The following is a 72,089-nucleotide window of genomic DNA, read 5'->3' on the forward strand; positions in this document are numbered from 1 at the left end:
GAGACAAATATGTCACAATTAAATGTATATGCATATACAAGGCTATTTGTGAGTTTAGAACTAAATATACAACAAAATCTCTCTCCTTACCAGAGATTCTGATATTCACGTGTACGGGAATAGCTCAATGCTGTATGGTTCTCCGTCTTAAACCGCTGAAGGGTACCATCCCGCTATAAATGAGTGCCGGTTGCGAGCGAAACCGGCAACCGTTGGAATACCTTGTGTGGGAATTCTGGGGCTTGTAGTTTACATGGGCAAAAGGGGATATGTATATTACTGTGTAACCTAAATGTCATGCCAATCCCTGCTGTGTGTTATAGTGTTATACGTGAGGGTAATCCTGTATATTATCGTGAGTGAGCAGGTTAAACATTCAGAATTTATTTACACATGATAAGGTATCCTTAAATCTCTTAATGCATATAGCCCCTATCTATTAATTCGATCAATAAATTAATCTGATTGGGGTGCTACATTACACACGAGTGTTGGCTAACACCGTTACTGAAAAAGGCTAGAAGATGCAGAAAGATCTGCAAGCAATGTGCACTGTTCCCTTGGAAAGAAAATAATTTCCATCGTGTCTACGACTGATGAAAGTGTAAATAAATGTTAACAATACGTTAAAACTTTAAAACTACATAAACAATGTGGAAATCATTTTCTTTCCATAAAGCGTATTCAACGAGTAAAATGGCAAGCAATGCAAAATTACATCCAGCTCTCTGCCTTAGTGAGAAGTCCATTTTCTCACATATATTAATACATTTTTGTAGGAGATAGCTTGTCTTCTAAATAGTCGTATGTTCAAGCATTAGTGAAATGGTATATAAAAGTACATGTATACATTGTTTTTGATATATATTTTTTTGATGAGAATACGTGGATATTGCATGAGAACTTCACTCTGTGAATTAGTAAGCTATACAGATTATGTACCGACAACAATGCATGCGTCTATAAAGTCAAAACTGTCTGTGTTTCTTCAATAAGCACACACTTCAATGAGACAACAGGACAAGAGACGAAGTAAGGATCAACACGCAAACAAGGATTCACCATGTTATAATATTGTTCCCATTTGTAATGCTAGTACATAGATGGGGGCTGTATGTACCATGACAATTACGGATAGAATTTCATGTATATTCCTTATATTCATTGCTTATATTCCTTATGTTTTCCTTGCATATTTAAGATGACATCAGGCTTTACGATACTGTATAGATAGGGGCTATACGCATCAAGAGATTTAAGGATACATTATCATGTGTAAATACATTCTGAATGTTTAACCTGCACACTCATGATAATATACAGGATTACCCTCACTTATAACACTATAACACACAGCAGGGATTCGCATAACGTTTAGGTTACACAGTAAGATACATATCCCCTTTTACCCATGTAAACTACAAGCCCCAGAATTCCCACACAAGGTATTTTAGCGGTTGACTGTTTTGCTCGCAACCGGCACTCATTTATAGCGGTATGGTATCCTTCCGCGGTTTATTGCTGCCCGAATTCAAGATGGAGAAACATACAGTATTGAGCTATTCCCGTACACATGAATATCAGAATCTCTGGTAAGGAGAGAGATTTTGTTGTATATTTAGTTCTAAACTCACAAATAGCCTCGTATATGCATATACATTTAATTGTGACATATTTGTCTCAATTTTATTTACAGCAAGAAGTCCTGTAGCTTCAGCAGTATCTGGTTAGAGTCCCTTTACATTCTCTCGGCCATTCATCTATCAGGTATGCGACTATGTCGAGTATAGATGACACTGGTTTATTGAATAAGCTCCAGTTTAAAAGTCTTACAAATATCTCGTATGCACGATAGTAATGAAATGTAGGTTAACGTTTACACATAACGTATTGCTAAGGAAAGTTGCACAATAATATAAATCTCAATACTTTGATACTATGAGATTAACACTGTAAGATGGTCCTCTTATATTATAGCAATTGGACAACTATTATACTTTAAATCTTTATTTAATAACATATATGTCGTAAGCTAAGTTGAGTTTATTCGTTGATCTTCTCCTTCAGGAACACCACGCATGATACACTTGGTCTTTTGGAGTTTTTGTATATTTTGAAAGAACCAGAAAGCCAGCATTGCTATCTCAAGGTACATTAATTGATTAACAAATGAGTGCATGTTCACTCAGGCATCTATACAATCCACGATACCTTCATATTCACAGTTATTTATCAACTGCACACAAACGTTTGTCAATTCATTTTTAGATAAGCTAGGATTCCGTTTGTATACTCCACCGTGTACTATCTCCCATATTAAGCATACACGCATAGTTTGCACAGACAAGAATTTTTTACATAAACACAGTAAGACAGATGGTGAAGCTCTTTACTTGCATGTACTATTGGGCAGATAAGGTTTTGTATCTTCATCACTTAAAGTCACCTCCAACTGTGTCTCTAATCTGCATTACAAGTGTCATACTATTTGCTATCCTAAATGATTTTCACTCATATTTATAGGACATCGTCCCTGATGAAGGGACTAGTTCCCGAAATGCATTGGGCATCGGCCTAAAAATAGGATCTGCATGAAGTACAGATTCTACTGGAATCGTTTTTCTGTAAATAGGTTCATTGAGATTCTAATGTGATATGCTATGATATGAAATAGCGTTAATTAGAACATGTTTACGAACATTGACAATGCAGTAATGTATGTTGATTTATGAAGTAATATGAACAAAAAATATGGTATTATGTTAAATAGACACGACTGATGAAAAGTGTAAATAAATGTTAACAATACGTTAAAACTTTAAAACTACATAAACATTGTGGAAATAATTTTCTTTCCAAGGGAACAGTGCACATTACTTGCAGATCTTTCTGCATCTTCTAGCCTTTTTCAGTAACAGTGTTAGCCAACACTCGTGTGTAATGTAGCACCCCAATCAGATTAATTTATTGATCAAATTAATTTAATTCATTTCAGTGAATAACTTTGGGAGTGCGCCTCTATCCTCTAGTATTGTTACCATATATGGGGTGCACATGACAATTGATTTGCATGTGGCATCTGCCTGCCACTCACGATCCAACCGCATGTGCCAAGAATTAAAGACAATGCATTACCGTTGATGTAAAATAGAAGAAATAATGAGAATTACATCTAATAACAGACTCACACAATATGAACACAGCAAACCTGGGGTCAAGTCCCACTTCCTCACTTGACCACAATGTGTAATCCTGGGCAAATCTTGCTCTTGTGTTTGATTTAATAGATTATAATCTTGCTCCATGTACACTACCAATCTAGGCTCATAACAAATGACTTGCCTCTTAGTTCATTAATAGCAATCTTGTCAGGGGTAAGTTCACACAAATTTCAAGCTAGCACATTTAATAAATGCCTGTCAATGCAATGACATAAATTGAAACACATAGTTAAAATTTTCTACATTTTAACTATATACACTTTTTTGAATGGTGATGGCACTTTGCATATTTTGATGTATGAATTACTTGCCAGTATCATGGCTCAGCTTCTGCATTGGCTACCCTGTTACTTTGTTAGCTCATCCAAATAGCTACCATTTTAAATTAAGGCAGGGGCCAGCCTATGGAGTTGCAAACATTTCCTTTGAATCGAGCTGCATGCCAAGCAGATGCCACATCACTGGGGCAGTTTTTTCTCCAAAGGTAGGACACGGTATTTCTTTTTTGCAGTGAGTTGGGGTGAATTATGGCTGTGATAGTAGAACTTACCTCGAACTAGAATGAAGGCCTGGATAAACACAGAATCCACTATGCCAGCAATCTTCATCTGGCTTCTTCCTCTTTCTATCTGTTTGCAGCTTGTGCCCCAGCTCCAATGGAATGCAAGGTGCAGTGGGTCTAAGGTAGGTATTGGGACTCAGTAATGAAAAGACCAACATTCTGGCTGGTCATATTTTTAAATGGGTTGCAATGAATGTTGATGTGCCAGCTCCCTGGCATGCTGTATTCTCAGAGAACCGCAGGGTAGACATTTTCTCCTCCTAATTTCTTACGGGCATCTGGCACTGGGCAAGGAGGAAGCAGGACAGACTTAGAACGCTTTCCCAGCCTTGCTTCTGCCCTGTGTGTGATCATTACAGCAGTGTTGGATTTGGAATTGTTTTACTCCAGGAAATTAGTGATCAAGGTGTGTGCTAGAAATTGGGGTTCTTGATTGTCAGAGGTATGCCCCATGTCCAAGCAGGAATCAAAATACTAGTCTGGGTAAGTCAGATAAACACCATAAATAAACCTGTGTTCATCCTCTGTTAGCTTGGCACAGTGCAGACAGACTGAACTTAATAGGCAATGTGTTAAGTATTTGTACAACTCTTCAAACATTAACACAGTAAAAAAAAACACAAAATGTCTCCACACCAGTTAAAAAAATAAAATAAAATAAGACCAAAATGACAAAGTCCAATACGTAGAGGCCAAGGTATGAATATTTATAGATTAAAAGTGAAAAATAGCGTTTACAAGCAATAGGAACCTATCAGGTTATCTGGTCATGCTGGACTGGGGAAAAGTCAAGAGTTTAGGCCGACCTCGATGAAGCATGGGTCAGATACAGTAGCCACACAAGGCGTACAAAAGTACCTTGATTTTGGTCACACCAGCGAGATGAGTGGTGCAGCCAAGTGGTGCATCGGTGTCACACGAGCAATCAAGGTGATACATTGATTTTCTCCATGCAATGATTGTGCTGTGCTGGTTTCAAAGAAATAATTGCAACATATGTTGGTTCATCATCATTAAGCTTTATTTGATTTTTAGGTAAATCATAAAGGTGCACAGCACATACAGCAACAGTAAATCTGAAAGAAGTAGACAGCTCCATGTATAGAAGCAACACTATGTAATAAAACCTCAGTTAAATTACACCATGTATAAATTGATCCAAACAGTTTAAAAACAGTTAAAGTAAATAGACGTGAAAGGACCCCTATTGTCCCAATAGAAACTAAATCCCTGCATTGCTGACTTATTGAATTGTCGAAAGGACACCACAAAGAAAACGAAAAACAAAAAAACATACTTTTGGTGACACTGGCAGTTGTAAGTAAAAATAAGTTGCTCTGATTTGCCTAAAGTGAGCCAAAAACTAACAGGGGCCTGATATACTTGTAAGTTGGAAAACATTGAGCACACAAGTGCAATATACATGGAGTCACAGGTCGAAATATTATCGCAACTACAAACACGCATTTTGGGCACTTTATACCCGGCCCCCTTTGGGAACAAAAGCTTGTGAAAGATATCTAGCCTTATAAAGTGTTAGAAGATGTTGTTGCCTATTAGACATATTCAAGAGGATATAGGACTCAAATCCGCTTACAGATTTAACCAGGGTGTACTTCCGAATGTTTTGTCAAGGCAATATTTTCCCTTTCAGTAGCCACACTTTCGAAAAGAAGCTTGTTTACCCCATGCAAGGTCATTATTTTGTTATTCCTCCAGGGTTAGAATATAGTCCTGGACTTCCTAATTCCTTGAACGATTTTTTTTAGGCATTGTAACCGTGGAATATGAGCTACATTGTCTAAGAGCAAACAGTCCTGGAGTATAATCCTTTTAAAACACAATTCTTCTTTATACCAAACCTTACACCACATTAAGAGAGGATGAACCGGAATAAAATCAGCTATATATTGCATACCTAACTCTTTGTAATTTTGGTAGGGATCCCTTGACCAATGGCTAGTAGGTTTCTCAGGAATTTGTTCTCTTTCACCTGAATACAGTCAGTATTGGCATACCCCCAAACGTTGCTGCCAAAGGTGGCCATCGGAACATATTTATCCTTTTAGGTATCATGTAATAATTTTGGGGATTAATACCCAATGCCCCTTGTATTTTGTTAAAAAAGAGGTTTTCAGCTGAGGCCTGAATTGAGGAGCAAACCCAGGTAGAAGAAAATTTCCACTCTGGATAAAGCTTGACCCTTGGCTGAGGGGTTATGACATTTAACCATAGAGTGTGATTTTTGAAAATCTGTGGATACGACCAAGCTACACATAAAATCAAGGAATGCATCTACTAAATATTGCAGGCTCCTTGCCGTGCCTGCAATTAAAACCGCATCATTGGCATATAATAAAACTGGTATACTCTGCCTCCTGCTTTGGGGACATCAGCTTCAATTTCAATTTGGACCTCCTTTAGGCAATTAATATACATCATAAATATCAGGGGGCAAGAATACAGCCCTGACGGACACCTTTATTTATTTTAAAGGGCTATGTTCACTCCCATCTTGGCCAAATCTAACCACCCGTGTGAGATCTCTGTGTAAATCTCTCATGAAATTAATGAGAGTGGGGTTCACCCCCAGGGATCCCAGCTCACCCCACAGCCTGTCTCCATTGGCACAGTCAAAGGATGAGCTGAAATCTATGAAGACTATTATTATTATTATTAAATTACACTTGTATAGCGCTATCTACCCGGAGGCCTCGTAGCGCTTATGACTGAAACTTTATTAGCGCGGGCTCAGGGCAGATCAGCATGATTTCGCATACAAGTGTGTTTTCAGGGCTTTCCTGAAGGAGAGATGATTAGTAGTTTCCCGGAGGGGTAAAGGGAGGGTATTCCAGAGCTTGGCCGCGGTGTATGAAAAAGAGCGGCCGCCCCAGCGGGTTTTCCTGACTCTGATGGAGGTAGCCAACTGGAGGGAACCAGAGCGGAGGGGGCCCGAAGGGACATAGGGAGTGACCAAGGTCTGTAGAATTGCGGGGCCAGTGTGATGAAAGGCCTTGTGTAGAATACACATAGCCTTGAACTGTACTCTCGCTGCAATAGGGAGCCAATGGAGTTCTCTTAAGGCATTCCTAGCTGACTGCCAGCGAGGAAGATTGTAGAGTAAACGGGCCGCACTGTATTGGGTGACTTGGAGCTTTTGGATGACAAAGGCGGGTGCTCCCATAAAGAGAGCGTTCCCATAGTCCAGGCGCGATAGTATAAGGGCCTGGACCAGGATCCTCCTGGCCTGGAATGGAAGACTAGATGGACTAGCCCCCCTTAGCCCTTGTGGGTCAAAAGTTATAGATTTAGATTTTGTTCAACTGTGCCATGCCCTGATCTAATACCATATTGAAAGTCAGAGTGGATCCCTTTCTCATTGGCCCAGTCCCTCCAATATAACTTTCCCTATTACCTTCACCTCAATATCAATTAACGATTTTGGCCTATAACATGTGTAGTCCTGCCTGTCCCTTTTAAAAAAATCAGGATTATCACAGAACACTTCACGCCTCTAGGTGCAGACCTCTAATGGCTGCATTTATATGTAGTGTTAAAACAGTGGCCCATAGATCCACCACAAATTTCAGCAGGTCAACTGTCACACCATCAGTGTCAGGGGCCTGGCCTTGAGGGAGTGCCAGTATGGGCTCTTAGTAGAAGAGTAGGATCTACTTACTATGGTTACACTCACGTTTTGCTGATGTTTCACTGTTTTTCGACTTTAGTCTGTCTGGGGCCCTGCTAACCAGGACCCCAGCCTAGCTGCTTCCTCACTAAATTGATTGAATGTACTTTAGGTACACTCCAGATTGGGTACTGGTTTACCCTTGTGAGTCCCTAGTATATGGTACATTAGGTACCAAGGGCATAGGTACCCCAGAGGCCTACCAGGGGCTGAAGCATGTATTATGCCACCCCTGGGAAGCCTTCATAAATGGCACCACAGGTCTGCTACTGCAGCCTGGGCAACGTGGTGCTGGCATCCCTTACTAAGATATAGGCTACCTATATCTACCTTTAAATACAGACACATATAAACCTATAAGCCACTCGTATGGTAGGCCTTAACAATCCTGAAGGCAGAGTGCTTGTTTTTGTGTGAGAGGGTGCCAAAGCATGAGCCGAGGCCCTCTGCAGCTTTCAGAATCACTTCTCTGTAGCTGTTCTGTGATACAGCCAGACCATATACTCTTAAGTGGATTATAAATTCGCAGTAAATGCTAACTTTGGAATGGCTGCATCGAAACATGTTGTGTTTTGTGTCAAACACTTTGGAATCCTACTCCCCACCAGTTCTGGCAGTGGGGGTAGAATTTCACCCTTCTCGAGAGAGAAGACATGTACACACTTACCTGACCGTTAATAGTTTAAAAGAGCCCCAGCTTCACAAAATGGATACTGCTGCCACAGACACCAGTCTGACCTCCTGCTGCTGGATGAAACACCGGCAGGGTAGGCCTGGGCAATAGGTTTCCTATCACAGGGAGGTGTATCCACCTCCCCAGACAGGCTTTAGTGTATTGGGGCTGGGCGGGTGCATTCAGTGAATGCTTTTCAGACAGTTCTGGGGGCACACTTGGTGTCCCTGTGCATACCCCAGTTCAAACCGGTTGCAGGGGCACTCAGCCCCTGCTCTGGTGTGAAACAGGACAAAGGTGAAGGGGTGTAACCACTCCCTGCCAAGGTCCTCCCATAGGTCGGACCTTAGAGTAAGTCCAAACCCTAAACTTAGTATAAGTATAGGAACCCAGTCCTTAGGACTTTAGATTACCCTGGAGGGAACTCTGCAACATATATCCTGGAACTTCGACATTCTATTTCGACTAGAAGATGGAAGGATCTCCCCTGTTCAAACAGGCACCAATGAAGTATCTTGCCTGGTCTGCATTTCCAAGGCTCCCGCTGGAACCTAAAGGTTTTGTGATACAGGACATAGACTTCCAGACATCTCCGAGGCCGACACGAGATCCCAGCAAAGCTGAGACCTGTAGCCATCACGACAGACGTGTGACCAGAACTCCTGGACACTGTGCACATTTAAAAGTGCATCTACTTCCCGAGCTTTCCTGAAGTTGTGCCTTGGGCTACTCGTAGTCCAAGCCCGGAGCAGCATCTGCACCGACAATTGTGGGCCTACACTCCATGGGTCTTCCGTGGGCCCGCTTCTAGCATTTCTGATTGAGGCCTCTTTGCGATCCCTGGCCTGCTGACTTGTGTGTCCCCACAAATGTAACTATTTGGTTTCTTGGACTTCCCTGGTTGCTCCAGATGTGCCCTGACTGGCTTCCAAAGGGTAAGTCCCTCAGACCTTACTGGTCTGCTCCGAAGCCAATCTTTGCATTCTGCGTGGGTTGCTGTTGCCAGGGTGTTGCCAGGGCTTGTTGGGTTCAATCTGGATACCGACACCGCAGCACTCGACAGCCAACGTGGGACATCTCAAATCCAGATCCTGGTTGTCGTCGACACCTCCTGGTCCTCGTGGCTGAAGAGTCAAGCTTCACCTTCTGCACCTGAAATCACCCGACATCGGTGGGCATCTTCTTACTGCCTCCCAGGTTACTGGCAAGTGACCCAGACTCTGTCCCCTCTACTTTCAGGTTCTTCAGATCGCTGATCCACCCTTGGATCCATCTGGACACTTTTCACCTGGTCGCCTGCAGCACTTCTTTGCAGCTCGCCATAGGAAACAACGACGAAACCTGACACGAAAAGACACCCATGCACCCGGCTTCCCTGGGTGAGGTACCACGAGTACTTTGGTGCTCCCGTGGGTCTTGACTCTCGAACTGTCTAATTCTCAAGGAGTTTGCTCCTAGTCCACTCCTAAGTGCCCCTAATCTTTAAAATTCTAATCGCAGCTTTCTCCATAGAAGTCAACGGTGATTTGCGGCTGTGTTTGGACACTGCAGGCATCCCCCGTGGGTCTCCTGTGTCCCTAACTCGTGTGGTTCCTGGTTGCCCCAGTGGTTCTAAAGGCCTTAGGCCTTGTCTCTATGTCCCTCATGGTTCTTAAACCACTTTCTTAGTATATGGTTTGTGACGCCCCTAGGGCTAAATGTGTACTGTGCAAATTTACTGTGCGCTAAATAAGTTACTGTATGTACTTTTGCCTCTAGCCTCATAAAAAGACTAGAGGGATGTGTTTAGATTAAATACATATATTTTATATATATATACCTGGTGTGGTTCTGCTTTCATTTGGTCATTCACGTGATTCTAGACTGGTAAAATAAGCTGCTTTACATTCCTTCAAGACTCGTTTGGACTGGTGCAAGGTGCCCACTAGAATAGTGGACAGCATATGACAGGCCAACTTCTCACACTCTTTGACTACTGAACACTGACAAATAAGTGTATCAGAATCGGAGGCGGGGTTTGGGTCAGCTGCCAAAGCATCACACTCATAAAGAGCTGAAAAGTGATTTATCCAAGCCTGTGCTTGCACTGAAACCGCCTGGTCTAGGAGCTGAAGTTTCTTAAGGAAGGGATGATTTATGATCCCCCAAAACTTCATTCTAACCTTTGAGGTACTAGCCTCTACAAGGTCTAACCATAGCTTCTCCTTGAATTGCAGTTTCCTATTCGCAACTGTTGATTTATAGTTCGATCTGCACCTATTCATTTCATACCTATCTCTGGGTGAACATTTAAGAAAGGACAGCAGATTTCTCTTTGTCCTTGTGCAATTTTGTATCAAACTACCTACAGGTCCTAGGAGAGTGAGGAGAGTGCCTGACATACTCACAAATAAAGTTTTAAGCGCTTAATAAATCCAAATCTGGTGGTTGTGTCATCAAGACTTCAAGATTTGATTCTTTGCCCTTTTCCTTTGGTATTTTCTAAGAAACGGTACAGAGCACTTATAACCTTAGGCTTTTTCCCCCCACAGAAAATAAGCAGTCAAGGGATTATGATCACTACGCAAAATTCCTTTCAGGGCATAATCAATCAGGGAAGAAAAGAGCTCCCTAGATACAAAAATATAATCAATAAAGAATCTAGTTCCATGACCCTTAAAGGCAGGGACACCATCCGGCTGCAACAGTGATCGAAAGAAGAGTAAGTAAATTAAAATTTGAAACCAGATCATTTAGGGTAGTCCCTTGGGGGGAGTGTTTAACAACATGCACCTGGTCAAGTAGGACCCACTCAGAATCCTTAGGATGATACAAAAACAGTCCTTACATTGGTATAAATTAAAATCGCCAGCTAAAATCAATTTGACATTTTTCATTAAGGAAGAGGAGAGAAAGGCATTAAAAAACCTCCCAGCCTCCACTAAAAGGCTCATTGCTATGCAGGGGATTATAAATATTGATGATTGAGATATTTTGCATGTTGGAAGAAATTAATAGAACTGCCAAAAAATGGGGCGAGTCAGTAGGAATCACCATAAAATTGCAGCTAGGTGCATCCTCACAAGAGTGACTAGGTCCCTTCAGGCTCGACCACATACTTGATACTAAAGGACACAAAGACTTCCTGGTGAAAATTTCCCTTTAAGTCTCATGTCTCCTGCAAATTGATAATGTCATGGGCTCCCAAGAAAACGACAAAATCGGAATCCCCTGCTTTACCTTGAATTACTGCAATTTTCCAACTCAAAATACTCAGGTTATTGGTGGGTTCACCGGGGTTTGCACAAAGCAAGGTAGTGTTATCCTCAGCCTGGACCAGTCAATCCAACTCATTCAGTCCGAATAGTGCTTCAAATTGATTTTGCAAAAAAATTGGGCAAATTATGAGCCGAGCAGAGTTATTATTGTGTATATTTCCCCATACCAGAAAAAAACTGTTCCTCTTTGGTCCACTCCCTCTCTCGAAATGGGCTCATAAAAAAAGCCTAGGGGAAGGACTGCAATTGATCAAGATGGAAAAGGACGGGATGACAATTCGCTCAGGATAAACCTGGCCTCCATGAGTTTACAGGTTAACCACTAGGCAAGCACCACCCATTGCCTTGAGGCTGTTCCCGATCCACCCTGTTCGCCTAATCATAATGATTTCCTCAAAAAACCACTGGGAATAGGGAGTAGAACGTTTCCCAGCTAATCAGTGTATCACCTTATTTTTTACTTGTTCATAAGACTCAATTTCGGCTTTTTTTAGTGGGTGTACATGCACTAGGAGCAAAAAGTAGGGTGTACATGTTGGGGCAGTTGTAAAATGCCTCATAAAACACAGAGTACTCAGACATTCTACCTTTGAACACAGCAGAATGGTGAATAACACCCCATACCTGATGGACACCTTGTTCACTGGAGGGTTTTTTACCCCTTCCTACCTCCAAAGGGCACTAAGAAAACAAAGCCTGCTCACCAGGCACATGGTGATCATTAGGCCCAGCGATTGAATTGCAAGGACATTATACGCTCCACCCTGGACCCCTCTTCATGAGCTGAATTGGCCAAATGATTGGGGCTAACCTGGGTGTCCAAAATGGAATGTACAATGGGGCCCAAAAGGGGGTTGGCAGGGGCTGACAATTGGGTATGGATTGGCATTCCCAATGCACTCACATGAGCCCAACCTCTTTACTAATGGAATCTACAAGTTCTTTCAATATGGAGACCTTCTGTATGAGAGTTTGTAGGACCCCCACTACACATGATTCCAACTTTTCTAGGGAATCTAGCGAGTTGCACGCTCCAGGTACTGATGGCAAATCCCCCCTTCTCCGACCTCTCCCTGTGGATATTTTGAAACAGTACAATCTACAATTTGCCCCCTCTTTTTTTCTAGCAAGTGTAAGATTGTGGGAGCAATGGTCCATCTGCGCTATGGGGAAAGGGCATTGGCCTGGGCTTTGGGCTCAGGGACAAGAGGGGGTTGGCCATCAGATATGGGGTATGTCTGGCTCTGCGGGGAATTAGCATCTAACCCACATGGGAGAGTAGGGGGTACAGGGGACTATTGATTTAATGTTTGGCCCAATTGTATATCCACATTGGAGATCTCTTCTTAGAGGACTCCCATTGCATTTTTCAAACAGGACAGGACAAAATGGTGTTGTTTGACCGAGGCGCTTATCTTTCAGAGTAGCAGTTTCAGCTTTCCTTTTCCCCATGGTTCATGCAACACACATACCATCAAGGAACAAACCACTCAATATGAGGAATAATAAACAATAATCAGAAGTCCCTGGTTGGTGGCATGTAATATTCCTCCCAGGATTAGAGGAACAGTGAACTCTGGGCCAAAAGAGTCCCACCAGGGGGGTAGAAGAACGACAACCAAGGCAGCCCCCAACCCCCCTCACCAGCAGGGTGCAGGCAAGAAAAGGTTAAAACAATGGAGATGACGTTTGGGTGCTTAAGCGCTTGGGCAATAAAGTCCAGCAAACAAGGTCCACCGAGCAGGGCAGCACCAACAGTAGCAGTAGCAATAATATCACCACTTACCTCCACCCACTGTTCTTGCTGACCATCACCTCAACCCACACACACATTTACACCAAGGTTGCAGGAGTTGGAATAATGACGTTGACAGGCTGTAGGATCACTCCTTCACTTCTTTGAACCACACTATTGATTATTGACCAGCTTGCTTGCCTGCCTGCTTGGTTGCTTATTGGATTGATGATGGAGTATTGGCATGGTGACAGTGAAGCATTAATTAAAGTCTTAGACTGCCCCAGTCTAATCTAGACTCTAATACTGGAAAACACTGTTTACTTGGAGGCGTGCGCGACTTACCCCTTGCTAACAAAGTCAAAGTTTCAAGGGGTGGATCACGGATCCACATGAGAGGAACGCTAATGCTCAGAGGTCCAGAAGAATTAAAAATAAAATGGTTCCATATCGGGCTACTGGGATACCAAAACACTCAGCAACTTCCCTTCATGGCTGCCTCATCCTCGTCCTCAATGGCGTTTGGGCGGGCACGAATACGGCATCAGGGGCCATGTGTTGTCTCCAAAGCTGATGCTCTGGATTTCTGTACGCAGTCGAGAGGATGGGTCGATCGTCTCTAACTGCAGCAGCAGCAATGTGGTGGTTCCAATGCATCGATTCCGATTGGGATGTGTGGGTTCCAAGTGCTATGCAACAGTTCTGTTCCCAAAAACAGCGCCGATTTGTCGATTCTGCTTCATGCAGCAGAGGATAAGTTGGTTCCACTGGAGCAAGCACCTGGATCCAATTCCAAGGGAGGAGAGGGTAAGACTTTAATATCACTGAGTCTTAAAACAGGAGGCCAAACAGCATGCTCTTGGAGACCACTTTGGGTTCAAGTGAAGAGCACAGTTATTCCTCAGCAGAACATAGGGCATCAGGCAACAGGGCAGCACAGCAGAAAACCGTTCTTCCAGTAAAGTCCAGCAGAGTGGCAGTGATTGTAGCAGCACAGCAGTTTTATCTCTTGGCAGAGTTTCTTCACAGTTCCAGTAGTTTCTGAATTGATAGATGCAGAGGTCCAGTATGTATACCTAGTTGTGCCTTTGAAGTGGAGGTGATTTCAAAGTGGTGCTTTGAAGTGCACATAGCTCATCTTCGCGAGCCATGGCTTCAGACTCACTACACAGAGAATGCAGTGTGTAGGGACACGACACTGACTAATCAGGTGTAAGTGTGAGGTTGTGTCTTGCTCCTTCCTTCAGGATTTAAATGGCCCACCAGTCACACTTAAGCTCCCTTTGTGTGTGGTTTCCTAGAGGAAATGCAAAATGCCCAGCTGTCACCCACCCCAGACATGTATTGGAGACAGACTGCAGGCACAAAGGGCTAAGAACAATATAATGCAATCTTTCCAGAACTTGTAATGATAAATTCAACTTTACCCCTAAAAAGGATTTATTATTACAGTTCCATAGGTACTAAACATGACAGACCGGTCGCCTTCCAATTGGAAATTATACTTATTAGATGTAACAAGGAATCCCCAATGTTAACCTATGGGAAGGGTAGGCCTTACAACGGAGAAAAACGAATTTGAGAATTTTTCACTACCAAGACATGTAAAACATAAAAGTATATGTCCTACCTTTTAATTACACAGCACCCTGCCCTATGGGCTACCTAGGACCTACCTTAGGGGTGGCTATAAATGGGGAGTTTAAGACGTGGCAAGGGGTTGTAAATTCCAAGTCAGCATGGCAGTGTAAACTGCACCCACAGGCTCTGAAGTGGCAGGCCTGAGACATGTTTAAAGGGCTACTTGAGTGTGTGGCAAATCAGTACAGCAGGCCCAGAAGTAGCATTTCGTTTATAGGCCCTTATCACTGGGACTTATAGGTAATTTAATATGCCAATAGAGTATGAGCAAATGTTACCATGTTTCCTAAAGCCAAAAAAAGAGGTCAGACAAAGAGTAGGAGGAAGACAAAAAGTTTGGGGTGACCCTTCAGAGAGGGCAATTTACTAACAGCACGGCAACAAAAGAGGGGTGGAGTCCTGAGAGACAGAGTCATAGAAAGCAGTCAGACAGCCAACTTAAATATATATTCAAAACAAAAACTCTGCCACAAAGAACATAACAACAAGAAAAAGCACAAGAGTAAATTTGCTCTGGCCTAATTTACTCCAAAGGCTGAATTTTAAAACATTCAATGGGTTTAGGCACCTGCTGCCGATATTTGTGGGTGCCCAGTAAATCTCAGGGAATAATATTAATGGCAAGATATCTCTGTGATTAATTATTTGCTGGAGAGATCTGTGTTTTCTCTAGCTACAGTTTTGGCTCAAAGTAGCGTGAATGGTTAAGGTATCTCCTGTAAAGCGCATTGTGTTACATGCAGATGACAGATTTTTTATTTTATGTAGATAGGTAAGTGGTTTCTGCTTTTAACACAGAGATCCTTTTGTTACTTGCAGTTAATAAATTGCAATCATAATCTAGCACACAGAGATATGAATGATGACATGTGACTTCTATATCTTTTAACTCTCATTGTCTTATGTAAGACACACTGCATATTGATTTACACACATGTATGCTTTATTGTCATCATCATCAATTCATATTTATTTGACTGGTTTACAGCCATAAAAGTGCATAAATATATAAAACATCAAGATAATAAATAGGATCCACAATTCAACATAACAATTTTTTATAAATCTGCAGCTAGTAAAATCTAGTACATAATACTCTTCCTTAAATTAATTGCATTCAAAATAAAAGTAGCAGCTATAAAACATACTAATTGATCATTTAAAAGTTGCAAAAACTGAAAGGCCACATCATAGTTCCTAATACCCGGTGCAACAAAAATGGGCCTCAAATAGTACCGCTGATATTCTAAGTAAAAGCTACAGAATAGCATTAAGTGTTTTGTGCTCTGCTTGGTCATTCGATTACATGGGCAAGTGGTCGAATCTGAGGGACATACCTTCATAGAAGGAAAGGCTACCAGGTGGGGCACAAAACCAAGCTGAAACCTAGCCAGCACATATTGGTGTTGATTATTATTGACACAAGACAAATAGTGAAGACACATGTACATGTATATGCAGACTGTAGATTTAATCTTTTCCATATCTATCCTCAGATTTGCTATATGCTTAAAAAAGGTAACTTTAATTAGATTATTGGTGAGTTTCAGGATCCTTGAAGGGCCACTGCGCATTGGCAATTTAAAAAGAGCACTAAAAGATAAATTAATATACAACAGCCATGGAATGCGAAAAGCATTATCCAGTTGTAGACAGTCTATAATGATTTTTTAGTAAAACTGTCTCCACTTTGGACCAAATAGAAAACCATGGGGGTAAAGGTTTGACCGATAGTGAGTCTTCTAAATATTGTAATCCAAGCTCTTGGCGAGCAATACAATTGGAAGCATAGGAGGGGAGAGAGAGTAAATATTTAATAAAACAAGTTTGCTCTAGTTGTAATGGCTTGTTAGCGGAATATTCCCAAAGGCCAGCCCCATAAGTAGCAGTCCCTGCACCCCTAGCCTTGTATATCTTTACCGTGTCTTGGATTGGCCGGCTCCCCAACTTGGATGAGAATTCAAAGATTCCATTCATGTTTCTAACCATTTTCATTTTAGCATTGATAACCTGTTGGGCCCAACAACAATTGCCCGTAAAAAGAACTCCCAAGTAATTAAAAAATAATTTACCCCAATAATGGGCATATTGTCAATAAAAAAAGGTCTGCCCTTTTTTGGTTGATGCCCGCAGATTATTGTGACTATTTTGTATTTAATATTATTCATACTCTTATCATCCATACATTCAGCAAAGGCATTCATAACTTTTTGAAGGCCAACCAGTGTCCTGGATATCAACACTGCAGCATATAAGAACACTGAAATGGGACACCCGGCGACGCTGGTGACATCAGTTTGTATGTCCTGTGGGAAAGAGTCAACCCTATTAATAAAAAGGGAAAATAGCAGCGGGCCAGTACACATCCTTGCTGAATGCCCTGTTCCACTTTAAAAGTGGATGAGCATTCTCCCGGTGGTCCATAGCACACTTTACCTGATAACTTCAAGTAGAGACTTGCAAGGAAATTAACAATAGCTGCAGGATCACCAAGAGAAATCAACAGGAATGATTGACTAAGTCAAATGCACTACTTAGATCCCAAAACAAATATATAAGGTACCTGTTTTGGCCTGAGTATATTTCCCTGTCAGCAGATCTAGGTTTACACATTACTCAATTGTCCCTAAACTCTTTCTAATAACCAAGCTGTACGGGGACAGGACCTAATTATCCTCGGCCCATTCCTCAATCCTCATCAGTAAAATTCTACTCACCACTTTCACTGATGAGTCTAGTAAAGATATAGGGCAGTAGTTTTTTGTGGTAGACCTATCATCCTTCTTGAAAATTGGCACCGCTATTGAGGTAACCCATGACGATGGGCTCATACATGTATCAGCAGCATTGAAAACCCACACCAGGATGGGTCCCATAGATCTATACCAGTTTTAAAGCCATCTAAATGTACCCCATCAGGGCCAGGAGCCCTACCCCCATCACTTGGAGGCAGTGCTGAAATCACCTCTGCAACTGAAATATCTAATGGGGGGGGGGGGGGGTTGATTATAAATCTTTGAATGAGCCTCTACTCCATCCTCCATATACCTACTTTGAAGATGCTGGAAAAATGCTCCACACATGCTTAGCAAGAAACAGATAAGGTGGACTCGAGTGTGCCGTTATTTTTCAGAAATGGGGCGTTTACCGTATCCCAAAATAGTTTGCTAACCTTCAATTCCAATGCTATCCTAGTCCATGCCTCTTCCTTGAGAGTTCTTTTGCTTAGGGCGATTGCCTATTTGTAATCAGTGTGACGAGATTTAATTAATACTTTGTCCCTAATGTAAGTATGTATGACTACCTTTAGGCGCTGGGCTACCAAAGTTCATGAATGGTCGCGCCATACTATGTTTTTAGAATGAGAGGGATGCACTTTACACGTCAAAAGTGTATTGATGGAACTTACTCTACAATGAAATATTTCTAATATCAATGCGGGGACTATTTCTTCATTTAGACAATAATTAAATTCGAGAGTGTTGCTAATTAAAATATTTTGGGTCAAACAGCACAGATTTACTCCTGCCCATTTAATTTTCACCCCGTTAGACATTGTGGGAGCAATATTACTAGCTACAGATAAAACTACATTTTTCATGCTTTATTGTCAATGTATAATGTGTGTTTTTTTATGTAAAGAGTTCTGACACCCTATATTGGGATGAGTTGCGCTACAAAGGAGTTACATTAAAAAAAATAGATATTCATATTGTTAGTTGTGTAAATATTTGTACATAACAATGCATTTGACATTCCTACAGTGCATACATATCGCTTTTAAATGGGTTTGGAACAAAATCAAAAGCTTGCTTCCAATTTGTAGTTTCTCTTTTTCTTCTTTCCAGTTTTATATAGCGCGAAATCAACGCAAAGGCATCATAGTGCTTTATATGAGCACCAGTTGTGTTACACACTGACACATTCATTTTGTTAGGCACGGGGAGATTACATGATTTTCCCAGAATCATAGGATTTTGGTAGTCCCTGCTGAGACTCGAACCCAATTCCCTCCTCTTCAAGGTCGACCGCTCTAGCTGTTAGGCCACATCCTCTTAACTACTTGTGAAGTGATTATAAGCTGTGTGCTTTTGTTTACCCTCCATTGCTCTGGAATCTAGTTGTGAGGCTCAAGGTGGCTCCCAGCCAGGGTGTGCTTGAACAAAAAGAGGGTGTTGCCCCTTTAAATCAGGCCTTTGTCTTGTGCCCAGCTGGAGATGAAAATAAAAAAGCCCCTCACTGACTGCATGTTTCTGCTCAGAACAGAAAGCAGCCAATGTGCAAATACTACTGAATTTGTCCTGGTGTTGGAAAGGTACACAGGGACAAGTTTAACATATTTCACTAGGGCCCAACTACTGGCCGGTGAGGAGGGGGGGGGGGGCAACAAACTCTCTGTGACAATAATGGGTGGACTCGGTCCACCTTCATTTATCCCTGACTTGTGCTCTGCTTCTGTTGGTTTTATTCAGGAAATTACATTTCTCTGGGGTGTGTTGCACTGGAACTGGTGCTGGAGCTGGTGACATCATTCTGCCTGGCTAAGGTGGGTGATTGCTAAGGGGGGTTGTTTACTGGTTACTGAAAGTTGCAGTCCAAAAAAGATTGGGAAATAAGCAGAATTTGCAGGATGTTTTACTTTGTTCAGCAAGTCTAAAGTGACTTAGAACACAAAATATACCAGGGTAAACTTTAATTCAAAGTAGATTCAAGGCCCAAGTCATCTTATAAAGGTAGCCACATGCTCCCATATTTATGGTCTGCAGAGTTTGAGCCATCCCATCCTGTTAACATAAGGACCAGATGAGGTCAAACCTGGTTATTACAGAACCAAAGATTCCAAGAATATTTGTTATCCTGCCGAGCGAATAGCTGCCCCTATACTGACCGACAGGCAGGGCCTATATGATAGTGCATTGTGAAGGGTGGTGGACGATATATACCTGAGGGATAGTGAGTTCTTGCACAGGTGTCATACTCCTAAAAGTCTTAAGTACTTGGTGATACATCCCGGAGACCAAAGAGAGCGCTGTAGTTATTCTATTATGCCTTATCAATTTACACCTCCATGTATTAGTAAATGACTGTATATATTGAAGAAGTACAGTTATTATGGCATTTTCATTTTTCAGAACCCCAAAATGCCAATAAAGGAACATACTACACAAGTTACCCATTGTGTATTTTTAAATAATACAGAGAGCCTGCAATCCCTGACTAAAGCTTGTTTCTTATTTTCTTATCACAGTGATGATTTTTGTCACGGTAGCTCCTCAATTGTAATTGCAGTTTTTACAGTTAAGTTGTGACATCATAATGCCTGGTGTCAGTACCAGCAGGCAAGTGAAAGGTAGGTCATAGGGCATAATTACAGCTGTAGTTTAAATAATGAACTTGAGAATTGGCTTTTCCTTTTTATGAAGCATTTTTCAGACTTGCATTTACTGATTCTTGTGTCTTTTTTTTGCAACAAATGTTAATGATATACCGATTTGTAGAACAGACTATCACCCGGAGGGTATCCTGGTGCTGAGCATGTGTGAGTCTAGCCAAACCTAAGGCCTGATTGGACTACTTGAAAAGTCAGGTCTTCAGCTTCTTGCAGAATTCAAGAGGGGCAGATGAGGCTTTTATGTGCAGCGGATTTTGCTACAAATTTTGCCTGTTTTCTTCATGACTGCAACTACGCTATCTCTTTCATATGAAAGAGCAAGACACTAAGGATATCAGTGGTGTGTTGAAAGAGTGATGGGGTGTGCATGTGCTATCTGCAATAAAATACCATATATTTCCTCGGAGTTCCATGACCTTATAAAGGAACTCAGCCTTCGGCCTCTATGTGGTCACTGATTGTGGCATGCGAATTCCCTATGTGACGACTGGTGGTGGCTTGCAATTTCTCTGTGTTCACTGATGGTTGTTAAGAAATTAGATGTGTGGGTCTAAGGGAGATAAGAATAAAAATGTGAAAAAGTAGTAAGACATTTAAAAACAAATACCTGGGGGAGAATTGCTTACCGAGTGTACAGTTTCCGTCTGTTCCATTTTGCATCATATTGGGTATGACCTGCGAGCACTGGAACAGTACATCCTATTTTGAAAACAACACTGCTCCCAGTGCAGTCACAAATGTGCCTGCAGCGGATATAGTGCAGTTGTGAAAGACGGCGACAAGCTGAGTTTGAGTAGGGGTCCAGGATCAACTTTCAAACTACTATTTGGGACTGTGGGAAATACCTGGAGATTCTCTGGACTTCCCCCGGCACTCTCACGTAAGATGACGTCCGGGCGCACTGATTTTGTGCCACTTCCTAGGCTGCACACAGTCCCCCTCATGAGAGTCTGATTGCCCCTTTTCCATATTGGCAACATGGGAAAGGGAAAAAAGCACTTACTCATTGGAGGGAACACCCCATGCAAATAAGGCAACGCCACCTTGAGATCACACAAGCAAAATGTGCACCTCATCACAGAGAGCACCAGGTCCACCAAAAGCAGGTGCAGATGCTTGTTGTGCCATTGGGGCCCTTTCATAACATGGCCCCTGACACTCACCACCTGGTACAGGGAGTGCTCAACACTGCTCAACTAAGATGACAATCACTAGGTTTAGGTATTTATAACGCCCCTGGCTGCCTGAAAGCTTCCCAGCGCTAGGTAAGTTGAGCATTTTGAGCATACGACATTCAAGTGCAATTTCATTTATACAGCCTTTCTTCTATAAGAACCTCCAAGTCCCGAGCTTTTATCTAAATAATCAGTAATCAAAAAACATCTCCTCAAACCCAAGATTCACCGTTAACTTTAAATTAAAGGTAAATTGACAACGCTCAAAAGCTGTGATGAGGAAAAGCACAGTCAGGCTCCCTCCTCCGCATCACTCCCCACATCCATTTGTTATATTAATGATAATAGCGAATTCGCTTCAGAGCCTCCGCCACCAACATCTTATTCCGAACACCAAGCAGATTCAAATAAGTTAAGGGGTGACTAATAAATACAGCAAAACACAGAGAAACTGCAAATGGAAGAAGCGCGTGAAGCCAGGGCGTACCAGAATATTGCGACAGTTCTGTAATTTTCCCTCTGCGTGACGTCTCTCTGCGACATACTAATATTAAAAAACATAAAAAGAAATATTGTTTTATTTCGTACCATTCATTGTACATTTGTAAGGGCACTGCCTAAGGAAGCAGTTAGATCATTTTACATTTTTTGGGGGTTTTCCTCAAATTGATAAGTGTCAACCTCTTGACTCAAGCAGCCAGGTGAATTCAGGATTTTGAGAGGCAGGTGAATAGAAGTTAAAAGAGGGTGACACCTGTGTAATGCGAGTGAGCTGACAGATATGCAAATATTGTGCCAATCATTAAGGTAACCAAGGAGCATGAACTGACCATGATATCTGAATGGAAGGTGTGCATTTTCACAGGCTATTAGTACCTATATGAACTGGGGTGGGGCATAGCTGACAATTCTCGCTAGAATATTTACCCGTAATTACCACACAATTACTGGTAGTTATGTAACAAGGGCAAACCAGCATTTAGAGCTATTTTATTTAGTGCAAAATGAAGTCTTAATAGGCCAAATGACACATAACATGCTAAGAAAATAGCACTCAGTGCTACAGGACAGAACAGCAGTAGCCAGCAGCCAATTGCTCTTCCTCATTTCATACTTCCTGTGCTACTGAAGTAGGAATTTCTCTCCCCCCCCCCCCAATGACTTTCATTTACTCACAATGGCTTATTCGTATAATTTCTGTAATTTCACATCACTAGAGTAATTCTTAATTACTGAAATTACTCTGATTACTCTGCTGTAATTAAAGTTTCTACCAGGCCTAATATGAACACAGCAACCCATGAAAATTTTACGTATGTCGACGACGGCCTCTCATTATTACAGTTTCTAGAGTGAAGAACTGTGACACAAGCAAGTATAGTGCACCAGGGATAAGGTTGCAATAATCAGTTTAGCACAGTTTTGCACCTATGTTTTATTCTCTGACTGACTGGAGCAAAAAATTTAATATGAACAGGTTACATATTGTTTGTGGCACGTACTTGGCTGCTTCTGAGGCGCAATGAGCAGTGGGTTTAATCATAGGTTGGGAACCCCAGTCAAAACCAGACTGTTGCTGACATAACACCACACTTTATAAACAGTAACAGTACTCGTAAAGGGCACTAGGGTTGTTGAGAAGGAAAGGGAAGCCTGGAATTCCTACATTTCTCTGTTGCAACACGAAATGTGTAAACCACAACTACTGCAAGGGAAAGCGCTTTAGGATTATGGTTAAGAGAGATAAAACGGTATCAGTCAAGGTTCATTGTCTGTCGATGCCAATCATACATGTACAGTCTGCTAATAATCTCAGAATGGATTTTATTTTGAAAGCATTTTTATTGAATGTTTACCTGTGCATGAATCAGTGCATCAGTGTATCTACAGGCTCATGTTATGAGGCAACATATCAGATAGTACGATAGGTGTGTAACATTGCAGTGCAGATAGAAATGCAGTAACAAATATAACCCTCGCATTTGCCCCTACCTCCCCTCTTTGTACTGTTCACCATACTGCATTCCCGTTCTGCCAACTAAATAAACCAATGTACACCTCTGTCATTTGTGGTGGTTTGTTGGCCGCAGTTTTTATTTTCGAATACAGTGAAAATATACATATCTTTTGCATTCTGCTGTTTAGTCTCTTTTTTGCCCTTGCGGGTCGTTCTTCTTTTTGGTAGGTTGGATTTGGGATCCCCTTGTGTGAAGGGGGAGGGGTAGCTTCTGTCCCGGGAGTTAGGCCACAACTCGCTACCTTTCCGGTTCTGGTTGTGCCCTGCCATCCGGCGGGGGCTGGGCTGCGAGCGCCTTGTCCGTTTTTACTACCCTCCCTTTTTGGTAAGCTGCCTCACCCAGCCGTGAGGCATCTGACGGTGAGGGGTCTTACCCTCTGCCCTTTGGCCATGTCTCCCAGCCGTGAGGCATCCCAAAGTTGCCTCGTTACCAACCCTTATCCGCGTAGTTCTCTGCCACGCCATCTGGGAGGCTTCAGTCTCCCTACTGCTCCCCCTCCAACTACACCGTGTGTCCTGCTATCTGCACCCTGCTAATGCCATGGCGCCCCAGAGGTTGCTCCAGAAAAGGGCCATGCCTTCGCCTGTCAGGTGCATGCCCTTTTTGGCGTATAGTTCTGGGCGACCCGTGTGAATGAGCCCGTGTCTCACTGACGCCAGGCCATTAGCCCTGCAGTATTTGCTCACTGCCACATTCAATTTCATGCTGGAATTATCGACTGCCTTCTGTGATTCTGCCCCGCTCCATTCGTGCCGGCTGATTATCTAAGACCACACTACCGCTGAGCCCCTGAATGTCCTGTCTATTTCCGCGAACTCCCTTTGTATGTTGTGTAGGAGCGTCCTCCTCCCGAGCTGTGCCAGGTCGTTGCCGCCCTGGTGTCAGTCAAATATCTTTATTTCGGTCAATTAAGACCATAAAAGCAGTACACAATTCATTTAAACATACATACATTATACAAGTAAAATTTACAAATATACAAATATACACATGATTGTAATTCATACGTTTATTCTTAAAACAATTAAAATCTTTGATGCAAAGAATAGATACTGAGGAGTATAAATTCAAAAGGCCACCCCTGTTTCCCACTATGCTTAATACATTTCCCAAGACGTAGTTGACAAACTATCAACCTAGTTAATTGTTCGTCTGGGTGAGTCTTATTTTGTTTATACGAGCTGCCGCTACCAAAAAACTGGCTACACTATATGCGACCTGCACAGAATTAAGCATTTGCAAGTGTAAAAGTGCAGGCCTCACCTGGACAAAATTAAGATCTTTCAAGATTGGATATAAAAAATTTTTTCGGGGCACCAGATAATGTTCACAAAACATCACTAGGTGAACCGTGTCCTGTGTAGAGAAACTATCACAGGTACAATGTGGGGTATTTACTGGGGTCCCCCACTTTGTATAGGCACCTAGCACAAGGTGAATGAGGTTGAACCTGAACCTAAGTAAAAGAAAACAATGGTATGCTTTAGTCACGTATTTTAAGTAAGGTTCCATGGCTGGGGAGATTGAGAGTTGATATATTGATCTCACCATTGGTTTGCTAAGTTCGACCTCCCTTTCTGTCTCCAACAAATTTCGGAAATGCAACTTAACCCACCCTACATCCTCTTTCCTAAGGCCCTGTGGTGATAAATACATGTCCGGACGCCCCAGCCTCACGCATGCCGCTCTAACATACGCAAGCCAGGGTATTCTATCCGCTTTATCCAAGGCCATACAATCTTTAAGTATGAGGTGGTTCAGCGTAATCTCCTCATTTGTCCAGATTTTAACCCATAGTAACAGAGGGGTTATTTTTAGGAGATCAGTAATATATCCCAAGCCCACTTCACAGTGGATTGAAAATGTAGGGGATGACTTTGGGAGTGACAAAAGAGATCGTATAAAATTGTTTTCTATAGTTTGAATGCCTGGTGATGGTACGTAGCCCCAAATATCGGCCCCATAGGATGCAATTGCTAAACATTTTGATTTATACATACGAATCATAGCCTCCATGGGTCTCGAGCCAAGTCTTTTAGAGAAGTTCATAAGACCTGTGGTGGATCTTGCAACCCCGTTGCCCTTGAGTTTCAACTGAGGCCCCAGGTTCCTCTTTCATCAAAGGTGACACCTAAATAACAGAAAAAAGGTACCCTGGAGATTGGTGTTTCATTACATCTAAAAGTTTTGATCTTCATACTTTTCCTGCGTAGACCAGTGTAGTGTAGTTCCTATCATCCCAATAGGCTCTGCGCATTGGAATAATACCTACAATAGTAAAGGCCTAGACCAGACGTTAACTAGGTCTACTACTGTCGATACTAGACTTAAAGTTTTGGGTTTGCCAGCTTAGCTCAGAGTTCACTAGAAACTTTCTCGAATGTTCAAGGAGGACTTAACTTCCCTGATTAGACAAGAAGGGATTTAGTTTCTGACAACCATAGAACATGACAACTTTGCTCTCCCCTAATCAAGAGTATATCTCGAGAGTCGTGTGAACAAAAGGCAATTTATTTTACTCAGTCAGTACATGCATTCTTAGTCTCATCAGAATGTAGAGAAAAGGAAGAGACGGGCATGTTCAATAAAAAGGTCTTATTTATTGATCAGTCTCTTTTCTCATACAAGAGAAATGGATCGATATTATTGCAATACTTATAGTTAAGTAAAGTGCATACATTAAAAGCAGCAGTATAAAATAATACTGTAAAAACATTGATATGGTTTCTAAGCCATATGATGTTTTAAAATGAATAAAATATATTACATACACATATACATTTGACTAAACGTACTCAACTGGTGTTTCTAAATACGCTTACCCCGTGTACCTGACCTAAGCTTAATACGTGGGCGGGAATAGAAAGTTACAGTTTAAGTTAAGTTTGTTTTTGCCAAGTGAATAACTAAAGAATTCTCTGTGAGGGGTTATTCAGTTCTGTACCTGGAAGTTAGGATGAATGAGGGATGGTATCTCTCTCTCTGGTCTCGATATTCCAGGCTGCCTGCGAGGGCTGCCCAGAAACGCCGGGGCTGGAATTCTCGGCAGGAGAAAGCAGCGCGTCTCAGCGCGTCAGGAAGGCGGGGCTGCGCCAGCGGGGTCTGCTCTGCTCTTCGCTTCGGCAAGTATGGCTGCTCAGTCTCGTCACCACGCGTGTGTTTGCATAGGGCAATATCGGTAATATTTATACCTTTAAGGTGCCGAGATTGACGTAAGGATGGACATAGATACGTCAATAAGGATGTCATACGACTTGCTCGTTAGCACATTCTTTTACTGAAGTTCTCGGTGAAATCAAAACAATGGCCGCAGGGTTTTGCCCAGGTTGTCATAGGTTTGATTTGTTATGAGAACTCCGTATGCCTTATCAGGGGCTGGAGGAATATCGCTTGTCTAATTAGATCGCAAGCGTTATGACCTAATCAGATAACACGTTCCTGTGCCGTAGTGTGACTGCGTCAGATAACGGTATCTGCATCATGGGGATTTTCTGCCTCATGGGCTGATTACTAGTTAACTTGTTAGTTTACTAACCAGAATAGGGTCAGGAATAGGGGGATCGATTCAGGACCTATAGGAATACATCACACCCACTCCACGCTAACTATGGTCATATTTACTAATCTAGGCATAGTATAACATAGTACAACATACTACAGAGTATAGTGTATACCTTACCACCCCAAAATACATAAATGCATTTTGAAATTTTTCAAATATACGGAAAAATTGCAGTCATATGTATTGTATGCCCTCAAGCTGTAGAATAATGCTAAAGTAATCACGCATTTGTATATATTATTGCTTATTTTGTATATGAAAATTTACACATGAAATGGCTCTTAATACAGAAAAAAAGTTCGAGACCATTCCATCACATAATAAAATATTTGTGAACATACCAGCGGGCAGCTAATGTCTATAAGCTATCTAAAATATAGAAATTTTAGTTCTTTAAGAATAGTTCTTACTTTAAGCAGAAGATAGTGTCCCGAAAAATATGCAAAAATATTTTGGGGCTGTTGAAAAACTTGCTGTCCGTGAACTGGAGGGAAAATTGTTCATGTGACTTTATTTTTAAAGTTGAAGGCCGAATTCAGGGAACGCCGTGTGCGAGCTTGCTCAAAAGTCTCTATTTCTGCTCTGGAGAGAACATCATATCATTCAGGCTTTCGAAAAAGCTGTCAACAGCTTCCTGGGAAAGTTCCACTAACTCGGAAATAGGTGTAATCATGCATTCGTGCGCATGATTGTCTCCATTGACATTCTGATTTGCATTGCTGACAGAAGGTCGTACCTGTTCGATGCTGCTTTCATCTTGAACTTCACTACCCATCAATCGTAGTGGTGAAGCTTCCACGAATGCCGTCATCAGGATTGGTAGCCTTTGAGGGCAGCACAAAGCATGAACCTTGATCGGGCTCAACAATGTTTCTGCATCCATTGGCGCATCCGATTGTAGCGTCAGACAGGTGTCTAACACGCATTCTTCTCCGCATAGCAGGCACCTTAATACAGGTAAAACACATCTTTGCCACATTGGTCGAAATGATAGAAACCAAGTCATATTTAGGTCTCTAAGCCGGGAGAGTCCCAGGATTTTTGATATCCGGTCCCGGTATCCAATGGCTAGGATTGTTTCTTCCCTTGTCGCAAGAGTTTTGTCTGTGACATGGGTTGCCATAACGAAAAATAAGGACTAAGAATAGGATTCCTGCAATTAGTCCCAGGATCAGGGGAAGTCCGCCAAAAATCGAATGGACGAAATCTGGATAAATACCCAGTATGGCTTTGAATGGTGTTAATGCCATCGAAAATACTGTCTTAAATACCTTTGAGATCCCATTGGTATCAGAAATATTTAAGATTTCATTTAGAATTTCCGCGAAATGTATGGGGGAATTAGTTGATAACAATGAATGTATCTCTGCAGTCGTCCTTGCGACTTGTAGATCATATGTTTCTTTTGATGACGAGAGCCTGGTAGGCGTCTGAAGAAGCACTGTTTTCATTCTGCTTAAAGTATCTATTCGAATAGAAGTAATTTTCAAGTTGGGCCATGCCCTTGCCTCCCTGTCTGGAAAGGAGCTGGGGAACAATGAGCGTCCACAGCACTTGACCTTCGCAGTCGTAGTTACTAGATAAGGAGTCCCGGGCATAAGACTACAACATCTTCGGTCTACAATTAGAATGTAACTCCCATTATAGAGTCTTTGAAAGAATGGTTCTATTTCTGTTGCAGGTGCGCCTTGCTGGTGACATGAAAGGTTGTATGAATTCCCTTCACAGGCTCCATGCAAACTAATTCCGTTACACAGAAGTGTGCCGCTTAGTGACATCGCACAATTATTGCCACTAAGAAACACTTTCTGTCCTTTATTACTGACACATGCATGTGAATAGGGCAGGTTCCATGTTGTTTTAAGGTACCCCTTTCCCAATTTCTCGTACATGCCAGCCTGTATATATTTTTGGCAGTATTGAAACCTGAAGGTTGAAATTGGAATATTAATTATCCCATGTATTATCCATTCACTGACAGGTCGTTCTGACATTGTCATTGGTAATCTCTCAAGTTTCTCAATGCTCAGGATTGTATAATCAGCACCCTTCTGGGCCATACTGATTTGTCTATCAGTAAGGTTAAAGATATAGAATAGTGATGTCGTGTTGATTAAACGCCAAGGCACATAGCCTGAACGCAGATTTTGTAACGTCCAGCCAAGCTGTACAATAGAACGCAATTGTGACTGACCGTGTTGTAATAACAGTAAGTCCTGCGATAATATGTCGATTGCTGAAGACACAATGCTGTCCAAAGAAAAAATTCTGTAGGACAGAGTCATTAACCCATTGTCCACTACAGAAAGTGATTTTTCCAAATTAATACGGTCAATTTCCCGTATTCTCTCTGCTGTTTCAATTTGAGTAACCTTCCAGGCCTCATTGTATGCTGCATATACAGAGGCTGCTATGAAACGTTTTTGACGCTGTTTGCGTGGTCCCATTATGAAATCACGCAAGTCAGCACCATCAGTAAGTAAAGTTAGGTGTTGCTTAATTTCTGCCAGTGTGGAAGTTTGCAGCCATTGAAGGCATAATTTGCCCACACTGTAGGTGGTTATTATCCCTGGGTGATGTCTTTGGGGATATCCAGGGTCTGGCCTGGTCATTTTGAACCCCTGTGTTTTATTCAGGAATCTGTCTTGACAGTTATTAGTATCTGTGGGCCAGATCAACCACTGTTTCCAATCAGGATGTGTTCTGTTTTGGTTTAATATATGGTTTACGTCTATCTCTTCATCTGTAGAAGTGTTGCTAAACATTGTTGGTTTTGGAATAGACGGTTTAATTAAATCTTTGATTTTGGCTAGGCCAAGACAGGTGGTTTGTTGAACAGTGTCATTTAAAAATATCATTTGTTCTGGGATCATGCAGGCTCTAAACAAAGCTTCTATACCCTGTACTTGCCAATCTTTTGTACCCCAAACACTTTTCAATTCAACATTTTTGTCCCAATAATCAAAACCAAAGGTATTCATTTTTTCAAAAAATGAGTCTGAATAAATCAATTTTGTGTTGGTTATCATGGTCTTGGTTCCTGTCTTGTTTGACAATTTAAAGTAGAATGCTTCAGCATTACTTGTGTTAAAACCTGAAAAGTATGAATATTTGTCATAGAAGGTTCTTGAGCTTCCTTTTGGAGGGGTTGCACAATGTTCCCATTGATTATAATTTAAAACATTTCTAGGCTGTGCAGATTTATGTAGAAAATGGTTACCATAATGGTTATAACAGTACATACTATCATAATTTGTAGAACCCTGCAAATAATCATGTTTGGTAAATTTAGCAGACATTACTAAGTCAGACATCATATTATTAATGCTTTCGAAGTCCCAATCATCAGCAAATGAGCTTGGTTTTGCAAAGTCACTCAATGAGATCTTGATTTGGTGTGGATATTTCAGGATTTCGACCGGACCATAAATTTCATAGTCAGTGTTGTCCCAGGCTACCCCACCAGGTATCGGATTGGCTGTGAAGTTGGCTGAAGAAAGTTCTCTTTTCTCGACGTGTGAAGATGTGTGTGGTTTGAGGATCAAGTTGATTTTCTGACTTGCTGTGTCCATTTTAGCATATTTTCCCTCAATGAAGCGTCCCAAAGTTAGTACCATGATGAGCCAAAGTATGAGGATAAATGCACCAAAACCCACCCAAAATTCAATCCATGGAGAAATCAGATATGTTTCTTTCAGTTGTTTCAAAAGTTCTTTAGCTTTATCTTTAAAGGTTTTTGATGATGGCTGTGTTTTTGATTCACTGAAGCCTTCAGAGGAATCATCGAAGTTTATGAAGTAGCCGGATGCAGTTCTGTCAATTGTTCCAATTGGTTCAGGATTTCTGTTTCTTGCATTTTCACTTGGTACTTCATTATAGATTGGTGTGTCTCTGCTAAATGTTTTTAATTGGGTTTTCAGAGGTCTGAGTTCTATTGCATTGCTGCATAGTCCTTGTTGTTCTTCTGTAGGCGTTTCGAATGTGATGAGCCTCTTCGTTAGGACCTCTGTACTGGTAGCAAACCTAGGTGTTCTGCTACTTATTGGGAGTCCACTTGGCCTACTGTTTGTTATCGGCCACATGTTGTGGTTTTACCAGGTCGATTGATACAACTCGGTTCTCCTTTTTTCCAGCAAGTGGCGGTAGTACAACTGATCTTGTCCCGTTGACAGACAAGACAGGAACTGCTTTTCTGTAAGAAGGCCCAAATTCCTTCTTTACCGCGATCTTCTCCCTGACTAGATCCCCGACTTTTGGAATCCAGACAGGTCTTGCTGGGACAGGTGGTGGTTCTTCAGTGGTTGTTGGCTGTTGTTTCAACTTTATGTTGCTCAGGTCTTTTCTTGTTTTGTTTAAGTCCTGCAAAATAGCCAAACGGTCTTTGATATCAAAGCTTTTTTCTTTCACCACTGAAGTCTGACTATCAATGTCAGAGATCATCATCCTAGTTCCAAATAATAATTTGTACGCACTGAATCCCTTCAGAGAATTTCTTGGCAAGTTATTTAGACTACGTTGGACACTTATTAGATGTTTGACCCACCCAGCTCCCGAACCTAATACCCTTTCCGCTATAGATTGCTTTATGCCTTGGTTTTTTCTTTACACCATCCCGTACCCTCAGGAAGGAAGTAAGAAGATTCCCGCTGGACTATGCTCATTTGGTCATGTTTCCCCTCAGGCTGGAGTGCTAGAGTGAAGACGATGGTCAAACGTAGCATGCTCTTAGCGTATATGCCATTTAGACTCGCAAATCTTTGTATAACAGTCCGGACGTCAGCCGAGTGCTGGTGATCTACATTATAAGTGGAAACTAGCCTGTATATGTTAATCGCAACCCTTCCTTTTTACTCTTGATTTTTTCCGGAGTAAAACGATGAGGTATTAAACTGTTTCTCTCCCCACTGCGATCTCTGTTGCAGTTTGGGCAGTTTTTTACAAACATGGTGTGACGCAGACTCATGCCTGGCCACCAGTACCGTGATTGTAATTCTTTCAGAGAATCTTTTAGTTTGAGGTGTCTGAGACCCTCACCCATATGTGCGTCTGCGATTAACAAGTTTCTCCTGTCCATGTTTGGAATCACCCTATCCCCCACTCCAGGGATTCGAGCAAAAGGGACGGAGTTTGCATCGATTATGTATGTATAATTGAGTGGATAATTGATCGGTAACGCTGAGCAGTCGCCTTTTGATGATGTTTTCACTGCCAGCACTGTTTCACCGTCAATGTATTTTAATGTACGCTTTTTTCGAACTACGGGAGCCGATTTAGTTGCTGCCGCTGTGGCTGTTTCAGCCAATGAATTCCCTGCAACGTGAACGCCATCACGCTGATGACTCAGTTAGTGTGTCACGTGAGTCTTTGGTAGTTCTTTTTTCAAAAGAGCTATTTGTTCCCAGAGCAGTTTCTGCTTTATTAGTGCATCTGTGTCATCTTTGTAACCATTTTGAATCCATGTTTGCAAATCCTTGTTATATGATTTGACGCAGTAATATGAATCTGACACTATAAGTGTCGGGAATTCGCGATCCGCATTATCTAGCGCCATTTTCAAAGCTACTATCTCAGTTTGTTGTTCTGAATTAGTTTCTACTGAGTGTGTTTTTGTTAATAGAGGTTTTAGTTTACCTCCGCGCCACACTTCTTTTGTAATCCCACATGTGGGGTTGTATGCTTGTTCTCTCCAAACGGGAGGTTGAGCATGTCCGTCTGTATAAATTACACAGGCGTAATGTCGTAAAGGCAGAATGTCGATTGGCAGAGGGAATATTCTTTCATATTCTAGATTTTTCAACTCTTCTAGTTCTGGATCAAGGTAATAGTATACTTTGTCCGTTGTGATTGAATTCACCCATTGTATCCACTTTGGATTCAATGTTGTTGTTGGTAAATTACACGGTGTTGTTAGTGCCTCAAAGGCTGATTCTGCTGTTCTGACTGTGATATGTCTACCGTCAGCTTGATCTTTTTCTCTAGCTATTGCGGTTTGAACTGCATGAACAATTCTTTCTGTACTGCTGAACTTCTTTTCAGCTTCTGTGTACAAGTGTGTGTTGAATGCAATTAGTACATTTTCTCCCTCATTAGAGGTCAGGTATGTGAATCCGCATCTCCCTGGGATGACTCGAATCACAAGATTGCGTGTGTTATCACGTGTTTCTAATTTTGTTTTAATTAGCATGTCTGTTTGTAAGGATCTCAGAATTTCTGTGTGTATTTGAGTCCAATTGGTTCTTTTAAAATCTGGTTTTATCAGATCATAAAGGGGTTTCACCCTTTCTGCGTAATTTGCAATGTATGTTCTTCCGAAATTTAGGAAGCCTAGAATTGACTGTAGGTTTTTTAGTGTCCTAGGTGCTTGGAGTACGGCACATTTTTCTAGAAAATTGTCAGCCAGGCTTTTGCCTTCACTTGATAGCTCATATCCTAAGAATAGGACTGTCAGATGGGCAATTCTGGATTTTTTAAAGTTGAATTTGTAACCCTCTGCTGCGAACCCAAGTATTATGGTTTCACTCTCTTCAAGTGAGTCTCCAAGTCATCATCTGTTAAGTAAATGTCATCGACATAAGATAATGCTTCATCATCATATAATTGTAGTAATTCTGTTACTCTCGCTGAGAATACCCCCGGGCTGTTCTTGTACCCCTGGGCTAACCGACAGAATTGTTTTTGAGTGTCATTTATTGAGAACGCAGTTAAATATCTGCTCTCTGGTGCTATGTTTTGACAAAAGAATCCATTAGAGATGTCCAAGGTTGTTTTGTATTTTTTGTGCACTATGTTATTCATTAGTGCAGCACTGTGTGAGTTTTGCACTGCAAAAGTTTTGCAACATATGTTAAGGTGTCGGTAATCCAAAACTAGACGATATGAATTGTCTGGTTTGGAGACCGGAAACAAAGGGTTGTTCATTTGTGAGGTGCAAGTTTCAATCACCCCCTGGTATTCTAGCTGATCTAGTATTTCATTTACCTGTTTTTTAGCTTCTTGCTTAATTGGGTACTGTCTTTGTGCAGTAGGTTGTGATTTTAACTGGATTTTGTGAGGAGGAGAGTCCTCATCCCATCCCACGTGATTTTTATATAAAGCAGGAGCTAGAGCCACTGCCAATTTCCTGGCAAGTGTGTACTTTTTATGAATTGGAATATGATTTGAGAAGGCAGGCATAATTACTTCTTCGCCATGAGGGCACTCCCTTACAAACTCTGGTGGCCAGTCTTTTTCAGCTAGAAGGATATCATAGCCCTTGGAGAGATTATCCCAAAATAGTCCCCTAATTTTTCTAGTCTTATCCCCCTCTATACGCAATGTTATTTTGTATATTTTATGAGGTTTGCTAACTCTGGTGTCCGCAGTTTCCACTTGAAGATATTCATTCGTGTCCACTGTCTCCAGATGATTCATAAGGACTTTGCGAGCTATGCTCACTTCTGCTGCGCTGTCTAGCATTGTCTGAGCCCATTCCCCGTTTTTCAGTTGTGTCCTCAGTATTCTCGGCATTGTTAACTACCTTGATACTGGCTACCTTCTTTTTTGGAAATTGTAATTTCTTTTTTAGATGAGCAGGTTCCTTGTCTTTGGACTTGGCGTGCTCTTCTCTTTGTTCTGATCGTCCTCTTCTTTCCGATTTCTGCGAGGAAGTCTGAAAAGATTGAGAGGGACGTGTATCAATGTCTTGATATCTATCAGGCTTTTTTATCTTATCCCTATTTCTAAGGTTATATCTATTCCCAGAGGGGTCACTTTGTGGTGACCTGTGTCTCTGGTTCGGAGATTTTTCTCTTCGCCTAGGAGACCTTCCTCTGGACTGGAATTTCTTTTCTTTAGGATTGGATTGTTTGTTTCCATCCCAGTTCTTTTTTGGTGATGTAGATTTATTATTATAAAATATTTTTTCAGGACTTTCAATCAGTTGTGGTTTTACTGGTATCCCACCTAAACTATCTCTGCCTAGTTCCTCATAGGATTTTTCTATGATTCTGGCTATTTCAGCTGGTTGGTCTGCTATATCTGTCTCTTTTAACCTCTGGCGGATCGCCACGTTTGCTGCTTCTCCTTTTATGTTGGCTAATAGTATAGCCGAGACCTGCTTGAAGTCTTTCAGTAATTTCATACCAAGAGTTAAAGCGGGTTCTGGACCATATTCATCTTGAATTTGTTTTAGCACATCTGGTATTACCGAAATGGATGGAACACCGTGCGTTTTTGTGTAGATGGAAGCAAAGACTGTACCCCAAGTGTCACAGTCCTCTATGTGTGGTGCGATTCCCATTGGGAGACAGATAGTCAGAATCCTGTGTTTTTCTAATGGGGTGGTGTCAGGAAACACCGCCTCTATTTGGGTGATTTTCTGTGCCAACCAGAATGGTATTTGTTCCCGTTTAGCCGGTACCTTCCCTAGACAGGACTGGATGTTCTGTGGTGTAATTTTATTCGTGTTCCCCTGGTGAGGGGTCAGCTGTGGAAGTTTAATCGCTGGCTGAATTGTTGAAGTCCGCATCACATATTGGACTAATTGTCTATGTATTTTTATTAATTGTTTTAGCTGTGTTAACAGCTCTGCTGCAGACATCCCTTCGATGTCTGGATGTGGTGTGTATCCGGCTAGGACCGGCCACGTTGCTCCTGGTCTACCTAAAGGACCGAGCCTGGTGATGTGATTGTTATGTTTTAGGGCGCCATCAAATAAGAGCAGGTGCTCTTGAAATTTGAGTGGTACTTCCACCTCCTCGAAAGGAGTGTACGTTTCAGGAGGTTCCTCTATTTTGTAATAGTGGAAGTACTTTGTTACCGCATTTGCTGCTGGAAAATGTATCCATGAATAGTATACCTCTGTCTGCCGATATTCGTGTGCCTCAATTACGAATATGACTGTGCCACCTCTAGGTGTCAGTCCATTTTCGATAAGTTTTAAAGTTATAGATCTCCTTTTGATGACCGGGATGAGTATTATATCCTCGTCTGCTGCCTGCATGGTAGCATCAGCTGCTGCGAGTTCAGTTGCTAATCTAACTGCCTCTCTTTCATCCTCATTGTCTGACATTTTACTGTCCAAAAGGTTATTTTGTTTGTTTGCAGATCAGGTTTCTTGTGGAAACAAAGATTAGATGCACAATATTTTGGAACTGTGTATCCTTCAACGTTGACTATACCAAGAACCATACATAGGAGTTCCCTCCTGCGAGGTCTGGCGGATATTACCTTTCACCCACTCCAGACGTCTTTGGAGTATTATGGGAAAAGGGGTCTGAGTGAGAAAGCACGACTGAGTTACTCTAAATGTCTTACGTTAGTTTTATCGCCCTTTCCAAACACGTTGGGCGCCATGTAGTGTAGTTCCTATCATCCCAATAGGCTCTGCGCATTGGAATAATACCTACAATAGTAAAGGCCTAGACCAGACGTTAACTAGGTCTACTACTGTCGATACTAGACTTAAAGTTTTGGGTTTGCCAGCTTAGCTCAGAGTTCACTAGAAACTTTCTCGAATGTTCAAGGAGGACTTAACTTCCCTGATTAGACAAGAAGGGATTTAGTTTCTGACAACCATAGAACATGACAACTTTGCTCTCCCCTAATCAAGAGTATATCTCGAGAGTCGTGTGAACAAAAGGCAATTTATTTTACTCAGTCAGTACATGCATTCTTAGTCTCATCAGAATGTAGAGAAAAGGAAGAGACGGGCGTGTTCAATAAAAAGGTGTTATTTATTGATCAGTCTCTTTTCTCATACAAGAGAAATGGATCGATATTATTGCAATACTTATAGTTAAGTAAAGTGCATACATTAAAAGCAGCAGTATAAAATAATACTGTAAAAACATTGATATGGTTTCTAAGCCATATGATGTTTTAAAATGAATAAAATATATTACATACACAAACCCCTTTGATTCATGGCACTTGCCAAGGGTGAATTGTCTAACTCATTTCTGTCTAAGCCACACTCTGTCAGAAGATTAAGATTAGGGGTAGCTTCCAAGTCCTGTTGTGAGCTTAAGACATCAAAATCCCCGGTATCCCCAGTGTTATGTACCATGACAAGAGTATTGGGGCGGGACTCGATGTTGGGCGTACGTGCCTGGGCAATGAGGCCTAGGGAAGATCTCTTGGCCGTGGCTAGGTCTTGGGACACCCTCCTGTCCATTAGTACTATCCCCTCATCAATAAGTGCGTTGGTGCGAACAATAAAGTCGTCCAGAGTCCCGGTTAACTTTTTTGCTCCTGCAACGGCCATGCTTCTGGTCTCCCCACAATTCATAGCGATCCCCAGTACTAATCTCCAACGACCGGTTAAAATGTTAACTGTATAATAACAGGCCCATGTATTTATGGCTTAGCGATGGATGGCAACTAACAACCCTTTATCCTGTAATGAGATATTAGCAGACTTACAGTTTCTGTGTCCAATAGGTATGTGGGCTGAAACAAATCGGGCAGGGTTGGTGGCCCAGGCCAGGCTCCTCAGGCCTCTGAGGGCCACAGAGGGCCCGCCCTTTGCCCGGGCTTAGCCCCGGGCGCTCCCGCACGCTCCCGCGCAGCGATGCTAGCGCAGTAATAAAGGCAAAGTAAGGCGAGGGCGGGGCAGGCAGGGAGAGCGACCCAGGTGTTGCGGGTCTTGACCTCACGCAGGGGCTCTTGGAATATCGAGTCCCTGCGGGTCAGCTCGCAGCCCTGCAGCTCCACACACAAGCAGAGAACGCAGCGGGACCCGCGCAGCGGGTCCGGCAAGGAGTTGGTGAGAGTCCAGTAAAAGACCAACGAAAGTCCAGCGTTTCCTGATCCCACGACGGCAAAACAGTAAGCAGGAGGTCCAGCGAGGGGCGGTGCAGCAGAGCCTTATCTGCTGAGGCGAGGGCGGGGCAGGCAGGGAGAGCGACCCAGGTGTTGCGGGTCTTGACCTCACGCATGGGCTCTTGGAATATCGAGTCCCTGCGGGTCAGCTCGCAGCCCTGCAGCTCCACACACAAGCAGAAAACGCAGCGGGACCCGCGCAGCGGGTCCGGCAAGGAGTTGGTGAGAGTCCAGCAAAAGACCAACGAAAGTCCAGCGTTTCCTGATCCCACGACAGCAAAACAGTAAGCAGGAGGCCGCCCTGGTGTATTATTAGTACATCTCGGTGCCGTGCTGTGTCCGCCCTCAATTCTTCGAGGGATGCCGGCAGCTGGTCCCATCTCATTCCCGGCCAACCAAACCACCGGATGCAGGTGTCCGCTGATCCCTCTTTCGTCTTACTGCCCCCATCGCACCACCAGTTCCGCATCCAGGATATGAACGAGTGCCCCACCACCCACACAAGGCGTTGTCTCCTTCCTGTTAAAGTAAGAAAAATTGAGTCACTCGTGGTTCAGCCCGTTACGGGTTTGCCTGTCCTGTGGTTAAAGCAGCTGGGGTCTTACGTACGTTCTGTAGGCCTGTGACCTCCATCTCTCTACCACTTTAATGCCTGCTTCTGTCATCCCGTGCAGTGCTGCCGTCGTGGCTGCCCCTATCCTAAAAGAATGGGACCCGAAGGCTGCCGGGCGCAGTCCTGCTTTGCCTAGTGTGCTGCGCATGACTGTCGTGAATTTAAATCTGCTTAATTGCGTACCATCTTTGTGCTTGAACAGGGGGCCTTCCCCCGCCGGCCGCACTGCCATGAAGGCAAGCAGGCAGCATACTTGCACCCTTGGTCTTTTATGCAATGCAGTCATATCCTGGCTCCTTTCCCTGCTTGCTCTGTTTTTTGACCATCGTAGCACTATCTCCACCCTGTTTCCACTGGGTGTCACATCGCTTGCCTGTATGCATTTCCCTGCTGGTACCCATTTCGTTGGGGCTACTAGCTCACTGAGGCAGAAGGCCCCAATTAAGGCAGTGGAGAAGGACGCCCGAAATAGCACCAATTCGAACTTGTCTGTTACCGCCCTCCCATGAGCGCGGAGTAATATATGCAGACATGTGAAATCAATGGGATGCCTGGTGTCCTTTCTAGGGCCCTCTTTCCTTTTCTACCCCTTCATTGCTGCCGTGATGTAATGTGATGCTACTGGGTCATGCCCCGTCTCTATCCTTGCGAAATGCGCCATGGGGGCCAAATGGGCCTGGGCCCAAGACCTGGACTTTCCTGCCTTGAATGTCCATTCTATAAACTGCTCTACTGCCCTGCGTGTTGCGCATAAGTCGCCCAGGGCCCGATCCCGCCTACCCCCATCACTGTCTCAACGAACTTCTTGTATCTTTTGTCCGCTTCTGGCGCGAATGCCTGGTGAACCAGCCCCGTCAGGTTCGTCTTGCCATTTTCCACAGCTGCTCTGGAAAAGGAGTCATGCTCTGTTCCGCCCTGGGTGCCAGCCTCCTGAACCTGTCTTTCTGCTGTCTGGACAAGGCGTCTGCCACTTCGTTCTCCACCCCCGGGACGTGGCGCGCTCGCAATTCCATGTTGCCGTCCAGCTGTAATGCAACCAATCTATGCATTAGATGCAGTGTGTCCGGGCACCTAGCTGAGCCCCTGTTGATGGTCTGCACCCCCCCCCTTGTTGTCTGACTAGAGAGTTAGTTTCATGTTCTGCATTTGTTCACCTCATATCATCAGTGCCACTATGATGGGGAACAGTTCTAGGAAGGTGATATTATTGGTGATGCCTTGCCTGTGCCACTTGGTGGGCCACTGCCCTGCACACCACTTGTCCCCCAGGATCGCTCCAAAGCCTGTGCTACCTGATGCGTCCATGTACAGCTTGATCTGTTTGCTAGTTATCCATCATCGTGCCAAATTAACGTGCCGTTAAAGTTTGTCAGGAAGAAATCCCACATCACCAAATCCTTCCTTACTTCCGCCCCCAGCCTGACGTGGTGGAACTTCTGTGTGAGCCCTCGTGTCAACTGTGTTAATCTACTGGCAAACACCCTGCCTGCTGGGATCACCCTGGCTGCAAAATTCAATTTGCTTATCAGACTCTGGAGTTCCCGCAATGTAGCCTTTTCTTTTCCGCATAAGCCCCTAATCTCCTTCCGGAAGTCCCCCACTTTCTCTGAGGGATGCCTGGACGTGCCTGCTACCGAGTCCAGCTCTATCCCTAGGAAGGTGATCCTGGTGGTTGGCCCCTCTGTCTTTTCTTCCGATAGTTGACTCGCTAGCTCCTTGGCTAATACATTGAATGCTGCCAGGGTGCTTTCACACTCAACAGCTTCTGCTGGACCTGTGAAGAGGAAGTCATCCAAGTAGTGGAGCTTTTCCCCCGATGGGTGCCTATCGTGTAGTGCCCACTGTATGAAGGTGCTAAAAATCTCGAAGTATGCACATGACACTGAGCAACCTATTGGCATAGCCTTGTCCATGTAGAGCCTCCCTTCCCATTGGAAACCCAAAAAATGAAAGCTCTCCGGGTGCACCTGGAGGAGGCGGAAAGCGGACTCAATATCTGCTTTCGCCATCAGGGTCCCCCGCCCCATTGCCCTCACTAGGTTTATGGCATCTTCAGTTGTAGAGTAGCTTACTGAGCATATCTCTGAGATAATCCTGTCGTTCACTGAAACGCCCTCCGGGAAGGATAAGTGGTAAATTAGGCGGTACTGCCCTGTTTCTTTCTTGGGAACCACCCCTAGTGGAGAGATCACCAAACCCTCTCTCATCTTAGCGGGAATAGTACCCTCGATACTCCCCAGCATCCTCTCCTTCTCAATCTTCTTGGTTACCACCCCTGGGTGTTGTGTCTTGGATTTTAGATTTGTTTTGCTGCCAGGGGGGAGGGTGCCCCTGAACGGGATGGGAAAGCCTTCTTTGAAACCCTGCACTAGTATGGCCGCATCTTCCTTATTGTGGTACCTTTTGGCTAGTCTGTTCAATGCTGGTGTTTTGATGGGGGACCACGCTAGCCTGAAGTTCTGCTGTCCCGCTGTGTCGCCCCCTCCCCCTGTTTCCCCCCTTAATTTCTTCTTCTCTTGCTTGTCTCCCTTGTTTTCTTTCCTGCGCCGACATCCGGTTGCCAGGTGTCCTCCCCCGCATGTGATGCATATGTTTTGGAACATACATGCTGCCCCATATGTGCATTCGTTGGTCTCAAATTTCCAGCATACCGTTGGTGGAACAGTGTTGTGCGTGTTTTTTTCTGCGCCATAATGCCTGTGCCTCTGAAATGGTTTGCCCCTTCCCTTGCGGGCGTGCCACAAAAGGATTGCTCATTCCTGCCTTACCATGTCTTAGCTTCCTTCGCTACCATCATCCTATGGATGAAACCGGACACGTCTTCCTCATCCCACTCCATTTCTGGGTGGGTCTGCATTTTCAGTCTAAAACCTTTGTCGTATTCGAGCCACGCCTCGCCTGGAAATTGCCTTTGCACGTTATGGATGCTTGCCTCATACAGCCACAGATCCGCCATGCAGCGTGGGAATTTTTCTACGATTATGCATGCCATAATTCGAAATGCTTCCAGCCAGTTATCAAAGTTCCACTCTTTGCGCTCTCTGCGCCTTTCCCTTTTCTCTTCATCTTTCCTATCGCATATTGTCAGGTCGAGCCCCTCTAGCTGTATCTCTAGTAGCGAGAAGATATCTATGAACACCTTCCTCCAAATCCTTTCCTTAACTGCGAGTGGTATTAAACTTGCGAGCCCTGTGGCCCTGGAGGTAAATGATGCCGGCCCCGGGGATGGCCGTGCATAAGGTTCTAGAGCCGGTGCTGGGGGACTGGGATCAGCGCCTGCTCCCCATGCTACCGCTGGTGACCCGTCACCTGGTCTATTGCTTGCTGCGCCCTGGCCTGCTAGGGCTGCCCGGCGCGCAAACTCTGTATCAATTAGGTGCCATGGCAAGCCTGACGATTCCTCTTCCTCTTCCGAGTCCTCTGCTGCCCCTGCCCCTCTTGCGCCTGGCTGCCTTCCCCCTACTGGGTTCCCCATGCCCTGCAAGTTCACATTCAATAACATTGGTGCCATTACTCTAATGCATTCCGCTACTATTGTGCTTATGTGCCCACCAGCTGCCGGTGTGTCCAGGTCTCCCCTGTCTGGTCCAGCCACCGCCGTGGAAGGTCCAGGTAGCCGGGCCGTCTTCGGGGATGTTTTCTTGTGGGTCGCCACCCCTGCCAACTTGGCCAGCGCACTCCTCTGTCTCTTGCCTGGTGGTGCACTGGCTTCAACTAGTCTTTGGTTGCTTGGCCCTTCACCTCCATTCTCCCACAGGTGGGGCTGCAACCAGTCGTTCCCGTGTACTGCTGATGGTTCCCTGAACCTCCGCAGCAGGTCGTTGAGGTCCTCCTGCTGTTTCTTGCCTCTTTCCCTCTTTGCCATTTTGATCTCTCTGCTCCTCCGCTGCTTGCCCCCTGGCCGTTGTCGCCCGCTCCTGTCTGTGCCCTCGTGACGAGGTAAGGTGTGCAAAATGGAGAAATCCGGGCGTGCTATACCACCTGTGCTGTCGTGGCGGGGTGCTGCTGCCGAGTTTATGCACCAACTCCTTGCTCGTGCTCTCGTGTTTGTAAGCACTCCTGACACCTGCCCGACCTTTATTGTCTTGGCGGGGTGCTGCCGCCGAGTTTATGCACCTATTCACCTGCTCGTGTTCTCGTGCCTGAGTACAATCCTGGCGCGATGTGCCAACCACACTGTCCTAGCGGAGTGCTGCCGCCGAAGTTATGCACCAAACACTCCTTGCCCCTGGTGTCCTGTGCCGCTCAGAAGTGTGCTTCTCTCACCCCCGCTGGGACCGCTGCCGTGGGGTCCCCGCTGTGCCACCTCAGCTCTTGGCTCACTACTTGTTGCGGCCTACGCAAGGGGGAAGTGGGGTGCTTCCGGTGGTAGGCTCCGGGCAGTGTGGCCGCGGTCCTGGGCACGCTTATTCTTTGCCGGGTGGGCTCCGGTTTACCTCGTCGCAACCTTGTCTCCTCCTGCCGGGTGGGCACCGGTGTCCTCCCACGTGGTCCTTCTTCGCTTCTGCCAGGTGGGCTCTGGTTTCACCGCGACGTCGTCCTGTCTTCCTGTCGGGTGGGCTCCTGTTTCGCCCCAACACATTAGTTCTCTTCGATGCTGCAATTGCTCAATCCGTGGTTACTGGCACTTCCACACCTGCTGCGATCAGCTGCTGCCTGCCTGGGGGAGTTGGCAACCTAGTCCCTTGTGTCGCCGGACCGCGCTCCGCCCTTGCCAACGTTTCGATCACATGTACGAAAAACTCTTCAAAAACTCTTCTCCAGGTGCTGCTCCCCCTGCTCCAGCTGTGGACATGGAGCTCACCTGGGGGAGCATGCCTTATATCCCCCCCACTCCTTTGTTTCCTAGCCTGCCTGCTAGCTAGGCCCTTTATTGGGGGGTTTGTATCACACTTCCCCCCATTGGCCCCAGTGGTCCCTATAGGGGGGAGAGGGAGGGTTGGGAGCAGCGAGCCCGGGCTGTTTGTGCGCCCAGGCTATTTGCGCGCCAAAACTGGCACGCTGACCTGTTCCAGGGGGAGGAGAGGGGCACGGAAACCTTTATGGCACCGGCTCTCGAGCCCCCTCTTCGTGGAGGCGGCCTCTGCAATAACAGTAACTAGCCTGGTCTCGTGGTATATAAAGTTGGTTGAAAGCATGGTAGTTACTGGTTCAGGTTTGGTCGCTGTGTGCACCTGCGACAGGAAAGCATATTGGGTAATCTATAAGAGGCTATACAAAATTCAAAGTTCAAAAAGTTTATTATGTTTTTGGCTCTCGATGAGGGCCACATAAAAATAAACGCACAATTATACAACATTAAATACAATTAAGTCACACGAAACAAAACAGAAAGAAAACACTTCTTATCCACCGGTCGAGCAATCGTCTAACATCTCCCTATGTATCATTAATAAATATCTAAAAACCCTTTAAAAAAATTGAAAATTCTGAAACAGAACATTTCATTTGGAGGACAGTAAAGTGCATGGAAAAAGGTTTTTACATTTAAGATTCCTAGTTGTAGACAAATTGGTTTTAACCATTTATAGCTCAATGGGCGCAGTGCGGGACAAATAAACAAGACATGATTACGATCCTGTACAGCATTATGACAGAGATTACATATTGGAGATACAGCATACCACTTTGCTAAAAGGAGATTTAGTGGAAGCAGATCTTGTCTTAAAAGGTACCATAACCTACGGACTCTATGAGGAATATTCCAAATAAGGTATTGTTGGGCCAGATTTGGTGTATATGTGTTTAACAGTGATTCCCTTTCTTTTTTTCTTGGTTGGGCAAGCATATCCAATTTATAACAGAGTTCCCAAGATGCACGTTTTAATTTAGACTTTAGCTCAGAGGGAGTAAGTAAGAATAAAGTGCTTACATCCAACTCTAGCAGAATTACTGCTTTTCTAAAGTTTTTTACTAACAGAGAAAACTCGTTAAAGTTGCCCAGGAGTTCCCTTTTAATGGCTTCTCGTAAGGAACCCGATTTACCTCTGGCCAGACAGGCTACCCATCTTACGAGGGCAACCAACCCCTGTACCCAACAACTTCGGAGTCCGAATTCCAGCCTGCATGAAGATACGGAGCACGCTGTATTGAGGGAAGAAATTTTTCTTAGTACCTTTCCTTCCATTTTTTGCAAGAATCCCCATTGTTTTAACTCCACTAATTCGATTCCGTACAGTAGAGATGCAGGTATCTTTGCTCTAAATACATCCAAAAATAGTGTAAAATGTCTCTTCCCTGTAGCATTGTACAAGGAACATAACCCCATGCCATGGGCCAATGCTTTACGTGAATTGTGTTCAATGTGGGGATTCTCACTTAGGTTTGCTGAAATTATTTTACCTAAGAAGGTGTAGGTTTTAACCACCTCTAGTTTCTGTCCACCTATAGCCCAACTATAGCTTCCAGACCTACATTTTTTCTTTCCAAAAATGCACATAATTTTACTTTTCGATATATTAATTTTCATGTAATGTGCTTCTGCAAATTGGTTCAATGCATGCAGGCGATTAGACAGGCCCTTCGGGGTTAAATCTAAGACGAGTATGTCGTCCGCATACATTAAAACCGATATAGATGACCCTCCAATTATCGGGGCTAATCCCCCACAAACTGCAATGGAAGATGGTAGGTCTGCCGTATATAGTGAAAACAATAAAGGGGCCAGTATACACCCTTGTTTTAACCCGTTCTGAGAAGGGATAGATTGAGAAAGACCCCTTTCTCCGCCTTGTAGCACCTTACACCACGTGTTCGAGTGAAGAGATTTTACCAATTCGAGTAACTGCACTGGCATACCCAATACAGCCAGCTTTCTCCACAGCGTTGGACGATCCACCTTGTCAAACGCTGTGGAGAAATCTATAAATGCTACGTATATGCCACCACCTCGAACACGTACATATTTGTCTACAATCACCTGTAATGATGTCAAATTATCAAGAGTTCCATGCTCTTTACGAAATCCTGTTTGTTCCAGGGGTAAAATACCATTTAATTCTACCCATTCAGTTATTAACATTAAAAGACATTTGGCGAAAATTTTTCCTATTGAATCCAATAGAGCTATTAAACGATAATTCGTAGGCTTATCCCGCTCTCCCTTTTTAAATATGGGGATTAATATACTTCCCCTCCAAGAATTGGGGACTGATCTTGATATGAAGCATGCATGAAACACTGGGAGAAGAATCCTACTCCAGGAGGTGACGTCTTGCTTAATTATTGACATGGGCAATTCGTCCGGACCCATTGCTCCGGAAGAGCGCATACTCTTTATCACGGAAGCTATGGATTTCTCGGTCGGGAGTTCTATGTTATGCTCTCTATTTGGGGCTAGATCCCAGTTATCACCCTCTGCACCGTTAGATGCATATAAGCTAGATATAAATAATATCCAGACATCTACCGCAATAGAGATGGGGATGGGGGTTGTTATTGATCCACATCCCTTCCCTATTATGGACCAGAATTCTCTAGATTTGTTAAAGACCGAATCCTCTCTTAACCTAATCCAGAGAGAATCTTCTTTTTCTCTTTTTAATTTAGATCTCAGTCTGACCCTCCTTCTTTTTAGTAAGGCTAACTTATGTTCATTTTCCCTAGATCTATTAAGGTACTGTTGCCTCACAAGTTTATTTATTTCCTTATTTAAAGGTAATAATATACTAGGAGGGAAGTACAACTTTTTAGGATTTCTAATTTTCTTAGCTGTCATGGTAAGCTTCTTCATAAAGTTTTCGAGGTGTAGAAATTCCCTACCCTGCCATTCATCTAATTCTAGTAAAGTTTGGGCAAGAATATTTTGTACATCCTTCATAGTGATAGAGTCCCAGAAGCATCTTCCAGACTTACAATTAATAGAAACTCCTTTATTCACTAGAGACCAGGAGTTAGTATCTGGAGGTTTTATTGAGACAGTTATGTTGATCATATTATGATCGCTCAAAGAGGAGTGCGAGATCATTATATCTCGAATGAAAGAGAACGTGTCATAGTCCGTAATTACATAATCCAGGATGGATTCACCCCTAAATGACCCATGTGTAAAATTAGCAGGAGTGTCGGAAGGCATCCTACCGTTTACAATTAGCCCCTCTAAATAGCTAAGTTCTTCAAGCAATATCTTTCCTCTTTTATTAGTTTTTATTTTGATAGGAAAGATTGCTTGAGGTATATTATATGCTTCTTCCTTGGATTTGTTTCTAAACATGTCTAAACTTAAGTTAGACACTTTGCTATTTAAGTCACCCACGAGTAAGATATATGGGGGCTGATCAAGCTCTAATAATTGTTTTACATAAGAAAACATTCGCTTTAAGACAATATTAAAAGTATCTTCAGGTGGAATATATGCATTTAAAATTATAAACGAAGACCGTCTACCTACTGACGCTAGATTATTGATAGTTATTGATTGAAAAAGATTACTAGTGTCCGTATAATGGGAAAATTGCCATTGTAAAGAATTAGATAACAAACAGGCAATTCCACCTTTTGCATGGCCTTTTTTAGAAGGTGTAGCGGCGGCCTCCAGAACAAAATAATCTTTCCCCCCATATAGAAGATTTTTACACCATGATTCCTGAATACATAGCACCTCTGCGTTCAAAGAAAGTAAAAAATCAAGCTTCTCTGGGCAATTATAAAGGCCTGCAGCATTCCAGGAGACAATTTTTAATTGTCTGTTAAAGATGTTGAAATAGTCGTGAGTTGTTCGATGTATTATTCGATAAAACTCCTGGTAACCAATTCCACATCTGATTGTCTTCTGTTAGAGGAATATCCATATTCTCAGGAAGAGGGAGTACCTGATAAACCATGCGTTTACCTCTAGAGACCCAGATTTTTAGATCTTTATTACAGGTGGACGGGTCTTCCTGCCTAGAACCCAACTTTGTATTTCCTTCTCTAAAGAAAATACACTTTCCATTATTAAAAAAAGGTAACACATCAATCCCTCTACGTTGAAATACTTCCGCTTGTTGGAAGACAAGGTTAGCAATTATTTTTGAGTAAAATTTTACCCTTGCTCGTTGCCCATTTTCAAACCTTATTGGTGAGACCAAATCAATATCGCTTGACAGAATAAGTTTTAAGCTTTCAATGTCCTTAAAGCAATTAAGCAACCAAGATCTGTTCAAATTTAGGTCTAAATCGAATAAGGGAAGAAAATCCAATGTCAAGGTATCCACACATGTGATAGGAACTTTCAATGGCTGAATAGTTGAACTCGTAGCCACTTCAGATTGGAGCCGAAAAATAGGTGCAGATGGATTAAGTACCCTTGTTACAATAGGCATATTTCTTGTATCTTCATCAACTGGTGCTTGGGGTTCTATTACATTTACCTCAGAGCATGGAACTACCCCACTCATAGTACCGTCAACAGGGGTACCTTCCACTACAGTATTAGTGATACAACCCACTACCTCTTTATCGGGAGTATCCAATATTGAACTATCTGCACTTCCTATAACATCAGGCACTTCAGTTATTATGTGTTTTTGGAAAATAATTTGCCTCTGTCTTTTCTTCTTGTACTTACGAACAAGCTTCCTATTTTTCCCTTTACTTTTTTCTTTTACTGTTCTATTAGTCGCCAAAGTTCCTTCAGGTTCTTTTTTCTCCTGATTAAAGATGGGAAAAAGTTCATTTCCAGCAGTTTGGTTAACCTCTACCAAGCTTTCTTCCTTCAAGGTAGGTTCTAATTCTTTCCTCTGGTTTAAGGAAGATGGGGTAGGGGTCTTGGAGGGCTCATGAATATCTACCTTTAATGTCATCCCCAGCGGTGCATTTTTTCTCAATGGATTATTGCTGTCTACGACTTTTTGGATAACAGATTCAGTAGGGGGAATAGTCACATTCTCTGCGTTTTTAACCAGCAATACTTTCAATATCTCAGTAACTGAGGCCAAAATGCAATCAGAACTCACTGCAAATTTACCTAGTAAGAGTAGTATAGAAGCCAGTAATTGTTCAAGTGCTATCAGAGAATCAGAGATCGGTTTTTCATTTTTTGGGTAACCAGATGCAGTAAAAGAGCCGATCCCTGATAGATTAAGTTGTGGAGATTTCAAATCACTCTGCATTGAGGGGATGTCATTAGATGTTATAGAGGGAGTGCTACTATATAGCAGTAATCCTGATGGCGTTGCTCCATTTGGAGTTTTACTAGGCTCAGGCTGATTCAAAATTCTCTTGTCCATGTAGCGACCACAAAGTTCGAGATCGATACTGGACGAAATAGATACTTCTCCTATATCCTCCTCCGCATTTTCTGTGCCCTTAAGAGTATTATGCTGAAGTACTTTCGAATTTGTTAACATAAGATCGGAGTCGACTCCTTTTGATGAACATACTGGGAGGATTGCATCGCTAGACTGAGTCCGAGAAGGCTTATTTGTTTCCGTCGTTAGATCAAGATTAAAATCTTTCACTACATCAGACTGCGGTTTCGACTGTGTTATCATCTCATCATCAGTTGTTATTGGAACTTCCATGGATTTATTCACAGGTTTTTCCCAGATTTGCAGTAACTGCATCTGTCCTTTAAGTTGTACGCTATTTTCGTATTTATTCCTCAGGGGGTTAGATCTTGTTTTTATACATGACCTCCCCCCTAGGACTCTTCCAGATCGTCATTTCTTTGCAGTCATGATGTCTGGAGAAAATCTAGCCCGGCAGCAGGCTTATAAAACCAGGATATATAATTGTTTTTTAAATAAACAAACAGTCAATAGAATATGAATCCACAGGGAGAGGAAGTAAATGCTCGTCCAGGCGACAGATTTATTTCCTCACAGTTTACAGATCTGCGAACATTATAAGAACTTACTTAAAAAAAAATAATAATAAAAAAAAAAAAATTACCGGAGCCCAGCCCGGCCTACCTCGGCCACTGAGGACCACAGAGGGCCCGCCCTTTGCCCGGGCTTAGCCCGGCGCCGCCCGCGCGCGTCCCGCGATGTGCGCTCCTGCTGCAGATTTATAGCCAGGTGAGGGGGGCGTGGCGGGGAGGTGCTCCAGGCCCAGATGGCTTGTGGATTTTGCAGTTTCCTGGTCTCCCAGTCCGCCTACCAGCCCAGTAACACGAGTGTTTCCCGCGCAGCGGGAAACGCGAGCAGTTGAGTTCAAGCGCTGCCCAATAGCACTTTCAGGTGAGTAGCGCTTTCAAATGCCAGCAGCGACCTTCCAGCGACGAGGGTTTTCTTTCCACACACAGCAAACAGCAGCACCGGATTAGCAGCGGCGATCTCCGCTCCCCAGCGCTCCTGCTGCAGAATTATAGCCAGGTGAGGGGGGCGTGGCGGGGAGGTGCTCCAGGCCCAGATGGCTTGTGGATTTTGCAGTTTCCTGGTCTCCCAGTCCGCCTACCAGCCCAGTAACACGAGTGTTTCCCGCGCAGCGGGAAACGCGAGCAGTTGAGTTCAAGCGCTGCCCAATAGCACTTTCAGGTGAGTAGCGCTTTCAAATGCCAGCAGCGACCTTCCAGCGACGAGGGTTTTCTTTCCACACACAGCAAACAGCAGCACCGGATTAGCAGCGGCGATATAAGAGGCTATACGTTTGAGACAGGTGACAAGGAACACAGTTGAAGGGTTGAGGTTATAAAAAGATCTGGCTAAGGAGGTCTGGCATTGTCTTTGGAGTTGTTTTTTAAAGTGAGGATCAGGCCGTCTCATACAGTTGCAATGGGGTGTTTGCGAAGTCCACGCGGCCCCACCTGGTGCAGATCCACGGACACAGTCACTGTCCATCGGATCAATGTGTCCTGCTGTTGAGAAGCCCGGGCCCGGACGATGCTTTCCATTGCTATGTGATTGTGCGCATGGCCAGCAACAGAGCGAGATCAAGGAAGGGTTTCTCACACTTCCATTTTTCCAGCGCTTATTAAGTCCCAGTATGTAGCCCTTCATGGAATTCGGATCGCCATGGCCAGTGATATCAGAGAGAATTGAACAGATTTCTGTCCAGAATGTCTGGGGCATGGTGCATGACCAAAGCATGTACATGATAGCAGCTTGTGAGGCATGACAATGGAGGCTGTCGGATAGATTTATGGATACGCCCGGGGACAGACAGGCTCCATGTGGTATGTTGTATTGTATATATTGACAGGGTGTATTGCTGGGAACTTGACACAAGTATACCAGTGCTTTGTTCCACTCTCGATAGAGCTCTTGACCATGTCATGTTCCTATTTCTGGCATAGTGCCGCTGGAGGTTCCGACAGGGATGTCCTCTTCCCATGTAAAACAGTACCTGGAGTCGCGGGCGGGTAGACCGCTCAGTGAGTGCGATTCCCCATAGGTGCTCTAGAACCACAACTAAGATCCACTGTGTTAAAAACTTTCCCAATTAGAGCTTGTTTGTTCAGACAAGAAATCAATTGGGATCAGGGCTTTATCTTGAAATAGGTCCTCTGAGGTGCATATCCCTGCTCCCTCACATACCCCCACAGCATCCTGACATGCGACCTCTTGGAATATATACAAAAACATTGTAGGGGTATCTCAGGAGTGTAAGGCAATGACTCAGGAGAACTTGCAGCACTCTGAGATAACACCTGTGGGCTATCTTTTATAGCTTGTTTGTGGGCTTATCAGTCTAGACTTCAGATGAAATAATTCATGCGCGAAATTAAGGGCTCTCCAACCCGCGCTGTTGCCCACCTTGGACAAGTTATGTCTAGCCAGCCATTGAGCCGACCACTGGTGTTGCGCTGCCAGGTAATAGTGCTCAAATATCAGATTCCCCCCTGTTCATCAATGTCAAAATGGATAGTGACACTCCTCCCATGCCTCTCAGGAGTGAGAGTCTGAATGGATGCATCATGGGAGTGTCCTGCTTCCAAATGCACTGTGCCAGCATCAGCATATGCTTCTGGCATGCGGAGCTAGTAAAGGGGCATGATCGAATGAAGATTGTGTCTTACAGGTGTTAAATTGTTGTTTCAAGGTCCCCAAATGCACATCATGATGTTATTGAATGTTTATGTTGGGACACCAAGTGTGCATAAGTGTGAATGGGCATTCCAAGCAGCAGCAATTACCTGAGCATATACTGTATACTTTTAAAATAAATCAATACAATGATATGAGCAGTTTTCTCTGCCCACATTTTAATTCTCTTGCAAGTCCTTGTGTCATTACCCCATTCCATGTGTTGCCCTAGAGGCCTTCTCTTCTAACATGGAGCTTTGAAACGTGTATGTAGGTTCTGGCATGAACAGTGTATAGTCCTGCTAATGCAAATTTAGTTGTACCTGTCTGGAAGGCCATCATTCATTTCTGATGTGCCTTGACAGCGTAGAAGTTGCTTGACCTAATGAGATAAATATAAAAAGAACTTCAAGAAAAACAAGTGAGAGAGGGAATTTGGCTCCACTCATATGTTGATTGTTCTGACTACATCATTTGATTGGGCAGAAGTTGTTAGGTTCTGTCAAATGTAGTGCTTGCTGCACTCAGTTAATTCAAAAACATTATACGGTTGCAAAGCAGCCATAAAAGTGCAAATAAGCAATAAAAAACATACATTACAATCCAGTTTCATCAACACTTTTTCAGCGGACAAACACGACTACATATAAAATGACAAGCCATCATTATATGTACTAATATTTAAAAAGAGATAAAATATGACACGTAAAAACATTAATTGAGGTGCATTATAACTCATGATCGTATTGCAACACGTAAAAGGAGCTTACATACAAACAGGTCAAATGTAAATGTAAAGTGAACCTACGACCCTGGATAACTTGGCTGGTGCTGTGTTATGTTTGGTGCCCATGAGCCAGCTGCACTAAAAGTAACTCCATGTATGAAAAAGTGTTTGTGCTTAACAATCAGTTTGTGCCTATCACTAAACTTGAGGGCTGAGTGCTCTTAGAACCATACGCCATTGTAAATGATTTAGAGAAATTAGTTGATTAAATAAGAGTGGCCATAAATTGCACAAATAAATGAAGTAGCAAGTACAGAGCTCTAGGCATGCAAGCTATGTAAATAGCATCCTCCACATAGAACAATTCAAGAAGTGGGGCCCCCTTCATCATCGCCACATCAGGGGTGCAGGGGACCAGCTGGAAGCTACCTTTATTAATGTGCAAAACAACCATGAAGGGGGCGAACACTGACCCTTGTCACACCCCACTCCTGGTATGAACTTCCTTGGATACTTCACCATTTTGACCAAATCTATCCCTGGCCATTGTGTTCTTATGCAGGAATGCCAGAAGATGGACAAATGTTGCATCTAGACACATTTCCAGTAAAAGATGCCATAGTTTAGAGTAGGTAATGCATTCGAAAGCCATGGACAAGTCTATGAATGTGCGGTGTAATGGGGTTTGCATAGCCACATTCTATTTACCTAATATTAAATGTAGGATCAGGGATTGCTCCATCATGCCTATACGACTGCGAAAACCGTGTTAGCAGGGATTTATGATTCTGTTTCCCTCCAATCACCAGATGAGCCTATTATATAGAACCCTTGATGGTATATCAATGAGATGGGATGAAAGCAGCTTAGGTGGGAATGATCGCCCTTCTTAAAAATTGGTACAAAGTCGGATGAAGCCTCGAAGCCAAGTATAGATGTGTGTTTTAAATTATTAAAAGCATTTGTCAGCAAGGGGTCCCAGAAATTAATATTACATTTTATTAAATCAATTGGTACACCTTCCAGGTCTGATTCTTTGCCCTCTGCACTCTATGGCGGCTATAACTTCCTTTAAAGTGACCTATATATCAGGGTAAGGGTTCACAATCTCCAAGACCTGGGAAACAGGCTTCCCGGCAGAGTAAATGTGGGAGAAGTGTGTCTCCGAACCCCTTGCTGCTATTGGGACAGCTGTTCGGGGAGATCATCTGGTTAGTCGTACTCATAACTTAGACAGTATTCCACAAGGACTTGCTATTTTTAGTGGAAGCTGTGTGAGCTAGGTTTTACCACTGCTGGGTAGTAAATGCTTTCCATCTCTTTGTTGTGGCCCTTTTATACTGTTGCCAAAGGGAGGCCACAGCAGCGGGGTCCCTGGGGCAAACAGTTAGGGCTCTTTCCAGCACGCAATTTGCTGCCGAATAGTCATGATCGAACCATCTCAAGCCGTGTGGTCTGATTCCAAGGGTTAGAAAGAGATTTTTTGATACTTATATGGAATGCCACACAGGAGCTCACTATGGGCCTGATTAGGATGGTGCTAACGGAGATGGGGACCGCCCGACATAGTGTCAGGTGTCCCACAGGCCATGTTACAGTGCGACCGCCACGTTGCGGGCGCATTGTACATGATTTCCATTGTGATGAGTGCTGCTGGCTGCAGCACCCACCACAACGGAAAAAAGGGTTGTTTTACATACCCCTGCACTACGTGACAGGCACCATACAGTGCCTGTCACTTGGTACAGGGATTTGTAGATGGGCACCATATGTTTCCCCAAAACGCAAAGGAATGGGCCAGGGATGAAGGTGGAGCCGCTACATGTCCCCAATGTCCATCCCCGCCAGCCTTTCCATGGCAGGTGAACCGCCATGGAATGGCTGGCAGGGAGGGATAATCCTAAGCCCTACAGCGGTGCATTGTAGGGATCAGTGTGCCCTCCGATGGTCCGACGAGCTCAAGAAGGCTGTCGGATCCATGGAGGTTGGTCTCTCTGTCCGCCACCCCTCCTCCCGCCATCCAAATGTGGCAGGTTGTAAAGCTGCTTAGGATGGCAGGGAGACCGCCACCAACAGCCTGTCAGTTGCGGTCTCCCCACCATCCTAATCAGCTCCTATATACCCTGTCCCATCATAATTCCTCTGAGAGTCCTTGTATCACCACTCCATTCCATGTGTTGCCTTAAAGGCATTCTTTTCTAACATTCTAACATGGTGCTGTAGCAAAGCATATATGGTGTTCTGCGATGCACAGTCTTACTTGTGCAAATTTAGCTATACCTGTCTAGAAGGCCACCATTCCTTTTTGATGTGACTTGACAGCACAGGTGTCACTTGACCATATGAAATCAATATAAAAAGAACTTTAAGAATAACAAGTGAGAGAAGGGATTTGGCTCCACCCACATGTTTTGTTAAATTTAGTGCTTACTGCACTCCTGTTGGCTCGCAAGTGGCATTTCTTCATCTAACATGGCTACAGATCAAATTCAATGTCTCACACAAAGCATGGTGAAAATATTCCATTATGTTTCGACGGCCGTAGATGTCTCCTCTCTGTGATCAAGGCTCTGGATCAGTAGCTTTATGTTATGTTAATTAAATTTTTAAGCGCGGCGGTTACACGCAGGTGTCCTGGCGCTGAGTGCTGCCTTCTGGTTGTCAGGGATTGAGTTAGCCTAGGAAGTAAAACTCCAGGTATTAAGTCTTTTCCTGAATATCAACAGCTCTGTAGTGTTCCTGAGATGGAAAGGAAGCTCATTCCAGGCCCTGGCGGCACATATGGTTAAGCTTCTTCCCCCCCAATTTGCTTTTTTGAATTAGGGTACTAACCCAAATCTTGCTGCAGTCGTTCGGAGTGCTCTCTTTGGAGCATACCGTTTAAAACACTGTTTTAGCTGTTCCAGTCCTCTTCCATGGAGGGCCTTAAAAACTGTGCATAAAGATTTGAATTGAATCCGCTGCTTAACAGGGAGCCAATGCCGCTGTTTTATTCCTTTTTTAATTTAAATACATTTTAGTGTTCCAGTCAAAAGTCTTGCTGCTGCGTTCTGCACAAAGTTGAAGCCTGTTTAGATGTTTCTTCTGGATGTTTAGGTATAAACTATTGTACTAGTCCAAAGGTGAAAGGATTAAGGATGTTATCACTACCTTGTGGCAGTCTGTGTTGAAAATGGCAATGTATATGCACATAAGCGGCGTTCATTTGTGTTCACTGTACCCCTTGTTGTAAGCAGAACGGATATCGCTAAACACTGACTGTGTTATCCCGCCAGCATAGACCCATGCACACACGTACACGACAGCCATTTTAGGCACCATGGCCTCTCTGCCCGTTTGTTCCCGGCACCCCTCCCCGCGCGCACTGCTCATTCATGCATCGGCCATAAAACCCTCTCCCTCTGCGTGACCCTGCTCTAGAAGTAACACTCCTGCTTGACCCACACCCCCCATTTCCTCTCAAGAACACCCTTCCCCTCAGCTGACGACCCCCCCCCAGCTGCACTTGGCCTTTCGACCCGGTCCCAAGTCCATAGACCAAGCCTCTTGGATGTACACCCCCCCTTTTTCCTGCCCAGCATAACAAAACCATGATACACCAGCCGAAGTCCCCGATCTTATCGCCTGCCCAACCTTTGATCTGATCATCCCCTCCTGCCCTCGTGTCCTATAGGAATGTCCGGCTGAGAGATCACAATCTCTTGTTACATTCAGGAGGGGAGGATGACATCTGAGCGACTGGTATGGGAATAGGCCTGAAGCTGGGATTCCAAGCATGCCTTTTCCTACTTCAAAGCGTCTTTATTGTAATAAGGAATGTTTGTGCATCATAAACATGTGTATAAAAGACAAAGCCTCAGAGAAACTGGAAGGAGCGGGTAGGAAGGAGAGAGCACCTCCTGAAGACACTACGCGAGTGTCCGAAATGACAGGCTCTCCTCAGGAGAAATAAAACTCTGTTCTTGTTTTCCTGTTTCCAGCGCCCGTCTCTTTTATTTTGTAATTGTTCAAAGATGGGAAATAAGAGGCGTCCTGCGCCAGCAGCCTGGGCATCAGGTGCGATATGGGCTGACTTTTCCACAATTGGCGTCCCAACGCGGGGTCCATCAGCGACATAAGGTCCGGTAAGAGAGGTCCAGACGATGGGGTGAACATCTAAATGATTGGAGTATACCTGCCTTGAGAGGGCCCTCGTCCGGCTGCCGATTGAATGAACTTCACCGATTCCGAACGGACCTCTCTCAAGTGACCTACTGTCCTGACTGGAATCCCACAGGAATGCTGCGGTAAAAACATGGAGAAAGAGAACGATTGGGCGCTGGAAAAGGGAAGGCGAAGAATTGCCCACACGGTCCGGTCCGGGTAAGGTTAAGTAGGACGTCTTTACGTCCGATTGGTAGGATGGCTTTATCCATCTGATTGATTGATTGATTGTACTTGAAGTATTGGTTCTCTTTGAGACATTTTCTATTTGCAAACAGCGATGAATAGGAACGTTCCCCTCTCTTTGCAAATAGTTAAGGATAGGTAATGCAGACGTTTGTCCCCCATTGTAATCCGTCATGCCTATCTTTCTCCCCACTGATTGTTTGTTATCGATTTTTATCGATTATTGCTCTTTGAGATATTCCCTGTCTACAAACAGGGAAGAATAGAAATATTCTGCCCCCTTTGCAGATAGTGAAGGATAGGTAATGCAGATTTTTGTCCCCGTTGTAATCCGTCATGCCTGTTTTTCTCCCCACTGATTGATTGATTGTCTGGACATTTATTGTTCAAGGAATAGTTCTTTTGAGGTATTCTCTGTTTGCAAATAACGTAGAAAAGAAATATTCTGTCTAATCTTTGCAAGTAGTGAAGGGTAGGTAATGCGGACCTTTGTCCCCCGTTGTAATCTGTCATGCCTATCCACTCCCCACTGATTGATAAACCAGTTCCACCCGGACCATTTATTAGAGGTAGGTCATCTGGCTCGACCAGAGGGCACCCCTAATAAAAAGGACATATGCTACAATAACGAAGTAATCACCGTATCCTGTTAACAGAAACTTTAGCATGAAACACGCTAGGAAAAAAAGGGAAGAAAGAAATAAGAAAGCAAAATCAGTAGGCCACTGATGAGTTTTTGATTTCGCTACAAATAGGAAAACGTTAGAAATAGCTCACGATAAAACACATGATTTCGCTAGAAATAAGAAACGTTAGAAATAAGCCCGTAATAAGAAACACGAAAATGGGGAGAGAAGCCAAGCTTGACATCGCAACGGCCACGAGGCAACCAGGCTTCGCCACCCCTCACTGCTCCAAACATGTCTGTCCCACCGCCTGCCACGCCCCAATAACGGTAACATGAGATAGATACAAATCAGCAGATACCTACCCCCTTTCTGGAAACTCCCGAAGTGCTACAGGTTCGCGGCTACGCCCATCCGGAAGACGAGATCTTCGGCACGTGTAGGGCGGGTCCTGCTGCCAGCCGTCGGTCGGAGGTCGTCGCATAAGGTGGTCCAGAAGAGGAGCCGAGGCCGACGGGATCCGAGCGTCCCCTCTTCTTTCTTCAATAATGGCTGCGACAACACGGGGGGATGTCTTGCTCATGCCACCGACCACCCCCCCTCGCCTCTCCTGGTCCAGCCACGGCTTGGAAGAAGCTCCCCGTTCGGCCCTGAAGCGGCGCCTTGCAGGCCACCGGGGGGGGGATGTCTTGCCTATGCCTCCGACCCCCCCCCCTCTCATCGCCTGGTCCGGCCATCATGAATATTAGCGCCGAGAAAAACGGCGTGGGGTGCGCTGGGAGGGAGAGGCGGCGCGAACAAGCCTCTCCCACCTCCCCAGGTGGAGGCCCCCAGTGGCACCCCCAACGCTCCACTCACCCGACGAGAGTTCGTCCACTCGTAAAATGGCGGTCGACCCTGCAGGAGCGGGCCCGGCGTGAAGAGATGGCCCGGTTGCTTGTTGATTAAGAAATTAGTCCCACAATCAAAAGTGTTCTCCTCGACTTTGAAGATTCTATAGGAGCCACGGGGGCCCCCGACCCCCGCAGACACCCCCGATGGGGAATGACTGCCATGATTGCCCGCGGAACGATGAAAATGTAGCCGCGAGACGTCGGCGCTCCCATGCTGACGCCAGCCTCAGTTTGAATGACTAAAATCCTGCAGACTACAGTTCGGATCAGTTCCGGTGAAAACCCAGTATGACCCGGTAGGAAAAAAAACTGTTGCCTCCCTCCCCCTTTTTGACTGATGGTTCATACCGCCGATCCTTTCTGTTGCCCTTTAACGGAACTTTTGGACTGCCGAAAGAACCTCTGGGCCAACCACGAGTTGGTGAAGATTTTGACTATGCCTGGATCTGCCTGGCTGCACCCAAAATGGCGCTGGTACAAATGAAACTTTCAATTCCTTGTTGCACCCCGATTGCTCAGCCTTGGTGTCATGAGATATGTATGCAGTTTTTTTAAAACACAATGAATTAATATGGGATGGGTACTGATTATGTGTTCGGACAATGAATTGACATGAGATGGGTACTGATTGAACATTCGGACAATGAATTGTTGTTAAGTTTTGGCGCATCATGATTATTGAAAGTTCGAATTTCAACACTTATGATACTCGCTCACACTGAAGTTTCGATATGATTTTATTGTACTTGTCGCACTTTTTATTATGAAATCAACGACCACCGACTCCATTAGGATTTCCACTAATAAGTATCCCCACATGTACAGTTCCAGCCTGCTCCGTGGCCGGCCCACGGGGTTGTAGGCCCGTATTTATGCACCGACATTTTTTATTAAAGATTTTTGGAAAAGCAAACGTAGTTGTCACGCGTAAATTGGTAAGTTTAGAATAAATGACCACTATTTCCGATATAATTAGATTACAGGTGAAATGGCTCACCTCGACTAGTTAAGGGTTAAAAAGTATAGTACGCAGAAATATTGCAAATATGAATGGTCCAGGTTTTTGTTGTATGTGTTTTGCATTTTTGTACAGCCTAAAGCAACCGCTAAAGATCCTGGTATTTAGCCTATACTTTATATGCTACCTATATCAGGAAAGTTGGAAATGCCCCTAAGTCGCCCCGAAGGAGTGCCACCTGACCCACCCCCCCCCCTGCACACGATCCGTAATACCACACTTGGGCGACCTATGCTATCCACAGGCTTCCGATAATCATCTCTCCCACACTAAACGGCCCACCTGGGCTTAAACGCCAAGTTGGCAGGGACTGCATCCCGTGGAGATAGGCCGAGTATGTAGTAAGTAAAAGCCTTTTCGAGTTTATGCGCGCTGATGTGTTTTTAAAATGCTGCCCCCGCCCCCTCTTTTCCCCTCTTTCTGCAGGTCACATCGGAAGAAAATGGTGATCTAGCGGACGAAGAGATGGGAAAAAGGGGTGCGATTATGGTGCTTACACACGACGAGCGAACAATGGCTATTTCTCTCCCTGAACTTAGCGCTTGAGAGGACAGCCTGAAGCGGAAACTACAAAATATGACTTCGCTTGGCCCCCCGAATAATACAACCAAGAATGACGTGCACTAATGAATAAATTCCTACGTTTAGTTAAACAGGGAAAGTTTAAAGGAATATTCCGAGGTGAGGTTTACCCAAGTACCCTCCGCTTGGAGGACTAGGAATGTTGCCAGTATTTAAAATCTACTACATCCTTTTCGCACCCTCATAGACATGAAACTCAAAGCTGCCCTATTGTTCTCCCAACTGACACCCACTGTTGCCTCAGCCCACTGTGAGCATTAGCCCGACCAGGTTAGTTCTTGACCAATTGCCAAAGGCATATAAGTGTATGCAACCAAAGCCACCAGTGAAGGCAGCCGACGATAAAAGAGAAGAAAAAGGTAAAAAGAGCTTAGGATGCTAAGGATGCGCAGCATACAGGAAGAGATCATTTTGGCCAATAACTGTTCTATGTTTTGTCTTGGATTTTTGTAAATAATACATGTACTGTCTCCCCCGCCTGAGTTTGTGTGTACGTAAGGTATGGATCTACGTCGTCCCTCTGCCTGTGTTTCCGTATTACTTGACCCCTGCTGTTCTGTGTTGTGTGCGCACTGAATGCCCCATTATTGTACACGTTTCTCTTTCTCTCTCTCTCTCTCTCTCTCTCTCTCTCTCTCTCTCTCTCTCTCTCTCTCTCTCTCTCTCTCTCTCACTCTCTCTCTCTCTCTCTCTCTCTCTCTCTCCATGTCATACGTGTACCGAATGGTTCGTTTAGAGTGCGGACGACTCTCTCTCTCTCTCTCTCTCTCTCTCTCTCTCTCTCTCTCTCTCTCTCTCTGAGGGTCCCCCTGTTCCCTCCTCCCTTGTGTGGTAACGTTGTGCCCCACCGGCACAAACCTAATTGGGTCTCTTCGAACACAAAGGTGTTCGGCAAAATTGACAGGAACTAAAACGATTGTAACTTGCCATATTACTATCTCTCCTTTCTGCAAAACGATAGAACCCGAGTTGGTAATGAAAGAAAGGACAGGTAAGACGACTGATGTCCCCTAATCTGGCCTTTTTATAGGGGGACTATAACGTCAATGGTCTTCTGTTTTTCAGTTCGTTAGAAATGCAATCCCCAATGCCCAGATTGCCTCACCCCTCTGCACTTAAGTACGGATGTCCAAAGCGTCCTCGCTTCTCCCGATTGACCCCAGCTCCCTGTCCAAAGCGTCCTCGCTTCTCCCGATTGACCCCAGCTCCCTGTCCAAAGCGTCCTCGCTTCTCCCGATTGACCCCAGCTCCCTGTCCAAAGCATCCTCGCTTCTCCCGATTGACCCCAGCTCCCTGTCCGAAGCGTCCTCGCTTCTCCCGATTGACCCCAGCTCCATATCAGCTATCCCCGAAGCGTAATTGATGACCTTGATTAACCGTCGCTCCCCAAGAAAAGCATGTTTAACCTCTGCCCCCCTCTCATGATTATAACCCCCCCTGCTTGCAAGAATTAGCCGACCCCGGAGGGAAATGTAAGATTGTCAGTACTTGGGTTAAAGAAAAGGGCGAGTCTCTACCTAAGGACTCGATTTCGAGTTTGATAGAATACACTGTCGATAAGAGTCCGATTTCTCTCCACGTACGCCACGAATGATGTCCAAATAGGCTTACAAATACAGTGGAGATGCCCTCCTACATACTCCATAAGTGATGACTTCTGACTGTGACCGATGAACCTATCCCCCACCTACTTAGGAGTGGGGACGGAATTGAGATGTATAAATGTCTTCTCCTGTCAGTTTTTCTAAAACTTGTTTTGTACCCATTCAAAGATAGGAGCTGGACGTGACGCACAGCCTGGCCACAGATCATGAAGCACGTGTGACCGCGACCAAAGGTGGAGTCGCAGAGCAACGAGACGCGGGACGAGGCACCACTCTCAAACTCGGCAGATGAAGGAATGAAGGGCTGCCTTGAAGCCCTCGATTTGCTGACCCACTCGTGCCTGAAGTCCCCATCCCTTTTGAGCCCGACTGATGGGCCTGCCTGCTCGACGTCCTTTGCTCCTTTGGTCCCTTGGTGTGTTCAATGATCTGATCCCACTCCGCCCTCTCTTCCCTCGATTATTCAACAACATCACCCTTTTCGCATAACTTTTGACTCAGAAAAGAAGAGCAGCATTTAGATAGAATAAGGTTTTGCCACGGAAGAAGAAAGACACGCAGGTGCCCAGCATGAGGCACCCCTAAGAAGATCAGTTAGGAAACAGGACTGTGATCTAACAGCAGCGGACTGATCGCACCCTGCAACGCGTAAGGAAGAATCCGAGCTGGACCTATAGCTCCACCGCCGGTGCTCAACAGCGCCAACGAAAGAAGACGGACTCTGTTAAAAAGACATTGTGACGAAGACCCCCCTTCCTGAACTTTCTACCCACCCCTTGACTAAATTGCTTGTATCGAACTGAATTCCTCCCTCAACCATTTTGTATTGCTTTCAAAAATGTTTCATCGGTCACTCACGTATTTAGTTTTCCAAAAGTCTCTTATAGCACTGACAAGACCCGAAGGTATCAGAGCACTTTTTACTGTATGATGATGTCACCGGAGAGAAAGTCAGAACGTGATTCTATAATGTGTCGGAACCTTTTTCTTGATTGACCCCGACTAAGTATTATTCCGATCTCTAGACTTGTATGAATAACCCAACAAATGTAAAATCATATGTACCGCATTCCGCAAATCGTATCGACTGTATAGAAATTAACTAGCTTATGTAAAAAAGCGGCGACTGTTGAAAATGGCAATGTATATGCACATAAGCGGCGTTCATTTGTGTTCACTGTACCCCTTGTTGTAAGCAGAACGGATATCGCTAAACACTGACTGTGTTATCCCGCCAGCATAGACCCATGCACACACGTACACGACAGACATTTTAGGCACCATGGCCTCTCTGCCCGTTTGTTCCCGGCACCCCTCCCCGCGCGCACTGCTCATTCATGCATCGGCCATAAAACCCTCTCCCTCTGCATGACCCTGCTCTAGTAGTAACACTCCTGCTTGACCCACACCCCCCATTTCCTCTCAAGAACACCCTTTCCCTCAGCTGATGACCCCCCCCCCCCCCAGCTGCACTTGACCTTTCGACCCGGTCCCAAGTCCTAAGACCAAGCCTCGTGGATGTACACCCCCCCCCTTTTTTCCTGCCCAGCATAACAAAACCGTGATACACCAGCCGAAGTCCCCGATCTTATCGCCTGCCCAACCTTTGATCTGATCATCCCCTCCTGCCCTCGTGTCCTATAGGAATGTCCGGCTGAGAGATCACAATCTCTTGTTACATTCAGGAGGGGAGGATGACATCTGAGCGACTGGTATGGGAATAGGCCTGAAGCTGGGATTCCAAGCATGCCTTTTCCTACTTCAAAGCGTCTTTATTGTAATAAGGAATGTTTGTGCATCATAAACATGTGTATAAAAGACGAAGCCTCAGAGAAACTGGAAGGTGCGGGTAGGAAGGAGAGAGCATCTCCTGAAGACACTACGCGAGTGTCCGAAATGACAGGCTCTCCTCAGGAGAAATAAAACTCTGTTCTTGTTTTCCTGTTTCCAGCGCCCGTCTCTTTTATTTTGTAATTGTTCAAAGATGGGAACTAAGAGGCGTCCTGCGCCAGCAGCCTGGGCATCAGGTGCGATATGGGCTGACTTTTCCACATCTGCAGGCAAAAATGCCATAATTTATCATCCTAAGAAGATGGAAACTTGTGGAGGTAACCACATTTACCCGGTCTTCAAATATCAATTTGTTATCAATTAGGACTCCAAGGTTTTTCGCCTTCCTAGATGGCTCCAGGAGCATCCCTAGTTCTTCTGGCCACCAATTTGCAGTCCAAAAGTTGGAATTGCTGCCAAATATGAGGACCTCCGTTTTGCTTGCGTTCAGCTTCAAGCACTTCATGAGCATCCACAGTCTGACTGTTTTCATGCAGTCATGGAACTTTTTGCCCTTCTTTGCCTCTTGTCCAGGTCGTAGTGACATCACTATTTGCGTGTCATCTGCGTAGGACGTCAGCTGGAATCCAAAAGATCTGATTAGCGCATCCAAGGGTATCACATAGACATTAAAAACTGTGGGACCAAGGGAGGACCTCTGTGGTACTCCACAAGGCAGGGACAATGGTTGTGAGTGAGCTTTATCAAGGTCCATGGTTTGAATCCTTTCCATAAGGATGGATTTTAGGTTGCTCAAGGCCTTGCCGACTACCCCACAGTTTGATAGACGGTCCATCAGGACATCGTGATGGACCGTATCAATGGCCGTGGAGAGGTCCAGCATGATAAGTGCTGCATTGCCTCCTTGGTCCAGAGCTTCCCTAACTTCCTCCAAAGATGTTATCAAGGCTGGTTCTGTGCTATGCTTTGCCATGAACCCATATTGAGTGGAATCCAATGAGTTCCTTACTTGGAGTTGGGTACTGAGTTGAATATTAATAGCTCTTTCGATCATCTTTGCTGGCAGCGGTAGACAATAGATTGGCCGGTAGTTGTTGTTGTCCTAATGATTGAGGTTGTGTTTTTTGAGTAGTGGGAGAATGGACGTCCTTTTCCATATGGTAGGGAAACGCCCTGATTCGAACATTGCTTTGAAAAGAGGGGTCAATGCCTTGCTGATGAGCCCAGGAACAAGTTTGATAACAGAAACCGGGCATGGGTCGTTTGGGGATCCTGATTTAATGGAAGCAAGAAGATTAGTAGTGTCTTGATTTGTCAGAGATGAGAATTTTTCTAGGGTTGGTTGAGGCTCGATTATGTTTCTCATCAGTATTGCTGACTCCCTGATCTGTGTGATTGGTAAAAAACTAAACGAGGAGAAGATATCTCCGACCTTCATTTGGAAGAAAGTGGCCACTTCCTCACAGAGCTCTGGGCTGCTATGGGATTTTGGAGTGGGTGGGGCAGTCAATTTGACTACAGTTGTAAAGAGTTCCTTTGTGGAGGATTGGATGATTTTTCCATCTCCTGAGCAGTAAACAAAATGCATCATTTTCACTTTCATCTTCCTACATTTCCACACAATGCATCACTTATAACAGTCAATGCCTAGTTTTTTAATGTTTTTTTATGTTTGGCAGCTGAAGCCACCAACAGGCTCATTACAAAACAGGAATGTTGATTGCTCCCATGACCTACCTTTCCGATGTACTGCCATCATTGTCTTCTTTCTACTTTCAAATTCTGATCTTCATTGAAGCTTCCTTCTCTTTCTATGTAGTTGCTCTCTGTTCTATCCTTCTTCTCTTTCTATGGCTCTGTTATTTTAGTCCCCTCTCTGTGACCATTGCCCTGGCCATCAAGTGGACATGAACATGATTGGTTCGGTCTCATGAGTTTTAGGTATGCAGAGACCTTCACTTTTACAGTCATGCTGTTTACCATTCTACTTTGTCTCTTTCCAACATGGTGGGGAATCCTGGCCTCTTAGTGCAGTGTTTCGAGCACCATCTCTACACCAAGAAGGCTAAGTGTAAAGGTGCAGGCTTTCTTTCAGGGCAATTGATTGATGTGAATGACTGACTTGTATGAGGGGGAAGTTGACATGGAGGAGAGGGACACTTGCCAAAAACTTACTGGAAATGGCTGCTATGGGGAGGGGAGTGCCTGAAATGCAGGGAAGAGAGTGGTTGCCTTTGAGGTGAGAAGTGCCTGCCATCGGGGGAGAGTGAGGCATATCATGGAGAGGAAGGGGCCAGACATAGCGGAGTAGGATACCATTAAGTCTTGGAAGATGTAGAAGGGTGGGGGTTTCATCCGGGGGCTGGAGATACCGTCAAGTAGGCTCCGTTGCCTGTAATAGAGTTGAACTAAAGTAGACAAAAAAGTGATGGATGGAACACTCAAATTAACCTCAGCTACTGGTAATACTAATTACCCTGGCCACATACTTTACACAATTGCCACTTCAGCATTATGCAAATCAGTCTTGACCCCGATCATTTTGTAACAGTGCAGTCAAAATTGTCAAGCCAGGTCTTTTCTGAACAAGAACACAAGCAACTCAAAGCTGTTTTTGACCTTATAAGGGCTCATCAGTGTGATATTGCTTGGTTCCAGTGGCACAGTATGCTTTGGTTCAGCGCCTGGGCACACCCATTCCACCTATGGTGTCACACTAACATAGTCAAAAAAGGGATAGATGGAATGGTTTAAAATTAATCTAAGCCACCGGTAATTACTCTGACTGGATCCCAATCCATCATTATTTTACAAAGTCACATCAGTTTAAACCCAGCTATATGCAAATCAGTCTTGACCTTGATCCATACAAAACAGTTCAACATGAACCACCAAGTCATGTACTCCCTGAGCTGGAACACAAGCAACCTAAGACCAGTTTTGCATTTATTAGGACTCATCAGTAGTCGGATATAGGTTGATTCCAGTGGCACACTCTGCACAGGACTCATGTCTGGTCATACTGGTCCTACCTAGGGTGTCACTTTGAAGTATACAAAACAATTATGGATGAAATGTTTCAGTTAATTTCAAACACTAGTAATTACTCGAGCCACATTCTAGTCCATTGTTATTTTGTACACAATGCCACACATTTTGTGTGAGACACAGGAGGTGATGTCGGGTGGTCAGACCACCGGCTGCCATAGGAGTGGTTAGGAGACCGCCCGACAAGCATGCAGCAGTCCAACGATAGTACTCCGAATCGACCGCCGGGCCAGCAGCCGGAGAGGCATCAGTATCACAGCGGAGGCATTCTGCAGCCATGGAAAAGGTCCACAGCACATGCCTCCTCTGTGCAGCATCTCCTGCACATCCATGGACAGTGTGCCATGCACCATGTAGTGCATGGCACGCTGTGAACGAAGGTGAGTGGGAGCACTATATGTGCCTCCAAGGCCACTTTTCAGTGGCCTACAATGGCAGGGGACCATGTTGGGGGCCCCCAATTTCCCTTTCTGACAACCTTTTAGTGTTTGGATGAAAAAGACTGTTGGAAAGTGACATTGTAATCCTGATGGTGTTGCCTGCCTCAGAACTGCCACTATTCAGGGAAGGTGGGCCAAACTGCTGCCCCGTTAGGATCTATGCACCTGGTGGAACCACCGGTCTTGCATCCGACAGCTTAGAGTCTGATCGGAAGTATCTGAATAAGGCAGTCAGACTGAAGGGCTATTGAACCAATAGCTTGTGTGTGGTCCGACTACCATCATCGGAATCACCCCCACTGTGTTTGTCCTGTCCCTTTTTCCCAGACAACATGGGAATCTGGAGGGGGCTGCATGATTGTTAGTCCTGACATCCTTAGCATTGTATTACATTAAACTTATTTGCTTGCCTTCACTCTTTTTGTTTTGCTTAATTCATTTACGTAGGATGTAGTGCTTTGAACACTTTACCTCTGCTAAAGTCCTTGTGCTATCTTCCTAAATAATGGTGCGATTGTCTTACACCTAATGCACATCTAATTTGCTTGTAAGTCCCTAGTAAAGTGGTACTCCCTGTACCCAGTGCCTGTAAATTAAATGCTACTAGTGGGTATAAAGCACTCATTGTGATACCCACTAAAGTAGCCCTTTAAAAAATGTCTCAGACCTGCAACTGCAGCCTGTAGTGTAGTTTTAAACTGTAATGTGCAGCTGGCGAAGTAAACCTTTTGCCATGCCTAAAACTTACTTTTCACTACATATGAGTCACCCCTAAGTTAGGCTAATAGGGCAGGGTGTATTGCTTTCGAAAGGTAGGACATGTGTTATTAGGTTTTTCATTTTGTGGTAGCAAAACATTCCTAAATTTGTTTTTCACTACTGGAAGACTTATTTTTTCACCTGGAAAACATTGGGTGACCCTATTAAATGTATTAAGGGGCTCATTAGGATGGTGGACGGAAGAGCCACCGCGGCCCTGGAGTAGGTGGAAAAAGCCATTTCCGTGTCCGCCTGCGGCGGATACTCCGTCCGCCATATCAGGATAGGAAAACATGTCAAATTTCCGTCCGCGACGGAAAAGCACGCACCGCCGTCGAACTACACACGACCACGCGGCGGACGGAACACATCCAGAGGCTCCGCCGTACGTACTGACGTCTAAGACCCTCCCCCAAATCAAGATGGCGGAAAATACACATAAAACCGCAGCGGAAATACAACCTGTCTGAACACGGCGGATTCCCCACAGCGAAGAAAAGAGACATAGCAGAGAGACCCACCACAAGCTGCTCGCCACCATGGACCCAGTGCTACACGCTTTCCCGATGCTCTTCGCGATCCACCACGTCCTAGTCTTGGCCCACCATCGACGCCGACGCAGGTAAGGCACAAACCATTGGCTGCATGGAGGGGAATACCTGCAAGGGTCGTGACGTAGGGAGGGGGAGTGTCATGTTACCCAAACCACTGATGAGAAGCAAATAGAAATACACATTTGTAGTACGCAAGCATGAATGACAACGACAAACCACGAGACTTGATAGACTACCTTCATTGCACATAATAGGGGTATTATCACAGTGTATGCGTGAGCATGGGCAAAGTGGGCACCAGAGCAGCTACATCAGAGGCAGCATGTGAGAGGGCAGAATGCAGTATCAGAACATCAACAGGGCATTGTGGAGTACAGAGCAGCTACATCAGAGGCAGCACATCAGAGGGCAGAATGCAGTATCAGAACATCAACAGGGCATTGTGGAGTACAGAGCAGCTAAATCAGAGGCAGCACATCAGAGGGCAGAATGCAGTATCAGAACATCAACAGGGCATTGTGGAGTACAGAGCAGCTACATCAGAGGCAGCACATCAGAGGGCAGAATGCAGTATCAGAACATCAACAGGGCATTGTGGAGTACAGAGCAGCTACATCAGAGGCAGCACATCAGAGGGCAGAATGCAGTATCAGAACATCAACAGGGCATTGTGGAGTACAGAGCAGCTACATCAGAGGCAGCACAAGTACGTGTCCCAACCAACCCGTCCCAGGGACCACAAGAGTGCAACACAGTTCTCAATGGACACAGCATGTGAAATAACATTTGAGTGAAGTGATCAGCACCTCACATCACAGAATCAGGGGGACTGCGTGAACTACCTGCCTCGGACACACTGCCAGCACCAGCAACAGGAGTGTGAGACACAGCCACAGCCCGAGTGATACACACATGGGCCACGGACCCAGACACACTGCCAGCACCAGCAACAGGAGTGTGAGACACAGCCACAGCCCGAGTGACAGACACATGGGCCACGGACCCAGACACACTGCCAGCACCAGCAACAGGAGTGTGAGACACAGCCACAGCCCGAGTGACAGACACATGGGCCACGGACCCAGACACACTGCCAGCACCAGCAACAGGAGTGTGAGACACAGCCACAGCCCGAGTGACAGACACATGGGCCACACACCCAGACACACTGCCAGCACCAGCAACAGGAATGTGAGACACAGCCACAGATGTAGTCACTGACACGTGACCCACTGACCCAGACAGACTGCCAGCACCAGAAACAGGAGTGTGCAACACAGCCACAGATCTACTCACTGACACGTGAGTCATAGACCCAGATACACTGCCAGGACCTGCAACAGGAGAGGGCACAACAGAGACTGTGCCACTACATGATGCATGACAGCCAACAACAGACACAGTGCCACTATCTGATACATGAGAGTCAACTGCACCTGCGCCACTGGGACCACTGAAATGATGAGCCACAGGGCTGTATGGGCCAGGAGGCAGGGTGGCCCTGGGAGCTGGGGATAGCTGACCTTGAGCGACATCGGGGTGGGCAGGTGTCAATGGTGTGTGTCTGCGTTTCTTAGGGATGTGTGAGTGCACCCTCGACAGGACAGGACTGCCAAGTGGTGGGGACTCTAAAGAATCATCACCCACCATAGGTGGAGCATCTGCAGCCGGGAATCGGGTTTCTGGGGACGTGCTGGAGCCTGCTTGTCGTTTGCTGTGTGCCTGCCGCCTGGACTCAGATTCATGTGTAATGGGGGATGCAACAACAGGGGACTCCCTCCTCTGCTTCTGACTGGGCTGGATGGGAGTGGAGGTATGGGGGGACTCCGCCGCGGAGACATCTGTTTGGCGTTCAGTTGAAAACATCAGCCTCAGTGCAGCCAGGGGTGAAGTATGCCTGTCCTTGATTGCGCCATTGTCCATGCTAGAAGCCTTGTCCGTAGGATGTGCCTTATCCTTAGGTGGAGTGTTGTCTCTGGATTTTGCCTGTGCCCTGGTCACCGCCCTGTTCCTGCCAGCAGACTTGTCGTCTGTGGTGTACCTGTCTCCAGTAGACACCTGCTCTCTGTGTGTGTCCCTGGCCTTGGGAGATGGACCTTGCTCTGTTGTGTGCCTGTCCTTGGGAGTCTCCCTGCTCTTAGGAGGTGCCTTTGTCTTTTGACTGTCCTTGTCCTTGGGAGGGTCCCTTTCCTCTGTTGTGGGCCTGCCCTTGGGAGTCTCCCTGCTCTTAGGAGGTGCCTTTGTCTTTTGACTGTCCTTGTCCTTGGGAGGGTCCCTTTTCTCTGTTGTGGGCCTGCCCTTGGGAGTCTCCCTGCTCTTAGGAGGTGCCTTTGTATTTTGACTGTCCTTGTCCTTGGGAGGGTCCCTTTCCTCTGTTGTGGGCCTGCCCTTGGGAGTCTCCCTGCTCTTAGGAGGTGCCTTTGTATTTTGACTGTCCTTGTCCTTGGGAGGGTCCCTTTCCTCTGTTGTGGGCCTGCCCTTGGGAGTCTCCCTGCTCTTAGGAGGGTCCTTTGTCTTCTGAGTGGCCTTGTCCAAGGGACTGTCCATGGACTTGTGAGTATCCCTTGCCTTGGGAGTACCTTTTGTGTTGAATTCCTGTGTAGCTCCTGAAGGCATGTCCCCCAACAACACTTGTGGATCGTGTGTGTGTACTCCAGTGTATCTGACGTTGTCTTCGTGAACAGATTTAGCTGATCTAGGGGATGGGGTCTGTGCCCTGCGTGCCCTGACGTGCTGTCTGACGCTGCTTCTAGTGCAATAACCTGTATTTGAGTCCTGCTCAGAATACTCACTACCCCCTGAGACATCCAGTGGTGTAGATGGGGAAACAGAAGTAGCACCCTGTCCATGCGACTGTACTATTGCAGACGACACACTGCTTGCCAATGACTGCACTGTCCTGTGTAGACCAGCAAGATCGCCATGCATCCCTTCCATGAATGCCACCACCTGCCCCAACTTCCTATCCTGGTCTTGGAAAGCATTTGTCATATTGGTCTGCCCCACACACAGCTGTCGCAGCAGATCAACGGCCTCAGCACACAGTGCATTATGGCTCACCGTGGCAGGGGCAGCGGTGCCTGCACCGAACGCCACTCTGCTCCCCTACACCTGCGGCCACGAACAGTACATGGTGCAGTTGGCGGAAGTGTGGGCCCTGTGTGCTGTCTTCCGACAGAAGGTGATGATTGCCCACTCCCAGTCTGTGACAACAGTGCAGGCTCACCAAGAGTTTCCGAAGATGAGGACGATGGTGTCTCCACATGCGAGTCCTCAGGGACGGTCCTGTCCCCCTCTCCGGCGCTGCCCTCCTCTGTGTCAGTCTGCGTGTGTGCGAAGTCTGACCCGGACTCATTTCCTCGACTAATCTCCTCCGTCTGTGGCTGAGTGTCCTCTGTCATAGCTGAAATGCACATAAAAGAGGTGTAAGTCATGGGCACACTCACGTACAGAAGGACAAGGATTGCCAAATTCCATAGCTGACAAAGTTATTGTAGCCTCCATCCTGCACACGGCCCACCTCTACCAGTCATCCTCACATTACATAAGCGTTGGTGGCCGTGACACATGTACAGCATGCGGACAGGGCAGGAGCACGTACATCTGCACACATTTCCTGCCATGGGGCCATGGACCAGTAGGGGATGTGCTTCAACACTCAACTACTAAGCAAGTGGCGTGTCAACATGGCGGACCTGGATGTCAAATGACACCCACCCAATGGGACCATTATGGCATCACAGAGATACATACGCAAAACGGAACTCAATACTGTGTCTGTGCACCAATACATGCATTGCACTCACAAGTTTCCTACACAGACAGTATGCTCACCGCTAGTTTGCTGTTGATCGACACTCAGACGTTCGGATAGTTCAGGATGCGTCACTGCAATGATACGGTGCATGAGAGGGGTCATGGAGCGTCGGGCCAGACGGGGCGTCCTTTGAATCATCCCCAGTGTCACTTCCGATACATTCTTGCTCAGCCTGGAAATGTCGTCCCAGAGTTTGTGGCAGTGTGTATGTCGTCTGTTGCACACCCCCAATGCCCGTACTTCCCGTGCAATGCTCCTCCACACGTCCTTGCGAAGGTGCAGCTTGACCTACCATGATGGGAGAAAAAAGGGTGTAAGTCAGTGGACAGTTGGCCTGTCACACACATAGGGGCAACACGTATCTGTCAGCAGCCATGCACAATCCGGAACATATGTCGAGCCCACACTACACAGCTAAGATTGCAGTAGGCATGATTATTTGGCCCCCTCATGCACACCAACATGTCCCACACTGCACTTACCACCCGTCCGGGTGCGCCGTAGAGGCGTCCATAGTTGCGGAGCACACCATCCACGAGGACATCAAGCTCCGCGGCGGT

Source organism: Lissotriton helveticus, chromosome 5_1 (genome assembly GCF_964261635.1).
Source record: "Lissotriton helveticus chromosome 5_1, aLisHel1.1, whole genome shotgun sequence".
NCBI classification, from domain to species: Eukaryota; Metazoa; Chordata; class Amphibia; order Caudata; family Salamandridae; genus Lissotriton; species Lissotriton helveticus.